The 70,342-nt window shown below is 49.6% G+C and overlaps 2 protein-coding genes across 3 annotated transcripts; both read right to left on the reverse strand.

Moving 5' to 3' along the window:
• Nucleotides 1–4,381: 4,381 nt before the first annotated feature.
• Nucleotides 4,382–22,309, reverse strand: PIGR (polymeric immunoglobulin receptor). 2 transcript variants are annotated; one of them, XM_068985627.1, is made up of 11 exons: nt 22,189–22,309; nt 15,110–15,203; nt 13,690–14,034; nt 12,290–12,943; nt 10,796–11,128; nt 9,535–9,858; nt 8,137–8,302; nt 7,640–7,761; nt 6,873–7,004; nt 6,692–6,750; nt 4,382–5,653 (listed from the first exon to the last, which is right to left on the reverse strand). In XM_068985627.1, the coding sequence occupies exons 2-11, from the start codon at nt 15,150–15,152 to the stop codon at nt 5,555–5,557; spliced, it is 2,277 nt and encodes a 758-aa protein (XP_068841728.1). In that variant the 5' UTR covers nt 15,153–15,203; nt 22,189–22,309; the 3' UTR covers nt 4,382–5,554. The 2 variants fall into 2 exon arrangements, with proteins under 2 accessions (XP_068841728.1, XP_068841729.1); XM_068985628.1 differs by lacking the exon at nt 22,189–22,309 and adding an exon at nt 17,152–17,309.
• On the reverse strand, nt 16,888–41,754 carry FCAMR (Fc alpha and mu receptor). The gene is made up of 7 exons (XM_068986399.1): nt 41,526–41,754; nt 36,094–36,432; nt 34,443–35,202; nt 33,683–33,798; nt 32,972–33,060; nt 21,207–21,361; nt 16,888–16,972 (listed from the first exon to the last, which is right to left on the reverse strand). Exons 1-7 carry the CDS (start codon nt 41,752–41,754, stop codon nt 16,888–16,890), a joined length of 1,773 nt encoding a protein of 590 aa, XP_068842500.1.
• Nucleotides 41,755–70,342: the final 28,588 nt, after the last annotated feature.

Genomic DNA, 70,342 nt, shown 5'->3' on the forward strand with positions numbered 1-70,342 from the left:
GACTTGTCATCCAAGGGGAGGCTCTCCTGATAGGCGCTGCTTGCTTACGGCATCACCCAGCTTTGAAACTGATACAATGAACTGACTCATTTGAAGAGACCCTGAAGCTGGGAAAGGTTGAAGGTGGGAGGAGAAGGGGACGCCAGAGGATGAGATGGTGATGAGATGGCATCACCAACTCAATGGACATGAGTTTGAGTGGACTCTGGGAGTTGGTGATGGACAGGGAGGCCTGGCCTGCTGCAGTCCATGGGGTCGTGAAGAGTCGGACACGACTGAGCAACTGAACTGAACTGAACTGAACTGAGCTTTGACCTTCCACAGGCCAGACTCATAAGAGCCATCTCCTGACATTCCCAGACCTAGAGCCCAAATCCTCAGGTGTCCCTTGCCATGACCCAGTACGGCTCTCCCCCAAGACAGACCCGAGAATCCTCTGCTCTCTGGACTCACTAGGCAGCCCGCCAAGGTAGAGGCACCTGCCTTGGGCATCCTGCAGTTCCCTCTTTCTAAGTTGGACCCCAGGCTTGCCTGCTCCACAGTAATGGGCTTTTGGGAAGGTTAACTTTACAGTAAACGGACCCATGACTTTCTACTACAAGAAACGGTAGAGTTTTGGTAAACTCTCTTTCCTGAATATGGTCATTTTCCTATTGGTGCTCTCAGGTTAGAACCCACATATGTGGATATTTTGGATGAATTTTAATGGCTGCTGCTGCTAAGTCACTTCAGTCTTATCTGACTCTGTGCAACCCCATGGACTGTAGCCTACCGGGGCTCCTCTGTCTATGGGATTTTCTGGGCAAAGATACTGGAGTCAGCAAAAAAGATTTTAGGGTATTTAGCTTCACACATGGGAGAAGGCAATGGCAACCCTCTCTAGTACTCTTGCTTGGAAAATCCCATGGACGGAGGAGCCTGGTAGGCTGCAGTCCATGGGGCCACGAAGAGTCGGACACGACTGAGTGACTTCACTTTCATGCATTGGAGAAGGAAATGGCAACCCACTCCAGTGTTCTTGCCTGGAGAATCCCAGGGATGGTGGAGCCTGGTGGGCTGCCGTCTATGGGGTCGCACAGAGTCCGACACGCCTGAAGTGACTTAGCCGCAGCAGCAGCAGCAGCAGCTTCACACATTTAAACAAAGACTTTTGGCTCTAGTAAGGGTGGATTCATGGGGTCGCAGAGAGTTGGACAAGACTGAGCGACTGAACTGAACTGAACTGAAGGGTGGATTGCTGCCTGTTTCTTTATCTGCCTTAGGAGAGGGTTATAAGCTTAGAGAACTCCTTAAACTTTACAGCCTATCTTCCTTCCCTTCTGGCTTCAGCTTCCTGCCTAGATGGGGGTCGTTGGTCTCAGTCTTACGTCTTCTCTCTCAGTATGCCAGTCTACTTAGATATGTAGTCTTTCTGAGATGATTCATTATTTTACTGTACAGGCTCCATAGCAGAATTATTTCACAGAAGTGTGGGGACAGGGGAACACTACCTGTTTCTCTGCCTTGGGGACCAGCTCCACAGACCACATCATGCAGGTCCTCTCTGCTGTCTTAGGAGAGATGCCCTGTTCTGAGTTTTGGGAAAGACTTGGACAAATTTTATCTATCTATCTATCTATAAAATTATATAGCCACTATCTATAGCTAAGTTGTAAAGCTATGTATATATATGTATATGTATATATATAGTGCTAATATTAATAAACACTAGCTATATATACACACACATATACATACATACATATATATATATATACATACATACATATATATATATATATATATATATATATATATATATATAGTTTTGGGCTTCCCTGGTAGCTCAGCTGGTAAAGAATGAAACGGCAATGCAGGAGACCCCGGTTCTATTCCTGGGTTAGGAAGATCCCCTGGAGAAGGGATAGGCTACCCACTCCAGTCTTCTCTGGCCTCCCTGGTGGCTTAGTAGGTAAAGAATCGGCCTGCAATGAGGGAAACCTGGTTTCGATCCCTGGGTTGAGAAGATTCCCTGGAGGAGGGCATGGCAACACACTCCAGTATTCTTGCCTGGAGAATCCCCACGGACAGAGGAGCCTGGAGGGCTACAGTCCACGGGGTCACAAAGAGTCAGACACGACTGAGTGACTAAGCACAGAATGTGTATAGTTTTACAAACAGAAATCAAAGGATATAAACAGATTCTCAACCACTATTAGGAGAAGGTGATGGCACGCCCTCCAGTCCTCTCGCCTGGAGAATCCCATGGACGGAGGAGCCTGGTGGGCTGCAGTCCATGGGGTCGCTAAGAGTCGGACACGACCGAGCAGCTTCACTTTCATTTTTCATTTTCACGCGTTGGAGAAGGAAATGGCACCCCACTCCAGTACTCTTGCCTGGAAAATCCCATGGACAGAGGAGCCTGGTAGGCTCCAGTCCATGGGGTCGCTAAGAGTCAGACACGACTGAGCGACTTCACTTTCACTTTTCACTTTCATGCATTGGAGAAGGAAATGGCAACCCACTCCAGTGTTCTTGCCTGGAGAATCCCAGGGACGGGGGAGCCTGGTGGGCTGCCGTCTGTGGGGTCGCACAGAGTCGGACACGACTGAAGCGACTTAGCAACAGCAGCAACCACTATTAGGACTTTGTAATGCATAATCATTATTATATAATTGATTTTTAAAAGAAAAGATTCAAGATGATTCAAGAACCTGAGGAAGATTCTCTTGCCATCGGAAATACTGAAGTAGTTCTCTGAGTGGTTGCTGGACACTGTGGTTTTATGGTTTATCATCATCAATCCCACAGTTGATTGTTATTCCCCTATATTGGGCTGTCTAGTGTGCCTCCAAAATTCATATCCATCTGGAAACTCAGAATATGACCTTAAATATTTAAAAACAGGAATTTTACAGATGTAATTCACTAGAATGAGGTCAAGCCAGATTACAGTGGGGTCTCAGTCCAATAACTGATGTCCTTGTAAGAAGGTATGTGAAGGCAGAGGAACACACAGGGAGAAGGCCAGGTGATGATGGAGGGAGAGAGTGGAGAGATACCGCTACAAGCCAAGGATTGCTGGCAACCACCAGAAACCAGGAGAGAGACATGAGCAGATTCTCCTTCAGAGCCCTCAGAAGGAACTGACCCCACTGACACCTAGATGTCAGACTTCTAGACTCCTGAATGGTGAAAAAATAAATTACAGTTGTTTTAAGCCACCCAGTTCATGGCACTTCCTAGAGTAGCCCTAGGAAATTAATATCCCATCCAACCTTCCCTGCAATTTGGTGATTTTTGGTAACTTATTAGCGATCCCTTTGAGGCCATAGACCAGCTTCCTTCTTCACAGAAGGACCAGGTGGGTTGGGGGCAGGACATAGTACTAAAGTTGCTGTTGCCTATTGACAGTGTCAGTTCAGAACAAGAGAAGATTGCAGCTTTAGGGACGTTTCTTGGCTTTTGATTCTAGGGACCGGGATAGGCTGCCTGAGCTCAGCACTGGTGTGCAGGTTATCACATTAACACAGAAGCTGTATCTTAGCCCTCTGCCCCAGACATGACTCTCTGGTGGGTCAGAGATCAGCTTCCTGAGGGTAAAACAGTGATAGCTTATGACACATTGTGCAGTTTTAATCCTCCCGAAATGCTGAGATCTCAGACTGGGGAAGCACATAGCATGGAAAACATTACGTTCAGGACCAGGTTCTGCCCCACATCAGGTGGGGTAGAAGGTCAGGAGGAGCTCTCTCCCACAGAAAACTTTCCACACACAGACACCCTAAGAAAGAGTCTAGTGGTGATGTGAGTGCTTCTAGGATACGACAAGGTTTAGCACCCAAAACCTCGGAATGTCCTTAGGCAACAAGGGGATCCTTTATCTAATCTTTGCCCCCCAAGAGACTTTGGGTCAACTGTTCTAAAGCCCAACACATATCATCTGGCTGGCCTCTAGTTGATGGTCTGTGGAGGGAGTTTATTCATTTGGTTACCTGAGTTTTAACAGCCTCTTGATCTTAGCGGAAAACCCAGGGAGGTATGAAATTTAAGGTCAAGTGTTCCACGGATGCCACACCAAGATATTTTTTAATGTCTAAGAGGACTGCTGGTTACACCCGCTTTCAGTCTTAATTATCTTCTATAACACAGAGCTTTGGGGTCTTGACCACTGGTATAGACCCCAAACTATCCTTTTGTTGAAGATAACCTTGGTCCCACTTGCAGGCCACTTGCTAGCCCCTCTCAGCCCAGAGCTGGAGGTAGGGGAAAGCTGGTTTAGACTTGTGTCCTGGGGCGCCTAAAAGAGCAAACTTCTCTGAAAGGGTTGCCTGGGGAACAGACGGTATGGGGACAAATGCAGTCTGAGCCTCCTTGAAGGAAATCATGGTCTTTAATTATTAATTAATTTACATTTTTGATTTGTTAGCAAGTGCCAGCTCATAGACGCTAGTTGAAGTGCAGAGCTTAGAAGGAAAAAAAAAAAAAAAAAACTGAAACCTTAGTTCTTTGGCGATCAGCCCATCCCTGGCACCATCAAATCCCCCCTTTTTCTCCCTTTCCACTCAGAACTCTTCAAATTCGGGGTTTTTTTGAGTGTTTGACCATTCACTTATCCTATTAGGTCTCTGTGAGTGACAGACCGGGAAGGGTATCTTCCCTGAGGTGGGGCCTGTGAAAGGCCAGTCTTGTTTGCATTTTTCTTCTCCTTCCTATGGCATTCTGTCTCATCTGGAGAGCAGAGGCCCTCCTTAGAGACAGCTGGTGTCAAATCTAGCTTTGACATTAGTACATCTCACTTGCTGCCTGTGAGCAAACCTCTTCACCTCTTAGGACCTCAGCTTTCTCACCTGTAAAATGGTAAGAATGTGTTGATGGTGGCTTGTGTGGATGCCCGTGTTGCATAATCCCTAAGGCCTCCGGGCTGCAGGCCTTTTATGATTTCTCCCAGTGGAGGCAGAGGTGAGGAAACCTGATGAGATGTCAGTGAGTGCACACATGAAGAGATGCTGTGGCCTCCAGGGGCCCCGTGATGTTTCCAGAAGGCTGCTGGCTGGGATTGCGGCCTGTCTCTCCCAGTGCCTAGCAGAGCACCTGGAATCTAGTGAGTAACCAAATGTACATTTTTAATGAGGGAAAGAAGAAGAGAAGATGGAGTGGGGATGGAGAGGTGCAGAGATGGGGTGGAAGGGAGAATTCCACTGACGTCCCCAAATGAGGGGACAGGGAAGCGCTGAATGGCCCCCCTTCTGCGGTTGTCTCCCCACCCACTCCGGTCCCTTTTCTTTCTGAGAGGCCCCTCTGCGATCTTAATTCTCCTCCACACCTTTAGTTTTCTTGTTCGAATAAGCTGCAGGTGGGAACTCCTTGTATCACCTCACCCCCAATAGGAACAAGTAAGCCAGGCTTGGATGCCACCAAGAAGGGGCCAGCACACCCTCTGAGGACAGGTAGGAGAAGCCTAGGCGGGGTGTGAGTGCAGGCAGCGGAGCCCCCCGAGCTGAGGGCCCTGAGGATCAGCGTGATTCGGAGCGTGATTGCCACGTGCGGAGGGAAGGGGCGCCCAGGGCTCCATCTAGGCTTCTGTTGGGCCGTCCTGGGTTGCGGCGGAGGCCAGGTTTTTGGCCTGGAGGAGGAAGGTGGTGAAGGCCTCGTCGGCTTCCTCCTTGGACGACTGGGGGGCGGGGTGGGGGTGACAGGAGAGGAGTCAGTATTGGAGGCCGTGGCTCAGGGACAGTGGGGGTCGAGGGGAGGGGACGCGCTAAGGGTCCTAAATTCACGATCTTGTCATAAGCAGCTCGAGCCTGTGTCCGCCCACCTGCTTCATCCCAGCCGCCATGCTCACCTAGAGGGACTGATCGTGAGAAACGGAAAGCTGCAGCTTCTAAAAATACCTCCCTCGGTCTCACTACCTCCTTCCAACACGTGGAGTGGAACCATCTCTGTGGCCCCGAGCCCGTCCCCGGAAGCCCTGCCCACAGTCGTGGCCAAGGTGACCCAGGCTGGCATTAGCCACAGAGGTTCACAGCTTCTTCCTCTACCAGCTCAGAGACACACCACCAGCCTGGAGGGGACCGCTGTCTCCCGGACCGACATGTTCCCCTCACTGTTCCAGATGCTGGGGTCTTTACTACGGCCAGGGGGTGTGGACGTGATAATAAGCATCAGTGATAATAAGCATTAGTGCCTCGGGATCAGGGAAACACATGGAGAGGGCAACCTGCGACCTGAGGGTAGGTAGGATTTCAACTGACATGGATCTTAGTTGGGGTGGGAAGGGGCCCCCTGTGAGCAAAAGTCTTCCAGGCCCAGCGAAAACGCCGGTCCCCAAAAATCCTCCAGCGAGGGTGCTGAGCTAAGTCTGTGAGTCCCACGGCCCGGGAAGAGCACATCCCTGATCCCCAGGGAATGCCATTTGGCCTGCCCCCCATGGCCAGAATCTTTAATGCAGTCACTGTCCTCACCAACCCCCCAGTCCCCTCCCCACGCCCCTGCACCACCTCCCTCGCTCCTCCTGTTGATAGCCCATCAGTGCAGCTCTCCTCCTGCCTGGATTTCAGCCACATCAACCCTGGAGCCAGAAAGATGCACCCCTTCCCTGTCCTGGCACCAGCCCCCATTGGAGACGACTTCTCCCGGTGTCTAACTGCAGGCCTTACTGCCTTTCCTCGTCACCCTCACGCGAGGCCGCCTTCTCCCTCCTTGCTCTCACCCTCTTTGCCTTCTTGGGTTCTTTGCTCTCCACGGTGTCCTCGGTAGCAGTGGCAAACTCTGTGTGAAGAGCAGGAGGGGGGGGATCAGCCCTCCCTGGCCCCCCATTCCCACTCCAGAGGCAGAGTTGGGGCTCATGCTTGTCCCCCGGGGCCTGGGCAGTCCTCCAGGGAGGGGCGTACCGTCCTTCCCTCCGAGAGACGTCTCCTGGGCCTCTGGAGAGGCTCCCATGTTGTCGCGTCCTTCAAAATCTCTGGAGTTCTCAAAGTCCGACATGCTGATATCTGTCCGGTAGCTCCTGATTGAAATCCGGTCTGTCGGGGAGAGAGGGGGGTTGGTGCAGGGCTGGGGGCGGAAGGTCCCCGAGGGATCCCTGCAGGAGGGCTGGAGCGGGACAGGGTCTCTGACGGCTGTCTCTGATGAGGACCCAGAATGAAAATGACCCGAGCCTCTCCACCAGGCCCTGTCCACAGACAACCTAGACCCAGCAGCCCCTGGCCTCTGCTCATCGCTCTGGGACCTTCCAGGGCACAGGATCTTGTTTTACCCTCTCACCAGCCCTTTGAGGTGATTATCCTCATCTCTGTCTTGAGCCGTATGGACACCAGAGGTATGAAGGGGACGCCCAGCGCCACCCAGCTGACTGGTCCTCACACACAGGCTAGAAGCCCAGGTTTCCGGGACCCTGCCCTCCTCTTCCTGGAGCCCCTCCCTGTGAGCTTAGACCCGCTAGCGACTGAAGATGCACTTCCAGAGACGGCATTTGGACGGCAGCACCTAATGGAAGTTTCGGGCATGTGTGCATTGATCATTCCCCGCCTCACTTTGCCTGGACCCTTCCTCCGAGCGGATGAGAGGGGATGGACCCTGGCAGTCCCCTCAGGGCTGCGGGGCCAGGACTGAGGGCTGGAGGCTGCAGGCGGCGGGCAGGCAGCGCCCTGGGACTCACCGACATTCTTCCTGTGCCGAGCTCGGAGCACCCCGATCGCCACGACCCCTGCGGCCAGGACCAGGGCCAGGGGCACCAGGGTGGAGACCAGCACTTTGGAGCTCCCGCTGTGTCCTGCAGGTCTGGGGGAAGGGTTAACTTAGTCCCTGAAGGGGACACTGGGGGTCTCAGGAGGGGCCGGCAGGTTGGCTACAGCCAACCAGATTTATCCACTCCCTCCTCCGGATACAGTACCCCAAGCTCCGTCCTTCTAAGAAGCCCTCCCAGACAGGACAAAAGTGAGTACTGGGTCTTCCCTGCATCCCAGGACCGGGAGATGGAGCTGAATGGTGGACCGCGCCCTGGCCTCAGGAGAAGGGCAGACCACAGGCCAAGGCGGCGTGGGTGCACCCACTGTCAAGAGGTGGACAGGCTCTCTTCCTGGGACCTGGTGACCCAGCCCCAGGTCCTTGGCCTCTCGAATGTTCTCCAGGTGGGGTCCCCAGACCCCTCCTCACCGGCCAGGATCTGCGGGTTCTCCGGGCCCACCAGCAGCGTCCTTCACGGCGATTTCCTCTGCGAGAAACCTGGGGTCCAGAAGGGCTTTGTTCTGGATCTCCCCGGCCCTTGACTCTATTGCCGCCCCCGCAGGGGCAGCGTTCACTTGCTTGGCATCTTGGGACCCTGGGGAGAGCAGAGAGGGGCTTGAATTTAGGGAGTCTGCGGAGCGGGGCTTCATTAGAAATCCTAGGGTTGTGGGGCGATCTCATGCCTTTTCGGACAGGGTCTCAGAGAACACTAGAAGCAGGGGAGTTACGCTCTTCTCCAGCCTGTCACAGACAACCTCTGTCCTATTCATACCAACTTCACTTCCATTGTAAGGCTGTGTGCTTAGATCCGGCTGTGCACAAGGGCTGACCGGGAGATTCTTCACAGGGTTTGCCCAGGGCCTCTTGACTACAGTGAAATGGCAACCTACTCCAGGATTCTTGCCTGGAAAATCCCATGGACAGAGGAGCCTGGCGGGCTACAGTCCATGGGGTTGCAAAGAGTAGGGGGCAGCTTGGCGAGGGGTCCCTCAGTGAGCCTGACAACAAGGAAGCTGCCATAACCTCATTTCAAGAGGCACTAAACATACCCCTTGGGCTTCCCTGGTGGCTCAATGATAAGGAATCTGCCTGCCAACACAGGAGACACCTGTTCGATCCCTGGTCTCTGGTGCCTGCTTCCCAGGTGGCGCTAGCAGTAAAGAACCCGCCTGCCAGTGCAGAAGACATAAGAGATCCAAGTTCGATCCCTGCGTTGGGAAGATCCCCTGGAGGAGGGCATGGCAACCCACTCTGTATTCTTTCCTGGAGAATCCCGTGGACAGAGGAGCCTGGCGGGCGACAGTCCATGGGGTCACAGAGTTGAACATGACTTAACCACTGAGCATGCCTCCACACAAAAATACCCCCTCATTAGGGATAAGACATTTCATGGGATATTTTTAGAAGCAGTTTGAAATGCAGCCTTACTGGAAGAGATTGCCTGGATTTTCCTTACCAGACCTTGTGCATGAAGGTTATCTGGCTCTCTGGAGCCGATTTTGGCAGAGTATGGTGTAACAGTGACTTGGACATGTCTACATGTAGAAGACCTCTCTATATAGAATGGGCTTCATGGTGGCCTGAAAGGGTGACTATGGGATTTGTCCTGAGACTGCGGTTAATTGACAAATGACTATTTTTGATGAGTTTGTATGTGTGTTTGGGATGCCCTTTTTGGAAGGACAAATGAGACCAGAAAGGGGCATAAGGCCTCCCCTGGCCCCTGCCTCTCACAGTCAAACCTGGGGCCACGCTTGATGGAGATGTTCTTTGGCAGTTTTCTCTGGAGTCCCCTGGGGCACGTGGGCCTGGCCCTCGGAGACTCACCCTTCGCCCTGCTCTCCACTGCCACGTAGACAGCCGCCGTCTCCCCGTATCGGGGGCCCTCCTTCACTCCGCACCAGTACCAGCCTTCATCCTTCTCGGTGACCGTGTCCAGGTTCAGGGAGACGATCTGGCTGTTCTGGTCGCAGCTCACGAAGGCCTGGCTGGGGCCGTCGTTCTGGGTGGGCAGGGGGCTGCAGCCTTCGTTGCTCCACTTACACCAGTACTTCTCAAAGGAGTAGAACTTGCAGGGGAAGTGGCAGGAGAGCTTGAAGGCCTCTCCCAGCCAAGCCGTGACGTTCTTGGGTACCTTGAGGCTTGGTTCTCCTGGAGCAGGGAGGAAGAAACAGGTGCAGAATTTGGCCCTGGTGATGCTGCAGGCATGTGACTGGGGGCCGGGGCGGGGGTGCTTTGTCCACAGTCCGGTTCCTTTTTGGACAGCATGCTCAATAAATACACTGTACTGAACAAAAAGCACTTACAATTATGTGACCGTGTAATAGATTATTGGTGACCACTATGAGTCATTCCAGTCTATCACAGACCACGGGCCTTGCCAAGGGCTTCTATGTATTTCCTTGCTGTTATCTGTTCTCCTGGACTCAGTACTATGGTGCTGGAGAAGACTCTTGAGAGTCCTTTAGACAGCAAGATGAAACCAGTCAGTGCTAAAGGAAGTCAACTCTGAATACTCATTGGAAGGACTGATGCTAAAGCTGAAGCTCCAGTACTTTGGCCACCTGATGCAAAGAGCTGACTCACTGGAAAAGACCCTGATGTTGGGAAAGATTGAGGGCAGGAGGAGAAGGGGACAACACAGGATGAGATGGTTGGATGGCATCATTGTCTCAGTAGACATGAGTTTGAGCAAGCTCCTGGAGTTGCTGATGGACAGGGAAGCCTGGTGTGCAGTAGTCCATGGGGTAACAATGAACTGGACGCGACTGAACAACAGCAATGACTCAGTACAAAGAACTGAACTCTGCTTCAGCTGATGCCATACAGACTGTCAAAGAAGCTGATGCTCTTGATCACAGGAGTTGCTATGTGTGGTGGTTTGAAGAGCGTGGGGGCAGGAAAGGGTGTTTGTTGCTGGTATGAACAGGTGGGGGAAGGGTGCTGGTTACGGGATGAACGGGTGGGCTCTCTCCATCAGCTCGGAGGCGGGGGAGGCGGGAGGCAGAGTGGCTGGGGGTGATGCTGTGGTTGACTGGAGGGGTCCCGGGGCTGCCTCCCTTCCCTCTTGCCCAAGTTCAGCTCTTACCTTCGACAACCTTGAGCTCCACTGTGGATGTCCAGCTCGTGTCACCGTCGGTCACGCACCAGTAGAAGCCGGTGTCCTGGTCCGTCAGCTGGTTGAGGATGACGGTGTAGGTGCCGTTGCCCGGCTCGGCGAGCAGCGCCAGCCTGCCCTGGTACTGCTCCTTCACCAGTCCCTTGCTCTGCACCAGCCGTGGGCAGCGGCCGTTTTGAGCCTCTTCCCAGCGACACCAGTACTTCGCACTGTTGGCATCCTTCGGGTTGTAGGGGCAAGATACGGTCACAGAGCCTCCCTTCACACCTTTCACCACGGAGGGGCTTGCGGGGATTGCCGTCTCTGGAAGCACAGACAAAGATGGGATGGGAGAACTCAGCATGGGCTGGGCAGCCTCCTCCCGGTGGGCTCAGCCAGGGTGGAGAGTGAGGTGTAGAGCAATCCCCTCACCAGCCTCAGAAAGTGAAAAAGCCTTTCCGGATGTCACGGAGCCTGGTGCAGGAGCCTTCTCCCCGTCTCCAGGGACCACCTCTACTACTCCTTCCCCACCTTATTCTGAGCAGAGAACAGAAGCCATTTAAAGAGTGACCATCAGCCTTTCGCCTTGGGCTTCTAATAAAATCTCCCTCTGGGTAGTTTTTATCTTTTTATTATTAGCTCATCCCACAAGATGGCCAGGTGGGTTTTTTTCTCCAAATTAAGAGAATATATTTAGAACAGTTTGATTTAAAATATATACTATGTAGCACAGATAAATTTAATTATTGAGGGCCACAAAGGCCACGTCCAAGAGAAGCAGGGTCTGTCTTCAAGACACTAAAGCTGAGGCTCTGGGAGAGTCCCAGGCGACTGAAGAAGCTGAGGGAGGTGGTGAGGACGGAGCTGGAAGGAGGAAGAAGGACAGGGAATGGGAGCCCCTTGCGGGAAAGCCTCAAGCGTAGTGACCACGAACTTCAAGCGCTGGTTCAGTTTCTCAAGACGGTAACTCACTACAGAGTGCTCGCAGGTTGGGAAGGGGCAGGGGTTCAACCAGATCACGCTGAAGAACAAGTAGCCCTAAGAGATGTTGGAGGGGAGGTTTTAGAAGCCGGGCCATTGACTTGGGAAAGCTATGAGACCAACACAAGCCAAGGGTTCTTCCACCGGAATGTGATGGATGAGCTGCCATCCTGCTCCGGGGTCAGGGAGACTCCACGTAGAGTGCCTCCCACGGCTCTCTGAAACCCAGACAGTCGGGATCTTCACTCCCCTCATTCCTAAGGATCGGGGGCGGCCATCAAAGGCCTTTGGTAACAGACAGGAAGATTTAAGAGATCGCACAAGGCAGAGGCCATCATGCACAGCCTTGGGGCTCTCGTGCTGCCCCCAGAGCATCTGGTCCAGGGCGTGTCAGTGAGCAGATACGGTCAACGGACGGAAGCTGTCAGATAGACCCAGAGGGGCCGAGCGGGGCTCTCACCTGCAGACTGCCCATCTCTCCCCTTTCTGCCTCTCAGGTCTCACCTTCATTGACGAAGAGTTCCCAGGCCTGCACAGGCCAGCCTTCCTTGGGCTGACCCTCAGGCTGGGCCCCGCACACGTAGCGCCCCGCGTCCTCTTTCCTCAGGCTGGTAATGTGCACACTGAAGACGCCATTGTCCTTGGGCAGGAACAGGATCCTGCCCTGGAAGTCCTGAGCCTTCTTCCCCAAGGTGTTGATGACCACATTGCAAGCTTCCCCATTCTTCTGCTGGCACAGAAATTTGGCTGTATCTGCCACCTCGGGGCCCAGGGAACAGTCAAAGGTCACCGAGCTCCTCAAGTCTCTGTAAACCAGCTCAGGCTCAGGCTCCAGCACCTGGAGGTAAACGTTGCTCTTATCGGCTTTAGCATCATCCCCAGCTTGGCAGACATACATCCCAGCATCGCTGAGCAGGACTCTGTTGATGACAATGCTGAACACTAATGTGTTGGTACCCAGGATATTGAGACGTGTTCTGTCTTCATAGTCTTTGTTCTTATACCCGGTGGAGTCGATGATTAGGAAACAGTCCTGGCCTGTCTTCTTGCACAAGGATTTTTTCTTCTGAGAATTCGTGCTCGTGAAAGGGCAGTTGATGGTCACGGTCCTGCCCATGTCTACAGGGTAGATGTGGGCATCACTGGCCTGTGCAGGATCTGCAGGGTGAAGGGTGGGGAACAAGTTGTGGTTTTCTTTCTTGCATCATAGGATGCTGAGCTGCCTTCCACACGGTTCACTTGCTCAATGTTTCTGATGAGGGCTGGGTACGCTTATCACCCGGAGGGCCCTCTTTCCCAGAGAGACAGCATCAGAATCTGTCTTCCAAAGCCCAGCTTTTCTGCTGCCCCCTCCAGGAAGCCTTCCCAAGCTGGCACTCGTCTCTCCCTGCTCTGTTCCCTCTCGATACTTGGGCCCGTGTCATTTGTTACATGCAATCTTATGGTCTTTGGACAAGAACTGATCATTTAATTTATGCAGAGACTTCCGAGGGACTACTGGAGATCAGGTAAGAGATACATGTTAAAAGAAGTCTGGTGGCCGAGGTCTTGATGTGAAGGGTGCTCTAACAGCAGAGCTTAAGGATGCCTACGAATCTCCCCCTGCTCCTGGACCTCTGGTCCCACCTGCAACAAATATGAGGAGAGAACTTGTTCTCCTCATGCTCTTCTAAGCTAGAGCTTCAGTAAAACCAGAACTGTGTCAGGCCTTTAAGACCTAGAGAGGCCCATCTGCCCTCCCCGTATCCAAGTAGGTCCCATCTGTCTCATTCCCACCTTCTACTGTGCAAATGGAAGGCTCTGGATGGACACACAGCCTTCCCCATGCCAGGACATCCTGCCCTCTCGGGAAATCCTTCCTCCCTCTCGCTCTCCCCAGAAATCTAAGGAGCCTGAGCCCTTACCTTGGCTGACCTCCAGGCTCACATCGAAGTTAAGGCCACGGCTGCTAATGCCCAGGCCACACTTGTAGCGCCCTGAGTCGTTCCGGGTGAGATGGCTGATGTCCACCACAAACGTGCCACTCTCCGGGAAGTTGGTGAGGTTGGCTCTGCCCACATAGTCGTCGGAGATGTAGCCCTCTGAGGAGATGAGGGTCGTGCAGCGGCCCTTGGCTCCCTGCCGGCACCAGTACTTGCGTGTGTGCCGGTTGACGGAGGTGGACGGGTAGTAGCACGTGATGGACACTGAACGGCCTTCCACACTGGTCACCTCTTCGGGACCGAAGATGGGACTCTTCATGGAGACCACTGTGGGGGCAGAGACAGGGGCTTTCTGAGGCTGCTGGAGGGAAAGCCTCCTGAGGGGGTCTAGACAGTCCATGCTGAGGTCATGAACTTTTCCTCCTGAGACATGTGTCTTCTGTAGGTTAGTTACCAGGTGCTGCAGCTAGGCAATTGCTACACTGCACAATTATTAAGCAATTCTAAGATTTTAATCATACTTCATTAATGATAAGCACATTAAGAAAACAAATGGCAAACTTTGTGATCTCCTTGCTTGTATACATATATTTATAGTATTTCTTGCATATATACATATTTATATATATTTAAATAGGTATAATATATTTATATATTATATATAATATATAATTATATATATTTATATACATTTATATATATACTATCAGAGAAGGCAATGGCACCCCACTCCAGTACTCTTGCCTGGAAAATCCCATGGACAGAGGAGCCTGGTGGGCTGCAGTCCATGGGATCGCTAAGAGTTGGACACGACTGAGCGACTTCACTTTCACTTTTCGCTTTTATGCATTGGAGAAGGAAATGGCCACCCACTCCAGTGTTCTTGCCTGGAGAACCTCAGGGACGGGGGAGCCTGGTGGGCTGCTGTCTCTGGGGTCGCACAGGGTCGGACACGACTGAAGCGACTTAGCAGCAGCATATATATACTACATATATGTATATTCTATAAATATGTTTAAAACCATCCTTGTGGAGAGCTACAGTGTTTCATTTGTATCTGCTATTTCCCTATATTTCTAAACTATTTTGTAGATTCTTTTCTTCTTTTTTTTCCAGGTAAAAATGTCAACAGGCACAAATATAAGTCATTTCTCCCAAACCCCAAAGCAACTCAAGAGTGAGGCTCGGTTTAAGGTCAAGGTCTCGTTTTCCTTGTTCCCAGTGGAGACCCTTGGCCACACGCGAGAGCGTGCCATTTCTAGCCCTGACGCGCCGGCGCTGGCTCACCCATCCTCCTTGCAGCGTCTGTGGTTGCTCCCCGAGGGGGTGCCAGCCTTGACTGGACTTTATCCCTGGGCCCCAGGGGACTAGGATGGAGCAGGCCGGGGCCTGGCTGACGCACCTGGGAAGACGGCCAGCAGGCAGGCGAGGAACAGGCGCGACATCGCTGGGGGCTCCCGTGGGTCTCTGCCGACAGCCACCGTCCTGCGAGGTTGCTGAAAGACAGCGGCAGGAGGGGATGAAACGCCTTTGTCGTCCAAGACTAGCTGAGCTTCTGGCCCCTGTAACACCTGTTCGATTCTGCGTCTCCAGTAACGGACATAAAACCTGTCAAAGAGTGAATGGCCCCACCTTTCCCATCGCAGCTCAAAGTCCCGTTGTCCCACAAGGCCTTTTGTTCTTTAGCAGGGATAGGTAGACTTTCATCTTCTCAGCTAAGTTGCTAGTTCCTTTGGGATAGGGACACACACGTGTCATTTCCTCTGTTTCCCCACCCGCATGGGGTTGGGGGTAGGCATCGTTCTGGGCAAGACCTTAAGATCGCAGGAACAGCTCCCCAGATCATTGGTTATTACCAAGAAGTGTCTCCACCTCTCTGCTCCAGCTGCCCTCCCTACATCCCTGGGAGGTGGAGGGGGCTGGCACAATTTATGGCCTGTCACGCGAGTAAATAGGGATGCACAGACGCAGCGCGGTCACAGCCACTGCCAACGGTCCGCGCAGCTCGTTCCATGACGTGCCCGTGAAACAATGCTCCTGCAGTATCTCATTTAAGCTTGCTATCACTCCTAAGAGGCGGGCATCCTTATCTACACGTGACGTAGGAGGAAATGAAAGCTTAAAGGTTAAGGGCTTTCCTCAAGGCCACACAGGGATTAAATGTGGGGATCGGTAGGGTGTGGGTGGAGGTGGTGGGGAAGTCTGAACCCTGCTGTATCTGACCCCCAGAGTCCAGGCTCTGAGTCTGTCTCACTGCCCGTATTCCATCTCAAACTGAGTGAGGTGCTTATCCTTCGTGCTTATTCTTGTTATCTGTGGAGCGCTCTTTGCTTTTCAAACGTTGTCATTTACACCACTTCACTGGAGCTCTAGAAGTTCCCTTTAAATGAGACAGGACAGATATAATTACAACCACTACCTGGATAAGAAAAATCAAGATCGTGAGATGCTGAGTGACATGCCCAGAATTTCCCAGAGACTCCGTTATGGGATCAGGGTTAAACATGTAGGTGTGACCACCTCCTGCTTGGTGACGGACAAAGATGGAAAATCCGAGGTGAGGCCACTCAGAGGGTGTCGCACGTGTGGACCTTGTCACTTCTGGGGACACAGCCCAGGGCTGGGGAAGGTTGAGAGGCCCAGGGCCCGGCCTGACCCCTGCTGTCCTCTGGACCCTGACCGCAGCCTGGAGGAGGATGGAGGTGAAGAGGGGAGTCTCCACTCTCCCATGGGCCTTGCCAGGCTTTCAGTTTGCCTTGACGTTGAGGGGGGAAAGGAGAAAGGTGTGTTAACACGTTCTGGGCAGTGATGAGCAGCCATAAAGATAAGGAGGCTCGAGGCAGCAGGGAGCACGGGCACCCATCTCCCAGGCCCCCCTTCCTGCCTTGGCCTTGCTCCTGCTCCCAGAGACGCCCTTCGCTAGCTTGAGCCAAAGGCAATAAAGCTGTTTATCTGGGTTCCTTCTTTTCTGTGAGGGAATTTCCCAGCAAAGCACCTCTTTATTTCCTCGTGGAGATAAAGGTATTCTGTTTATCCAGTTCTTCGGAAGAGTTGGGGGAGCGGGTTTGGGGAGGTAGGGACAAATATGGGTGTCGGGTGGCAGCTTGAGCCTCTGTTGATTCCGGTTAATTGCCCTGGACTTTTCATAGCAGGCCAATGATTAACCTCTGGCGTGCGGCCTTAGCCAAATGCCAGCGTCAGCTCCAGCTCGGATGTGTTCAGGACGAAGCTGGCTGCAGGACCACCCGGGTGGACGTGGGACTGACTCCCAGGTGGGAGCAGGGGTCAGAGGGCTGGGAAGTCTCTCTCCTCTCCTTGGGATGGGCTCACTGCAGAGTCCCACCACCTGCCATTTGCACTGGGCTTGGGTGCAGTGGCCGGTGGGAGGACACCGTGCCATCTGCTTTAAGGAGCCCCAACTAATAGGGGATCTCTGGTTCTCACCTCTGTTCTCCCCTGACATCAGCAAACTTCCTGATATTTCTCTGGACTGCAGTGGGTCTTCTCATAGGCTGAGTTGGAGGAGACAGTTCCTAGTCTTGACTGGTAACAGCCACTTGCCCTGGCTTGCTGCAGGCAGGGGCCACATTTTCCAAAGCAGTGGTCCTGACTTCCTCCCCAGGCGCTTCTCATTTGTGGCATGCTTGGCTAGCAGTGAAGGTCCACGTAGGGGAGGATGCTCACACGTGCCCAGTTACCCTTTGCATAACCTCCCACCAGGGATGAGATCACCAGGCATGCAGAGCTAGAGGGCAAGTTTTGTGGAAGCTGACCTTGGTAGGAAGCGCACAGTCCAGTCCCCGCTTAGACTGGACTCTCCCCACACCCCCACGTTCTCAGGAGCAGGAAGTCTCTGCTCAAAACTTCACTTAAAGCGCAGTTTCTCTGCTCTCAGCTGAAAGACCCTGGGCTTTGCAAATCATTAGAAATCCCTTCCTCTCAAAGTCTTAAAACCATATTTGTTCCCAAACCTGGGAGATTTGGGTGTCAGGGAGGCCCCAGTTCCATGGGGCTGGAGCTGGATTCAAAGGATTTGCTTTAGGAAGGAAAGAGAGAGCATATTATTTACTGGGCACAGAATGCTCTGCTACGGTCTTTGCTTTGTGACTTTATCCACCATCACAGCAACCCGAGGGATAGAGAATATCTTCCTGGGCAGATAGGAAATCTAAGGGTTGGAGAGATTCTGGCCCCAAGACTTATAACAGAATGGGATCAAATTGGTACCCTATTACCACTCCTTGGATGCTCAGAGGGACCTATTCTCCCAGATATACGTAGGCTAGTATATCATGCATGAAGGCACCTTTCCTGGCTCTTAAAATAGGAGTTGTATTTTCAGTAGTCAGGCTGGGATATTCTAGATCATTCTCATTTTACCAAGGTACTGCCCCTCATATATTCACAATATATGTCTGCACAATTGCAGGTTGGGGCTAGGTATAGGCCCTGCTGAAGAATAGAGTCTACCATCTTATAAAATTACTCTAGCTAGCTTGCCTTCAGTCAGAGTGACTGATCTTTAGCTCTCGTGGTTGAGAGTCACATGTTTGTTCGTCTCAGTTCAGGCTTTCTTCTCTATCAGAGGGAGAGGGTCTTCTGGACCAGGGCCTGGCTTGGCTGCTGGTGAGCATATGGCCTTCAATAGCTCTGGGCTTGTCACTGGCTTGGCTCACAGCAGAGGGACAGTTAAGGCTCTCACGGTCCTCGGGGCTTTGGAGGGAAGAGAGAGCAGGCAGCATGGGGGGCTTGAAGCCATGCTGGCAGTTTCTGACTTCCTGTGAGTGTGAACTTGGGCAGCAGGGAGCTTGGGGCTCAGAGAAGCAGGGAGCAGCTGGCCTGGCTGGGGCAGGGGCTTTCCTTGGCCTGGACTGATGGCTAGGAGAGGCACTGCTCAAGTCCGTGTGGACCTATCACTCTCTTCTCCTGTGCATGCAGAGGCCGAGCGCACACGAGGGTGAGCCTGGAAACCACGGCACTGCTAGAGGAGGGAGCGCAGTCCATGGAGTTTGGAGGGCCTCAGGCTTGTAATGACAGGCAGGGTTGTAAGAGAGGTTATATAGTTTACGTAAGCCCTGGAATATGTGAGGATCTTCAAGCACAGGCAATGTTGGAGAAAAGGCACTGAAGCTCCAGAGAGCAGGGAGATGGAGAGAGAAGCCACAGGTTCCAAAGAAGGGATGAGCTAGGAAGATTCAAGACTTTCTGGCCCCATCCCTGTCAAAAGTAGGCATGTAAAACTTCAGCAGAAATTCAACGCATGGAATCCAGGCTTCACGAAGCTCTGGGAATAAGGCTTGTAGATTTTCAGATGGCCTTTCAACAGAGACTGGGAAGCCCTGTTGCTGACTCTATCCTGTCCTAGCTCGGTCTGTGGGTGTTTATCTCACCCACTCTACCAGATGGCAAGCTCCTGGAAGGCAGGGCCAACTGAGATCCATCTCCCCATCTCCAGGAGGCCTTGCTCTCCAGGGAGTGCCTGGCTGTTCTGAACAGGACCAGCTGTTCAGAAAAGACCGATCAGATTGGGAATGGTTATGGCCTCATTCCCTCTCTGAGAAGGACAAAGTCAGGGCTGATTTCTCTCACTTTGCCCAATGCCTTCTTTGTTCTGGGTGCTCACGGGACAGTAGCTCGAGGGAGGGTGGAAGAGACTCAGAGGTCCTGAGTTCTGCTCTGTCACAGGCTACCAGAAGAGGTCTCCCACTTGGGCAAAATGTGCTGGCTCAACTCTCCCATCTGTAAAATGGGTATTGTCATCCCTGACTCGTCTAGTTGAGGGGCTACCCTGGGATGGAGGACGATGGTTAATACATATAGAGGCACCCCCAATAGTGTAAAGTGCTCTTCCACTGTAAGAGGCTGCAGTTACTTGTTAGCACAGGAGGCTGAGGGGCTTATGCGCTTGACTCTCACGAGTGCTGTGCACTTAGAGAGTAGCGCAGCGTAGGGACTCCTCAGGTCGGCTGTTGGCTCTCTCACTTGAGGATTGCGTGATTTGGGGCAGACTATTTAAATCCATTGAGCCCCACTGTTCATCTGTAAACTGGAGACAATTGCATCTAGTCTAGTGAGTCACCATAAGGATTAAATGAGGCGACATATGTAAAGTCTTAAGTAGGGTATCTGGCTTAAAAATAACAGTTCTTTCCCCACATCCTCTTTAAAATCAACACAGTCTTCTCTTTTTCCTGTCTCAGAGTGAGCGAACAGACATCTGTTTGCTGAGCATCCTTCGAAGACTGGGGTGAGCTGTTCAGATTGGACCGTCACGCCGGAAAGAGCAGATGTGTGCCAGGGACTAGGTTACAGGTGAGGGATCCTGACTTGAGCCGGCACAACGGAGCCACTTCCAGGCGCTTTACATGTGTTAACTCCTTTGGTCCTCACAGTTACCCTGGGAGGTAGGGTACAATGGGTAAACTCATTTCACAAATGAGACAGTGGCCGTCCAGAGAAGTAAGACGCTTGCCCAAAGTCACACAGCAGGTAAGTGACTGGGATGGGGCTCAGATTCAGGCACTCTGGATCAAGCATACAAGGTTTTAGTTACTGCGCTGTCCAGCAGAGGGTCTTAAAGTGGAGAGGAAGCAGTCAGAAGGGGCAGGAGCAGGAAATCCAGTCTTAGAGGAGAACTTAGTCCAATTCTCTCCTCTCTGCTTTTCACAGGAAAGGTGGTTCCTGTGAAAAGACTGTGTTTGAACTCAGGGGGTAGGTGCCAACAGAATTTCTTCCTGAAAATTAATAATGGCTGCTATTTATTCGGCACTTACCATATGTATGGCAGGTTACATTTGTTTCCTGTAACCAGACACAAGGCCTCCAAAACTTCTTTCCAGTCCATCACACTGTGTCAATGCCAGGGTCTTTGGGATCCCAGCCCCCGCCCACCCAGAGACGGGGCAAGACGTAGGTGCGGGGGTCTCTGCTGAGCACATGCGTGTGCTACTTTTTAAAAAATTGTGTATCGTGTTTTTTTAGGTGATGTCAAAATATCCCCATGACCATACCAAAATGACTGCATCCAAATGTTGTCATTTATACCTGCTGGGTGACCTTACGCCACTCACATTAATTCACAGCCTCAGTTTCCTCAACTGTAACACAGGCTTATGACTCCTACCCCGCCTCCCACTGGGTTTGTTTCAGGTAGGAAGAAGATGAAGCTGAGAAAGCCAAGGAAAAGCGTGTTTTCTACCTGGAAGCTGCTGCTGTTACGCTGTTTGTAAAATAAAGCCACAGAGTCCAGAGGTTCCAAGAGACAGGCAGAGACAACAGAGCCAGCTGCTCTCCTGGCTCCTGGTTTGTTGCTCTGTCGGCCACATCACCACACCCAAGGGCAGGGCGAGGGATGATGGATGGAGAGTTTCAAAACCTGCTCTGAGCATAGACAGCCACCTTCTGCACTAACCCACGAATTGACACACCCCAACTCCAGATGTTCAGGGACTTGTAATTCCCCTAGTGAAGGGGGAGAGTGACAGCGAAGGCTGTGGTGCGAAACAGCGCTGGCCGCGTAGGTGACCTGGGGCAGTGGCACGCAGTGGGGCTGGTGAGGGATGTAGCTGGCAGAGCAGCTGCACTTGTGCTGAGGGTCCCCTGGCTGGCCTGGGGCACTGTCAGGATAAGAGAGCTGGTGTCTGAGGTCTCCTGGCTGCAGAGGCAACAGGAACCTGAGGAGTGAAGAAGGCTGCCTGCGCCTGGCAGGGGGCTCTGCCCGCCTAACTCACTTTCCTGGGAAGGACTTCATCTTTCCCAGCTTCGCAGGTATAGGATGAAACGGTGATGCACATTATACCTTGGGGTGGCAGGGATCTGTGAGAGCAAAGTGGGGTGGAAGTTGGAAAGGATCTCAGGGTGTCTTCAAAACCCAGAAAAATGGACTGCATGTGCCTCCACCAGAAAGCTGAAAGGAGAAATCTTCAAGGACTAGAAGGGTACCTGCCTTGTACCAGGACCTGCATTATCCTATCTGGGTTGGTCTGGTGCTCAATAGCCTGGAATAACTGAACTGAATTGGAAAACACCAAAACAACTGTTATTTTGCTCTAGAGTTTTCAAAGCGATTTCACACATCTTTTTTCATTTGAATCTCACATCACCCTTAAGTGATCGGCCTTATTTTATGCCCATTTTGCACATTAGGAAACAGAGGCTGAGAGAGCAATTAGGTGACTTGCCTAAGGCCACAGGTAAATTATGGAGGAATTAGGAGGGAACTCAGAGACCAAATTTTGAGCAGAACGCCATGTGCCAAGCCCAGACATCCCTTCCTCCCCCTGCCGAGCGTTCACCCCTGGACCTCGCTTTGTCTCTCTGGGATGCACCTGGGCTTGTGCCCATCAGCTCCCCCATGACACGCTTGGGCACGCGGGTGGTGGCCACGTTCCCCTCATCCCCTTTTTGGGGACTGGGGTTGTGCGTGCAGAGGGCCCTTCCCAGATGGCATCCTTTCGGGGACCCCAGAGCAGCCCCACTTACTTTGAGCTCCTTCCTCCTATCCTGTCAGCTTCGGGAGCACCGCTTGCTGACCAGTCCGCAGCCCTGGCTTTTCTAGAAGCCTCCGACGGGACACTGGATGCTGCTGCCAAAACTGAAACTGTGTGGTGCTTGACCCACACCTGGGCTCTTAAAGGGACACTCTCCCATGGGCATGGCGGCTGGCCAGCGGCACGTGACTCCCACAGAGCCCTTGCTTTCCTTTCCTTTCCGCCTTCCTGCCTGGCTCCACTTGCTTCCCCTTGACCTTGGGGAGACTCTGTTACTTGGGAGTCCCCCATCATTGCACCTGCAGAATGGGAGACAGGGTATCAAGCATGGAGAGCCTGTTCTGTTTGCTTTCCAGCTGCAAGATCTTAGGCAAGTCCCCTTCATGATTTCTTTTTCAGCTGTAAAATAGACAGAGTGATATCAAAGCTACAGGCTGAGGCTAGCTCCAGATATCAGTGCAGAGCTGATACGCATTTGAAGGGGTACAGGTGGCAGGAATAGCCTCGCATCTCCACGCACCTGGGGACCCGTCCCCCACTCCCTGGATTAAGTCCACTCTTTCTGCGTCTCCTGCAGAGCCCCTTTCATCAGTCCCAGAGCCCCCAGGACCCGGGGGACCATGTTTTTCCCCTCTTACATGCTAGAGGAGCTGGAGGCTCTGGCTACCCTGGGGTCCCAGGAATGACAGAGCTCAGGGTCTTGTTGGGACCCAGGCTTGGCGCCTCACTCGGCAAAGTGAGCGCTGACTGTCTGAGCGGCGGTAGAAGCCTCCCTCCCTGACTCGGTTAGTCTTTGGTGGTTTCCCTGACCTGACCTGGTTAGGACTCCCAGGAGTTCCCCAAACGATCTCCGTCCGAGTCATACACGTGGAGCCCCCTCCCCAACACCCGTGTGCTCCCCCCACCCTCACACACCCACCCCTTGCAGGAATCCCACCCAGTCCTACCTGTCCAGGGCCGGCCCAGGCTCTTTCTACAGCGTCCTGCAGGCCGGACCCCAGAAGGGGAAGAAGGAAAGGGGAAATAGAGTCCCGGAAAAAATACAAGGCAGGCAGAACCCGGGTCTTATTTTAGCTACCCACTCAGTCACAGTGGGCTATCAGCCTGAGGTCATGGGTTTGGATGGAGGGAAAATAAACCTTGTTTTCTATTATACAGCTTTTTTTTCAGGCCTTAAAGCCATAGTGTGACTGATGTTGGAAAAAAGTTACCTAGTCACTTATAGGTAAAGTTGGTCCGATTCAGTGATATCTCGTTCACTTTCCTCCTGATTTAAAACTCAGTCTCATTCTGGGTTGGCTTTCCTTTCTGTCCCCCTGTCTCTGCTCTGGTGTTTCTGTGAACCCTGGGGGAACCAGTCTTGGTGAGGGGGCGGCTTGCACGAGTGTGACTGTCAAGACGGAGGGAAGGAGCCCCCTGCGTTGGCTCTGAGTGGGCCTCATGCCCTAGAAGGGAATAGCCCCGTCCGCTGCGGTGTGACCCCTCCTGCTGGCTGGTGGCCTTTACGCCGGCCCATCTTGAAAGGTCTGTTGCCAGCCCTGGGTCTCCTTGTCTCTGCGTCTGGGCTCCTGCAGGTAGGACCTCCAGTGTGTGCAGGGCAAGTGTGGCTCACTCACATTTTCCTGGTACTTTCAGATCCCGTGCTGCAGAGCCTCATTTTCCCCAACACCCTTGTAGCTTTCTGCGCTCACCTGCCCCACGTAACTGGGGCTTCAGTGGACATTGGTAAGATGCCGACCCCAGGGCTCCATACAGGACAAGCAAGGCGCAGGCCCCCTTGTCTGGCATCCCCAAACCCTTGGGGGGTCTCTCCATCAATGTCAGTCTCCTCTCCAGCGGCAGCCCTGGACCAAGCCCCGCGGTGATGGGGGGATGACAGGCACAGAGACGCATGGGTAGCTGAGCCATCTTTCTTCCCCGCTCAGCCGTCCCCTTCCCTAGCCCCAGGGTCACTATGAAGTGGGAGAGTGTGAGGGGAGGTGGAGAAGGTTTGGGGACACTGAAGGGAAAATTCTAGTTCTGCCAGGTTATACGGCTCCTTTCAAAGGTTTTTCCTTCTTATTTCTCTCTTCTTTGGAATTTGATCATCAAGCTGTTTGTAGGTTTTGTTCTCTTATTCTCATTTACCCACTTTCCCCAAATCAGGGCCACCTTGTGTCTAGTTGTCTGGAGTCTGGCTTAAGGGGGATCCACTGAGCCCTAGGACACAACCTTGATGAGTTACGGGCCTGTGGGGAGGGAGGGAAGCATGTCCAGGAAACAGCTGCTTCTCAGGCTACCTGGGGGGCCCAGGGCTCCTCTCCCAGCCCTGCAGTCTGTGATGACGGGACATTTCCCGGATCATGTCCTGGTGTGTTCCCAGGAGTCCCCCAGACCATCTTAGCTGACAGTGCCCATGCCCCCACACGTACCCCAAGTCCACGTTGCCTGCTGACCCAGCTTAGGGAAAGAAGCAAATGAGAAGCAGAACCAGGGGAGAGTTGTGAAGTCAGAACCCTGCGTCCTATTTTGGGCTCAGCCACGTGGTAGCGGTGTGACTGCAGTCCCCCAGCTTCCCATCTTTCGCTGCGGTTTCCCCACCGGGAACCCAGTGGCCCCAAGACATAGGCCGTGCCTCCCAGTCCTGGGGGAGGAGAGTGGCCCCCCGACTCGAGAGTGATGACGGTAAAAGCAGGAGTTACACCTCCAAGATGGACAGTGCTTCATCTGTTTAAGAGCTCCCCCTCCCTCTTAAAATAATAATCAGAGAGGAAAATAATAATGAGAAAGTCTCATTTGCCTTTCACGACTCTGGGACTCGGCACGAATCAGTTGGGGAGCCCTGGCCTGGGGTCAGCGAGCCTGTACCCGGCTTTAACTTACTGAGCGACCTTCGCCAAACCGCTTCCCCCTTCAGGGCTGCAGGTGTTTCATCTGTTAAACCGGGGCACTGGACCAACTGACCTCCAAGGCTTTCCCTGTTCTAGGACTCTGTGTTTTGATTGAGCATCGCATTAGCTTCAATGCGATGCAACGAGTGACCACAACCAGGGTGTCCTAAAACAGCTGAAAAGTGTTCCTTCTTGGAAGGCCAACGTCGGAGATCAGGGTGTGGGCTCAGGTCTCCCTCGGGGGCTCAGGTCTCCCTCGGAGGCTCAGGGGAAGAACCAGACCCTTGTTTCTTCCAGCTCCTGGTGGCTGCTGGCATTCCTTGGCCCTCTTTGCCTTGTAGCCGCACCACTCTGAGCTGTGTCCTTGGCTCACATTGTCTTCTGTGTGTCTCAAATGTTTCTCTGCCTCTCTTATAAGGACACTTGTGATAGCCTTTGGGGTCTGTCTAGATAATCCAGGATGATCTCATCTCAAGATCCTGAACTGAATTACATCTGCAAAGACCCTTTTCTCAAAGAAGGTAACACTTATAGATTCTAGAGATCAGAGGTGGGCCTGTCTTTGGAAGGCCATTGTTCAGCCTACCACAAACTTCTGCTGTGTCTGTGACCTGTTGTTCAATCAGTCTACCGCAAAACTATGCCCCACAGCAAGTTCGAGGTCCAGGGAAATTTGAGACATGCAGGGGTGTGCATCCCTGTTCCCCAAGGGCTTCTTGTCTAACTGAAGAGTCATCAGCCCCACACGCCAGCCAGGCAGCCTTGGGAAATCTCCCACACACCAGACCTGGAACTCTCCGGGTTCACATCCAAGTCCTGTCACCTCCTAGCAGGGGGCTCATTGACAAGTTATTTAGTGTCTCTGGGCCTTGGTTTTCTCATTTATAAAATGGGGCTAATTATCTTTACCCCATTACTATGGTGTGGAGATTAAGTATAATATGGACAGTGGCTGGCATCTAGAAGGTGTTGATGGTTCAGCACAGGGACAGCATAGGCTGTTGGAAAGGACTGATTTCCTCGCTGACCCGTGAGGAACCAAGGGCAGGGAAGTGGGAGGACTTGGCCAGGTTTGCACAGTGAGCTGATGGCATGGATGGGTCGAGAACCGAGGTCTCCCAACATTGAGCACTTTCCTCCACTTCCCAAAGCCTTTACTCCCCCGGATGAATCTTTTGAAGTCTGTTTTCCCAGGCAGCCAAGGGCTCCCATTTGCACTGAATTGATCCCGCCAAGACTGGAGAAGGCCAGGTCCACAGGCCCCCAGGCACTACCAGTATGAAGCTCCCAGACCCTGGGCTGACCCAGCCACCAAGAGAGAAGGGGAGGCCTACGCTATCTGGTCCTTCCTCAGATCTCCACTGCCCTTTCAGCATTGCTCACTGGGGACAGTCCTCATGAATGCGGCTTTGCGGGACAAGTGGGATAAGAGTGGAGAGAGGAAGTGCCTACCACTGCTGTTTGCTGCCAGCTCTCTGCTCCCATGTGCAGGTCTTTAGCTGATCAATGTTTAACTCTTGTCTGCAGTCAATGTTTAATCCCAGGCCAGCCAGCCCTGAAATCGAGCATTTCTTGGTAAGCATTTTTAGAGCATTTTAGTAACAATCGCTGGAAAAGAGAATTTTGACAGTGACTGCAAAAGCTAAATACCAAGCCCCTCTCCCCCCAAACCCTGTTTTTTTAAGGAAGTGGACCATTTGGGGTTATTTATGCCCAGGTTGCCTGCCTTGCCATCGGCAAATAATGGTCTAGTATTTCCTGGCCCAGCTGTCATCCACCGGCAGGAGCACAGCGTTGGCTCTTGCTGTTTTAATTTCACCTTTGGGGCTTGAGAGAGGGCCTGGGACGTGGATGACTGCACTTTTGCTCAGCTTGGCAGTGTGGTCCCTGTGTGGTCACTGCCTGGAGCCCCAGACTGGAACAGTCCAGTTGGCCTGGCTTAGCTCGGGTCAGATTTTGGAGGCATCTCTGAGCCCAGACTTATGTTCAGAGGTTTTCTGGTGAACCTCCTCGTCAGGAAGTAAGTAGGAGGAAGCTTCCTTATAAATGTTGGCCTGGCTGGTGGGTGATTTCACAGGGGCTCCACAGGGCCCTTCTTAGGGGGCTCGGAGCAGAGTGTCTATGACCTGGCAGCTTCGTGTCCATGCCAAGAACAGCCACAATGAGGGAAAAGTCACAGTGCCATGCTGGGCGGCAGGTGTGAGGGGAGTGTGAGGGGAGGAGGGGTGCTAGCAAATTCAAGGTTCAGGTCACTGGATGTGTCGCAGAGAGCCACCGGCTGGCCACGTGTGTGCACCGGGGCCTCAGATCTTTTCTTCCATCTCCATGAACTCACTGAGTCACCTCCTTCTCCCTGACAACCTGCTTCCCTGTCACTGCCCAGATGTCCAGCCCCTCACTGTTTTCCTAGCTCCATTGATTCCTAATTAGAAAGTGAAAATGGCATTTCTTCTAGGCCTTCTGGAGTGGGGCGGGAGCGGGGGTTGTCTGTACTCGATCGTTGTGACTGGTGGGGGTGTGATGGCAGAGACGGCGGTGGGCACGCCTGAGCCCGAGGAGGCTAGAAGTGTCGAAACTGAACGTGAAAGATCCTGGAAGTGGAAAATCGGCTTCGGTCACCAGGCTCCCTCAGTTTCCCCCAGGCCAATTCCGGGACCCCAGAGAGCTTTTATTCCCTGATTCTGCGAGGCAGGAACAAATGAGCAAGTCTTTTCTGAAGTTACCAAACCACTCTCTTGCCCTCTACTGCCTGTATCCCCTGGCCAGGGAGGGGCGGAAGAAGGAAGATTTTCAGAGCAGACATCCAAAGTCAATAGGTGGAGTGTCAGGCGGCAGGGCCCAGCCCCTCTCATAAGCCACCGGGGTCCTCCTGAAAACTTGCTGTTTCCTTGTTCCTGGTCTGAGCTTGGCCTTTAGCCCAAGCTTTGCCTGGCGGCAGCCATTAAAAACACATCCTCTGAGATCCCCTGCAGCCCGTGCCCATCCGAGCCTCAACATTCCCATCTGTACAATGGTATACAATCTGCTTCTTTCCAGTGACGTATACTGTAGTTGGTTTTCAGCTGTCTGTGCTACACGGGTGGGGGAGAGTTGTATTTCCTAACCAGTCTGTCCTTCCCATGCCAGGATTTAAAGAAACAAACTCCCCAGGGCCCCCTTCCTGAGCTCTTGTCTGAAGTACAACATCGTCAGATTATGGGACAACTTGGAAAATGCTTTCAGTCACGTCATCATGGCTTTCTTCCTTCTAAGATACTCAGGGTTGGGGAACCAGGAATCTGTAACGTTAGGAAAAGAAGTGGCCCTTGTTAACTGAACCTGTATGCTCAGAGCAAAACTGGTAGGTCTACATCAAGGCAACAAACAGGCAAAGGATGGGAACTTGGTCAGAGACTGGAAGAGGCAGAACAGAAAACCCGAGATGCTAATCAGGGAACGTTTCAGCCAAACAAGACCAGGAAGCAAACAGCGGCCCCCTGACTCAGCGCTTCAGTGCTCGTGATGTCTACGGGCCTCTAGGACTGCGGCATCGGGTCCATTCTGGCAGCTGGCACCTCTCTGCTGCCCATCTGGGTTTCAGCTGCCCCCTTGGACGGTGGGCCGTGGGGTGATGGCTCAGCCCCTTGTTGACAGTGAGGGGAGCAGTTTGGTCTGGTAGGCCCAGTGCCTGTAAGTCACGCTGTGTCACTTCAAGAAACATGGAGGGCTTGGTGGCCCTGGACTTGGCAAGCAGCACCACCCACAGAGAGTACTTCCTTTACTACGGGCTCTCCATTCTCCATTCGACCTTTGTCAAGCCCTTAGCCCTGGATTATCCGCACCAATGGAAAATAATCACATAATACATGTCTAAAATAATACTTGACTGAAGCGAGGTGTAAGTCCTTTCGTGGAAATACCTCCCTCTCTGTATCTGACGGGAGCTGATTCTGTACTTCCCAGACCCCACTGGCTCCTGGAGGAGAGGAAGAAACCCCCCAAACCCTTGTGGAGAGTATAAGTTGGCTGCCAAGTCAAGCGCTTGTCCTGAGTTACCTGTGACAGATGGACACCCCTGCAAGCGGTTAGGATCTGAGCTCGATTTTTGCAAATGCCAGTAAGGACCTCAGGACTGGTCAGTGAAGTTTTCGCTCTTAGTTCCAGCTCTCTGAACTTTTCCACTTCACTTAGCCAGGACAGGAATAGGTCAGCTCAGTGACTGAAGAGAACAAATTACTGGAAATGATTATGAGACTTTTTACACACAGGCCTAAAAGAGGAAAACAAAGACTTCTCTAGAATCTTAAACAGGGAAGCGTGTGACCAAAATAAGCAGGCTGTAAGTTCAAGCATGGCGGTGCAGTGCCATGACCAAGGATTGCGTTTGTGGCTGCCTTGTGTTCAGTGGCTCCCGGCCTCTTTCTGTCTCCTCAGTCTTCTCATCTGTCAAATGGGGATTATCTTGCCTACTTTATAGAAATGTTGCATCGAGTGAATGTAGAACGTGAAAACACCCAGGAGTGTGCCTGCTTGGTAGAGATACTCAATGAACAGCAGCAGCATTGTTATGTAGCAAGGTGAGACTGGGAGGGTTGCTCCCTAATCCAGAGAACATGCTTGATCTTAGGAAAGGGAGTGCTTCCCTGTGTCTTGGATATTTCCCATGGACACTTGGCTGATTCCAGCTTCAGAGATGGAAGTCCCCCTGCTCCTCGTCCCAGAGATGTGGGTATCAAGCTAGCTGGGGATAAGAGATTAAAACCGGAGTGTTGACAGTTCCCAGCAGTGGCCATGGCCTTCTTAGCCTCCTTTGCCTCTGGCCCTTTAAATCCAGGCCCCTGCCCCTCTCCAGGTATCCGTTAGCCCATAAAGGAGTGCGTTAAGCCCATAAAGGAGTGCTTGAAGCCTTAGGGGTTCCCCCACTTCCTTCCTGGCCAAGATTTCACTCAGATCTTATCTCTGTTCAGCTCCAAAGACTTTGGTCTTGGCTCTGCTCCATCCCTTTGAGCTTGTACTGGCTCTCCTCGCTGGTGGACCTCAGCTTTCCCTGGAACACTCTGGTTTGGCAGCCTCTCCTACTTCTGGAAGCTGCCCCTGACCCCTGTCCAACCCCTTGGACAACACCCTGGCCGGCAGGTGCCCTCCCTACCCCCAGGCAGGTGGTCAGGCAGAATGCCCAACCACTGCATCCCAGACAGGGGCTTACAGGGGCTCAGAAGGAGGAAGGTGCCAGCCAAGGGTGGCCAAGGGAAGCTGTTGAGGAGGTTGGAGTCAGATCCTTCATATCAGAGTGGGAAGTGCAGAGCCTCAGTTGGTTTTACGGTTTAATGCAGGGATTGGCATTAAGGCTGTAAATTAATTACCACTCTTGAGCCAGATCCAGCCTGTGGCCTGCTTCTGTAAATAGTTTTGTTGGAACACAGCCAAAAGTTATTCACTTCAGGATGGTTTTTGGCCACTTCTGGGCTGCCAGGGAGGAGTGGAGCAGTTGCAAGAGAGGCTTTACAGCCTGCAAAGTCTGAAGTATTTGTTCTCTGGCCCTTTATAGAAAAGGTTTGTGACCCCTGATTCAGTGCATCTGGCTTCCCCAAACAAGGAGTGATTTGAGGAGCCCAGTCCTGTGAGGTCACTTCAGGCTAAACACGATAGTCCAAAACCTGGGGTAACACGTACAATGTCCCCTGAGCCTCCCACCAGGGCTATTCACAATGCACCTTGATGTATTAAGTGTGAAGTCACTCAGTCGTGTCCAACTCTTTGCGACCCCGTGGACTGTAGCCCACCAGGCTTCTCTGTCCATGGGATTCTCTAGGCAAGAATACTGGAGTGGGTTGCCATTTCCTTCTCCAGGGGATCTTCCTGATCCAGGGATCAAACCCAGGTCTCCTGCATTACAGGCAGACACTTTAACCTCTGAAAGTCTTCCAAAACTCCTGCACAAAACCCGCTTTTGGTTTAAGCCATGTTTCCCAGATTTCTTTGATCTACCAAACCTTTTCCTCAGAATAGCTTGTAACAGTCCTCAGAAGCTAGCGTTTTGTGGATGCCTCTGGAAAACACTGTGGAGAGGTCCTATACAGTCTGGACTTGCTCCCATTCCTGCATGCAGTGAGCTGAGGGACTGTGGCTGAACTCTATACCCCTGAGGGCCTGTTTCCACATCGGCTGGATGGGATGATGGTGGCTCTTCTGTCTCTTTGCAGGTGTTTGAGGCAGGCCCCTGCGATCACGTGCATGAAGATGGTCTAGAGCCAGGGGTGTGGTGTCTTTGATTCTCGATGATGAGCTTTGCTCTGATCTGGTGTTTAGCAAAGGTGAAGTGAGGAAAGCACTAGGTCAAAGTCACGAGTTCCCTTTTCTCGTCCTCATCCTGCCATTCCTAACTGGGTTACCTGAGAGCCTTTCAGCAAGCTGTTTTGCTGCCACAGGGTCTCAGTTATCTCACCCTGGGCAGTGGGTTTTAGACTGATTGATCTCTGAGGATCTATTAGTGCTGAACTTCTGTAATCCATTTGGTTAGGTGCAGGCAACTCCACTGCTTATCCAAAACAGTGAGCCTTTCTCTCCCAAACCATGAAGAGCGTATCATATTTATGCTCTCTGGACAGTGTCTGGGTTCAGCCCCAGCTTTGCAGAGGCAGCAAGGTAGGATTTGTGGTGCTGCTGGGCGCTTAGGAGGCAGGGCTGAGCCTTCTGGGAATATCTCCCTGACAATTCCTGACTCGATGCTGGAGCCTTTCTTTCCCTTCTCTTCCATTGCTTGAGGGCTGCTCTGTCCAAACGTGAAGCTCAGACAGCTTGCTGACAGATCTGGCAACGTGACAGAGCAGAGGTGACACTTGATGAGACGTGACACCTGGGACCAGTGCAAACCCCCAACAAGCACGTGATGACATGGTCGCAAAGCAGAATCCACATAAAATTCCTCTTGGCCATCTCCTTTCTTATCCACCCCTCTTACCATAACCGCTTTCCAGCTTTATCAACAGTCCTTGGCATCGGGGAATTATAAGCAGTTGAATAAGAGGAGCTTTATGAAGAAGATGAGAATCTACTGAAAAATACCCTTCTCCTTCATGAACTTAGGAAAATCCCAGAAAATCTTGACTGGGTCAAAAGGTCTACAGCATAGTGAGTATGGGGCCAAATGGGGAGGGATGAACGGGGAACAAGTGTTCTTCCTCTTGGTCCCCATGTAGGGACCTGTGGGATCATCTATGGGCCGTCCCCCCCCGCCCCCCCCACCGCACATTGAAAGCGCTTCAGAGCATCTTCATGGGCAGGGTCACCAGAGGCCACAGAGACCACACCTCTCCAGTCAGCCATTCAATAAGGTTATTTATTGGGGGCTCTACTGAGCTGAAGTTCTTCAGGGATGTAGTAAGAAGGGCAACACACAATCACTGCCCCTAGAGCTTAGAATCTACTGGGAATGAGTCAAACGTGTGCAGTAGGCTGGGTGCTAACAGACATCAGAAAAGGGGGCGCCTACGAGGGCTAGGAGTGACGGTTGAAATTTTGTTAACATTGCATTCTGATTGGAAGCCTCTCATATTTTCAGACCTCCAGGAATGGAAATTTCATGCCTTATCCGGGTCCGCTGACCTCCACCAGTAGTGAACTGATTCTGTCTTGCAGCCTTCTTTGAGTCACAGTGTCACTTATGGCCGTGGAAAATGTTCCACCTTCCTTGGCCCAGCCTTTGTCTCCCTAGATGGAGTCCCATTCCCCCAGCTCCCTCTGCCCCAACTTATTCACGTGGAGGAAGGAAGAGAAGAAGCTGGGCTACGGTATTCAGTCCTGGTTCCGCTTCCACAGTGACCGAGTGGCTTATCCTTCCATTCCTTAGGGTCCCGGGTCTCTTGCTGGGAGACTCAGTCTGGTGTGGAGAGGAGGAGGGTCAACCTGGAGCCTCTTCCTTCCCACCTGGGGTGGCTGGCCTGGCTGGAGGCCCAGCTCCCGCGACTGTGTCATCTGAATCAAGGTGACCCCTGATGACCTTCCTGTCTTCTGAGCTGCACAGACACAGAGCAAGATGTGAGGGTCCTGGGCGCTGAGCCTGATTCCCCAAGAACACCCTCACCCGCTGCAAGCGTCAAGGACTTCCTGACACAGACAGTTTCTAATCAGACCCTTAGATCCGCAGAGACTGGGCCAGGCTTTCAGGGCCCTGGGTCTGGGAAGCTTAGCCCCTTTTGCTTGCTCCCAGAGTATCTCACCCTTTCTTTGCCACATCTAACCACCGTGGAGCAGTCGCTTTAGATGTGTTTAAACCTGGGCCTGGTGCTGTAAGAGGTCTGCAGAGGGTGCAGGTATGGTTTGGCTGCACCTCTGGGCCCTGCACTCCTGTCTGCTGCCAGCATTGTTTACGTGGTTCCTAGGCCTACACTGAGCAACAGTCTCACCATTCTCTGAAGAACGTCTCCCTAGGCTCTCGGACATCACCAGGACATAAATAAACAGATGACTTTCCCATTTGACAGAGAAAGGAACCAAGGCCAGGCTTGGCTAGCATGGCCCAGACTAGCATTTAGCATTTCTGCATCCAGCAGTCCCAGACCTGCCCCAGTCCTGAGGGTGTCAGAGGGGAACGAGCCCTCCCCTCTGCGGGCCTGGGGCGAATTAGACCCCACTCACAGCTCTCTTTCCTCCGGAGCTTCCTTTTCCACAGAACAAGGGTCACCAGCATAAGCGGGCACAGCACCGACGAGACTGGAGTCAGGATCCCGCAGAAGTTCTCTTCCAGAGAAGCGCTGCCGAGGAAGCAGCAGGAGCGGGCGTCAGAAAAGCTCAGGAGAGGGGGGCCTGGAGAGCCCTGCACCCCTCATTTTAGAGGCGACCTGGAGGCCTGGGCCGGCCGGCTGCCCTCGTCCCACGGCTGGCCGGTTAGTTGCTGACCTGGGACGCGGTCCCCCGCCTCCCGGTTTCCAAGTCCTCAGTCCTGCCCCTCCCCGACCACCTGTGTGGGGTCCCTGCCAATGGGCCGCAGGGGCCAAGAGAACTGAGTCAGGGTCAGGGAATCCACGCTAGGCATTTGGCTCTGCCGCCAAGTGTCTCTCTGTGGCTTCGGTGAGTCACCCGCCACCCCACTTTGCCACCCGCTGCAGCTTTGTTTCCTCATCTTTAAGAAACCAAAAGTCCCAGCAGTCCCACCTAAATATTCTGAATATTCTGTTGCTTAGATGTTTGCTCAGTCACGTGAAAATACTCAGGTGGCATTCTCCCAGGGAGGACCTTGGAAGGAGGGAGCATTCTGACCCCCGTGACCTTTGCCCTTCACTGTCCTGAGGCTACAGAGGGGGAGCAGAGGCATGAGCAGACCCAAGGGCATGTGAAGCTGAGCTCACTGAGGGAGCAGGCAGAGGTGCAGCCCCAGGAGAGCGGGCCTGGGGGTTACCTTTTTACGGAAGACTCCCTGGCTGGGGGCCCGAGGGGCCCTGCTGCCAGGGCCTGGCTCGGCATCACGTGTGAACCACCGTCTCTGGCAGGGGTGCCCAGGTCGCCGTCACCGCTTCCCTCCGCAGATGCCATCTCTATGCGGGTTGGCTCTGAGGTCCACAGAGCTGCAGCCGGGATGGTCCCTTCAACGGAGCCCAGGCTCTGTGGCTCAGAAGCCGATGTCTCCTCTTGGAGGGGTTCCCACATCCATCTTTCTGAGGCCAGGGTCGATGGCCTAACGCTCCCTGCGGCTGTCTCAGCGGTGCCCGGGGTTGCGCTGACGCTCTCTGTCTCCTCGCTTGGCCTGTCAGCCCCAGGAGTAGTTTCCCTCTCTCTTTCGCTGGCCCTGGCCCTGGTTGCTTCTGAATTGCTGGTGCTCCACACCAGACCCCGCTCTGTAGCACCGGTCATGCCCCTGACTGTTGGAGCCGGACTCTGCACAGTGGGCACAGTTGCCCAGACGGAGCCCTCTGCCTGGCTGCCTGTCCCGGGAGCCAGTACCGCAGCTGCTCCTGGGGTTTGCCCTCCCGTGGCTGAAGCCGTGGTTTTCCTGGCTCCTGGAGTCAGGGCAACTGTATCCCATCCTGTCCTCTGTCTTCCTGTCGTCTGGGTGTTTCCTCGTGTGCATCTTTTGGCTGCTCGGGGTGACGCTATTTCAAAGGATCCTGTGATGAGCTCACCATAGGCCAGAGTGGCTGTGGGGATGGTTCTGGAAAGACCTGTGTGAACAGCAGAAGGAGGGCTAATGAGACGGCTGTCTGGGCAGGCTACAGGCTTTAGCAAAGGACATCAGGCTTGAGGTGTTTGCCGCTAGAATGTACCCTCACTAAGCAGTGCAGTCTTTGGCCAGTATATTGGATAAAACAGAGAAAGCCAAATGTATTCTCCAGTCTGTTGCGAATATTGACACTTTATGTTCCTGTCTCGTTTTATGCCCACATGTTCTCTATCCAACTGCCCCAGGACCCCATTCTGTCCTTCACGTACTGCTCTGCAAATGAGAAAAAAAAGAAAAACTCCAGTCACAGCAGAGTGGCCAGTGTCCGCTGATGGTTAGAGAGCAGCCTCTAATTGAACAGTCCTCTCTCTGGACTCCTGCCTGCCTGCACCTCCTCTCATAGCCTGGACGCCCTTCCCTGGACTCCTGGTACCTGACTCCAGACAGCTCTCCGGAACTGGCTGCACAGGACCGTGGCCTGGCCGCTGCCGGACGCCTGCTGAGAGGCTCCGTCTTAGGAAGGGTTCAGTCCTGCCCATCTGACCTGCTCCACACGTCTGAACAAAGAGACGAGACCATAAGAAGCCACATTATCTAACCCACTGGCTTCACGGAACCCTCTTCAAATACACGTGCCACAATGTTCAGGGGGAATAGGGTGGGATCACTTAGGGGGAGACCCTAGTATTAGGCCGTTGGCGCAACTGGGCCATTTTCCCTGGTATCTACCTTCCCTCCCTCTGAAATGCAAGCCTGCACCTTTGGCCCTTGCATGACCCCAGCTTTCATCACTGTCCTCATGTTTAACGCCCTCCTGGGCCTCTGGGCTTCCTGTGGTCTCTCCCCCTTCCTAGAATTCACCACACCTGACCCGCCAGCCGCCGGCCCTGACCTGGAGAGACTGTCAGGTTCATGTTGAAGAAAAGCACGTTGTTTGAGCTCCCGAGGCCGCAGCGGTAGCGCCCCTCATCCTCTGGGGTCAGCTGGGACAGCCTCACCATGAACAAGCCTCTTTTCGGGAAGTCTGCGAGGGCCACGCGGCCGCGGTAGCGCAGGTGCGTGTAGTGGTTGGTGGACACGATGGTGCGGCAGACCCCCGTTGGGGGCCTGAGGCGGCACCAGTACTTCCTCAGGTGGCTGTTGATGGCCAAGCGGGGGTACCGGCACCGGATGGTCACAGCTCCCCCAGGCTCCCCGGACACCAGCCGTGGGCCCGTCAGTGCACTGGCGGCTGCAGGCAGAGGGAGAAAAAAGTCCATGGAGAAAGAGTGCTGAGTGTGTCGCCATTTGACAAGCTCTGAGCTCCAGACTGTGCTAGAATTAGGGAACAGGTCAGAAAGTGCCCCCGTGAAAGCAGAGCTTTTGTTGTAGGTGTTTAGTTGCTAAAGTCATGTCTGCCTCTTCTGTGATCCCCCATGGACTGTGGCCCTGCCAGGCTCCACTGTCCATGGGGTTTCCCAAGCAAGAATACTGGAGTGGGTTGCCATTTCCTCTTCTGGGGGATCTTCCTGACCCAGGGATCGAACCTGTGCCTACTGCATTAACAGGAGGGTTCTTCACCACTGAGCCACCGGGAAAGCTAAAAAGAACCAACATAGAAATGTCAGTGCTTAGCACCAGATCAGGAGTGGCCCCAAGGGGTGGAATGGAGCTGTGTGGAAGGCCCCATCTGAGACATGAAAATGCAAGAATGATCTTACCACTGTTCAGCTAACCACCATAGAATTTACCATGTGCCAGCTGATCTTCTGAGAGTCTGCCCAGAGCCTGGGTTCTAGCCACTGGGTTCCAGTGCAGATGTTTTTTAAAAATGCAGATGTTTAAAAAGCTGCCCCCTAAGCACCTATAAGGGGGCCAAGGCAACACCTGAAAAAAGGCCCTGATTTGTTTGCACAGAATGTAAAAGAGAGATACTAGAACAACGAGGTCCCACTGTATAGCAGAGGGAGTTATATTCAGTATTCTTTGACAAACCACAATGGAAAAGGAGATGAAAAAGAATATACATATATGTATAACTGACTCACTTTGCGGTGCAGCAGAAATTAATACAACATTGTGAATCAGGTATACTTCAATACATTTTTTTAAAAAAGACAGATGTTAAATAGTAAAAACAGAAGTGTTTGCTTGCTGCTGAAAGGAGAGGGTGCTGGAAGCACAGGAATCCTGCCCTGCTTGGCGGTACCTCCTCAGACCAGCGCTTGCAACACTGCTCACTTTTCTCTAGAAGTGGAAACCACCAAGGGCTGCCGTCAAAGCCGAGCAGAACTGTGACTACGTCTGCTTTGGCAGTGCCTGCGATCACAGCTGAAGCTCAGTCTACGGCCCTTTCACTGACAGCCTCTTCACACTGGCTCTGGGATGTCTCTGCCCCTTGACAAAATCTCAGACGTAATTTCAAGTACAGTAGCTTTTGTAGTCTCATTTGGATAAGAAAACACACAGCCCAGTGCTTCTTGCAATTCCAATCTCTTATCCAGTTGAAGCCGTTTTCCTTTCTTCCAGCTATGCTTGGAGGCCTGATGTTTGGGAGGGGGACAGCTCAGGGTCTTTGCTTTGCTGGACCCCTTTCTCTACTCAGAACTGCTGTTGGGGCCCCTCTGGGGCTGGGCGTGGAGGGGAGAGGGGAGGGGAGGAGGAGTCCTGGCCTGCAGGTGGCATCCTCCGGGCAAGGCCGCATCCTTCCCCGTTGCCTCCCAGATTCCCTGTCGGGGCCTCTCTGCAATTGGTTCCCTCCTGGTAGGAACTGCCTCTGCTCCTGCTGGCCTTTCCATGGCCCCTTGACACCAAGCCTGTGACCTGGGGCCGCATGCCCCTCCGGTTGAAGTCACAGTCCCCTGTGGGTGGCCCTCTTGCTGGAGGCCCTGGGGCAGCTCCTTCTCTGGGGTCCACATTTGGTCCCTGCTGGAACCAAGCTGTTGGGAGACGGCTGGGGCTACAGCAAGCTGGTTGAGTGGCTTCCTAGAGGTCCCTTCTCTCACTCCTCTAAAAGTGGGGAAGAGGTGAGCCCTCTGTCCCTCACGGACAGGTGGGGCAGGGCGCATCACACTGCCTCTTTCCAGAAAGCTCTTATTGTGAGCTCTTCTTTTTGACCTCTGATGATTGTGCGGGTGACGACATGGGGGGCTATTTCTGGAACGACCAGCTTTGCCATCTTTCTCCTCAGTCCTGTCCAGGTGCTTCAACATCTTGCTTTAGAATATGGGTGCCTGGCATCTACAATTTTTCTGTCTTTGAAAGTGAAAGTGAAAGTCACTCAGTCGTGTCTGACTTTTTGCGACCCCACAGTCTATGCAGTCCATGGAATTCTCCAGCCCAGAATTCTGAAGTGGGTAGCCTTTCCCTTCTCCAGAGAATCTTCCCAACCCAGGGATCAAACCCAGGTCTCCCGCACTGTGGGCAGATTCTTTACCAGCTGAGCCACAAGGAAGCCAAGAATATTAGAGTGGGTAGTCTATCCCCTCTCCAGTGGACCTTCCTGACCCAGGAATTGAACCGGGGTCTCCCGCACTGCAGGCGGATTCTTTACCAACTGAGCTATCAGGGGAGCTCCATGTGTTTAACACCTCTGAACCCAAGAAAGTTTAATCCTATTGCCAGGACTGGCTGCATAATTTGCAAGGCCCAGTGCAAAATAAACATGGAGGACCTCTCGTTCCAAAGTTACTAAGAGTTCACTAAGGCAATAGTGGAGCATTAAACCAGGCATCTTATAAACGGGGCCCTGTGACTGCACAGGGCACATGCCCATAAAGCTGGCTTGCCTCTTGCATATGTCTTAAGGTCTCATCATAGGAAGAGTCAAGACCATAAATGTCAGAGATAGACCAATACTCACTGTGGGTTTAATTAAATGACACACTGCAACTATGGCACTGTTGATAAAGTTACATAGCAACTTATCATAGAAAGCAAGAATCTTTGTAATTACAAACAAGGACTATCTCAGGACAACAATGATGACGCTCTGATTTCTGGAATCTGTGTGTGATCTACATGTGTGTGTGGGGGGAGGGGCAGAACAAGAGGATTTATGAGCCCCATTGATCAGCAGGATGGGGTGTTCTGACTTTGCAGTTGAGAGCTGACTAGGAATCCTTAATCAACTTTCGCAAGGTACATTTTTTTTCTCTTATCAATATCAAATTTCATGCATCCTTAAGAACTTGTTCAGTGGATAACTGGTAGCTCTTGCGTGTGTGCGTGCCAAGTTGCTTCAGCCGTGTCTGACTCTTTGCAACCCCGTGGACTGTAGCCCGCAAGGTTCCTCTGTTCATGGGATTCTCCAGGCAAGAATAGTGAAGTGGGTTGCCGTGCTCTCCTCCAGGGGATCTTCCCGACCCAGGGGTCGAGCCTGGGTCTCTTATGTCTCCTGCATTGGCAGGCAGGTTCGTTACCCCTAGAGCCACTCAGGAAGCCTGACTCTTACGTAAGCGCTTAGTTATGTACGATAAAGGCTTTGGGAATTTTGTACTAGTTGACTGTGAGAAGTAAAGAAAGGGCTGGCGTTTTAGGGTCAGTGTGATGGCTCCCAGGGGCCCCTTTGGTGGAGGTGGTGCCCCTGCTGTCATTCACCCATCATCTCCCAGCAGTGTCCACTGTGTGGCTTCAGGCAGGGACGGGCAAGTGAGGTCTGCAGTTGGAGACCGCAGACTGGAGTCTGACTTGGTGTGAGGAGGTGCAAGGGGCACGTGGCAGGAGCAGGGAGAGCCGGCTTGGGCCTGGGGTGGATCACTTCTGCCCCAGCAACAGGATGAGAAAGGCCCCACCTTTGACCAGTGGTGGGGCCCAGCGGGGAGAGAACCAGCCTGCAGCCATCTGAGATGGGGTCTTCTGTGTGCAGGGACCACAGTGGGGAGATGGCCCCTGGAGGGGTCTGCAAAGACATCCACAAAAGGAAGTGCCAGCTCTGAAGCCTGCCAGGCCAGAGAGCTCCAGGCCACTCCATCAGGTATGAGCAGCCTGCCTCCTGCTTCCCCTCCCACTCGCCACTCTGACCCCGTTGGGGTCCCAGGTGCCAGCTGCCTCCAAGGCGGGGAGAAAGACCAGGGGAGAGGGGAAGGCAGCCTCACACCCCTCCCCACCTTTCTGACTGCAGGCCTGGGGTGGCCAGGGTTGGGGGCATATCTCTGAATGAAGATGAAATGGTTCACCAAAATATTTAACTGGTTACTTAAAATGATCCAATTAGAACTTTCGAGACTTGAAAAATCATGGGCCTGCCTGAGTTTTCATCTGGGGGCCAGGAAGCTTGCTCCTACTGAAAAATTTTAAAGGGGGCAGTGAGAGATGAAAATAAAGAGGTGGTGTGATTACATCACAGAGGTTTCTTGCTCCAACATTAGCTACCTTTGATTCATTAAAATCTGATTTGTTTATAAGCCAAACAAAATTGTTTTTGGTGTTATTATTTGTTGTTCAGTCAATAGATCATGTCTGACTCTTTGTGACCCCGTGGACTGCAGCACACCAGGCTTCCCTGTCCATCACCAGCTCCTGGAGTTTACTCAAACTCATGTCCACTGAGTTGGTGATGCCATCCAACCATTTCATCCTCTGTCATCCCCTTCTCCTCCTGCCTTCAATCTTTCCCAGCATCAGGGTGTTATCATAGCATTTATTTGTTAATTTACTCTTTCAACATTTTTTATTAAGCAGCTACTTGGATACTCTGGGCACACACTTACTGCCTTCCTCAGTGGCTCCCCATTACCATCAGAATAAAACCAGACGCCACAGCATGGAGACAGGACTGTGCTGCCCTGTCTGAGCCTGATGACCACACCAGCCTGCAACTTGACTTCCGCCCATCTGTCCCTAGTGCCTGACACAGGGTAGGCCCTCCCTAAGTGTGCATTGACTAAAGAACAAAATGCATCCATGTGGTTTTCATTGACCCATCTGGTTTCTTTGTAGACTCTGCACTCTCTAAGGCAAGGTCTTCGTCTTTACATGACTGGTACTGTGGCCTGGCACTTGATTTATTTTAGAATGAGTGCTAATAGAGCAGTGCTATCCTGGAACCCATATCTCGGAAATGCAGCTGACTTTCAGTCGTCAACTTGAATTGAAGAGGGCAGAGACAGATCAAAACACTGAGTATCCCAGCGATCATCAGGTCAGACATACACCTTTTCGTGTGAGCTCTTGCCTCCCACACTCTCCCTGGGCCCAGATCCAATCACTCCCTCGCTCCAAAGCCATGGAGAATGCCTGTACTTTGGAGGGGTTGCTGAAGGCCACTGAGGTGCCCGCCAGGCTGCAGCCTGGAAGGCTCGGGTGTGGGTGTGCAAGCTCTGAGTCTGGCTGTTTGGGACTCACCCTGGAGCAGGCACATCAGGAGGAAGATGAGCATTCTCCATCCTGCCCTCTGGCTGGTGACCTGCAAGAAAAAACCACTGTCGATGAGGAGGCCTGAGAGCAGGCGAGTGAGACACCGGTCCAGTAGCCCTGGGACCTGGTTGGTCACCTTCTCACTCTGGGATCGGGGTGAGCTCAGCACTGGGGCCGGATCAGCTCCATTTTGAGAGAAGCCTGGCTCCATTCGCATGGCCCCAGACATGCACATTTGGCCTGGCTTGCTGCCACCAAGCCTGGAAAAACTCCCTCCGTGGCATGCCAGCCCCAGCACCCGCTTGCCAGCCTGGGGCTCTAGATCTGGGGAAACTCTCCAAGCCAGAAGTTTAAGCCTTAGTTGGAACTGTGGGACCCTGGAAAGGTTACTCAGTGTTGGAGATCAGCTTCCTCTCCTGGGGAATGAGACTCAGTACAGGGTGCTGTGCCACTTAAATGACTGAGTTAGAAGCGTCCACAGGGGGCCTGGTGCCGAGTCTCCCACTTCCCCTTCTGTTTCACAGAAGGATTGCTTCCTTCAAGGAAAAATCTCACTGGTGTGAGCCTCCAGGCAACAGCAGGAGTTAAAAATCAACTCTCAGGCCAAGTCGTTCCTGCCTGAGGGTCCTGTTCGGTCTCTCCTCCACAAGCTCTCGAAATCCCTCCCTGGCCCCTGGCCCTTGCTGATCTCTCCCTGCTCTGGCCTCTCCCACAGGCCGGGGAGCTCCTGGAAGCTAGGACTTTGAGCCTCCAGGCTCTGAGTTGGGATCTAGCCTGGTGTAGTTGCCCAAGGCACGTAACTGAGCATAACCAAACACGTTATGAACAAGAACCTCTGACTCTTCTGACAAACACCATACTGACCAGTATCAATAGCCCTTTGTTGCTTGCTGATTGAAAAAAGGCTAGGATTGTGTTAATACATTACGCTTCTTTTGCAGTCCCCAGAGGGTTTTCATGGATGCTTTTTGGGTGGTTAAAAAAATCTCTTCTTTGAATATATCTACTGCCTGCAGCTCCTGGGACCTGTGGATACTTTTTCTAAAGAAATCAAACTGAAGTTAGCCATTGTTTCCTCCTTCCCACTCTAATACCTGTCCTGCTCATGTTGAGAACAGCTTCATACAGTCATAATCTGGTCCCCTCACCCCACTCCCTGTCCAAATGGACAAAACCACATGTGGCCAGTGGCCAGGCTGGGCTTGGGCTAAATGAGGAGAAAAGAGAACAAGGTGGGAGTGGTGGGGGTGTGCAGAGGAAACAGGAGAAGGGGGAAGGAAGGGTGAGGCAGGAGGTGAAGGAAAGGAGAGAGAGGAGAGAAGGAGATGGAGTCCGTGGTCGGCTCTGTGATGCACCTTGTAGCCTCAGCATGGCTCTGCCTGGCCATGTCCACTCAAACCTCTGCCAGCTGTACCCAGGTGGAGCCCCCAGGGTGGTCAGATTCGGCAAGGTTCACAGGTTCCCTCTGCCTCCTGTCTCAGGCACCATCATGGCAACCTCAAGCCCTCCCTGCCCTCTAAGCTGCGGGCTTCCTGCTCTCATCTGGAGGCTCTCCCAGGTGTGTCTGCACCTAATCTGTTTGATTAATATCCACCAGGTCCAGGCTACTTCTGGGGCGGCTGTCCAGGTTCCTGCAGGCGGATTTTTCTCAAGTGCCAAGTGCTGACACAGCGCACGCTGGGGCCAAAGTCTGCACAGCCCTGCCCAACTTCTCTGACGCCCCAGTGGGTGCAGCTATCTCTCGGCTGCAGGAGCAAAACCGCCTCTGTGGGGCAATGAGGAAGCATGGGGTGTGAGATAAAATGCCTCCAAGGAGTTATCAGCCTTGATTGGATGTTGTGAGGATAACATTCAACGGAAAGTCTCCAAGTCAACAAACCTCTTTCCAGGAGACAGGGAGCCCCAACTCAGTAGCTTGAGGCCAAATACCTCTAGGATCGTGCATCGCATTTTAGAGGACAGGGCACATTGGGGAATTCTCTTGTCCCTCAGTCCCCCTGGGAAGGGCTCTATCCCAGCTTCAGCCCAGGCTGGTGTGTAACTCCCCAAGTCCTTGCTGCCCCCTTGAGCCCTGCTTCTCTCCTGTCCTCCCACCTGTGGCAGCAGACGAGAAAGGAAGGAGGCAGGTGTAGAAGAAAGAGCACAGAACCAGGATTCAGGAGGTTCCGTGTTGCCCATGGCAATGACCTTGAGCAAAGCATCTCCACAGCCTCGCAAAAGCTTTGGCTGAAGGAGCTCCATGCTTCCTTCTCCTTCTTAATGTTAACATGTGTGTGTGCTAAGTTGCTTTAGTTGTGTCTGACTCTTTGCAACCCTAAGGACTGTAACCCCGCAGGCTCCTCTGTCCATGGGATTCTCCAGATAAGAATACTGGAGTGGGTTGCCATGCTCTCCTCCACGGGATCTTCCTGACACCAGGGATCGAACCTGTGTCTCTCATGTCTCCTGCATCAGCAGGCTGGGTTCTTTGCCACTAGTAGCACCTGGGAAGCCCTTCTTAACGTCAGTTGGTTCTAAGTCACTCAGGGGACTGTAAGGAGTCCTACACTCTGGTGGGAGGGCAAGTGGGAGTGAGAGAAGAGTAGGACCAAAGGAGGGAGATGCTGGCCTGACCTCCAGAAACTTTCCCTGGGCCCTGGGAGCAGGGCCTGGCTGTTCTGGGACAGTTGCTGCTGCCCTTTATCACCCACATCAGGAGACAAGCCCCCAACCCCTCGGGGAAAGCCTCATCTCACCTTTGGATCTCCAGGCTTAGCTGGGGATTCTAGATCCATCTCAATCCAGAAATAAAATCCACTTGGACTTTTCCTTTTCTGTTTTTGACGTGCTTCTAGTTTCTTTTCTTTAAACCTTGAGGCTGAGTTGGCTGTCCGATGCGCTGGAAGGCAGCTGGAGTTAGCACTGGAAACTGGAGGCGTGAGGCATAGGGCTGCCGCTCCCCACTCTACACTCCCATCAGGTCACTTCACGCTGGGCCTTAGTTTTTATTTCTTATAATAGGGAGCCAGTCCAGGCCCCCTGTCATTCTTACCACCCCTTATTCCTGCAGAGCTTTTCCAGGGGTGATGACAGTAGCTTTAAGGGAAACACACTGACACATATCCTTCTACCTCTTATGTCCCCTCCAGTCCAGGGCACAGAGTTTTTAGAATGCCCCGGATCAGCCAATTCATTCAGAACTCTTCTGGATAAGTGATGCAACAGCTTGGGCAGAAGAGAAAATTCAGGAAAGGAATTCCCCTGCTGTCTGGCTGGCAGCTGGTGCCTACTAGCTGACCTGTCCCCTTCGACTTCCACGGGGAGGCAGTTTGAGGCCCTGACTCCAGTTCAGCTGGACGCTTGGCAGCTACTGCTCATGCTCTGGACAAAGCACAATACAGTAAATGAAATGATCTCCATGGAGAGGGAACACTGGCAAGTGTAGCTTATCCAGGTGGATGACGTACTTCAAAATTACCCCAATGTTTCCCTGTGGAAAATATTTCATGGAAATATCTTGCAGAAGATGTAATTTGTCTTCCTCTTTTGGCTTTAAACAGACATTAAAACGGCAGGCATAGGCCAAGCACTCAACAACGAAGGGGCTTCAGGGGATACAAGTGCTACAGCTGAAGACTCTCACCAGGACCGCTGATAGATTAGATAGTACTCTTGAGCCAACTAGAAATGACACTTCTTCCTTAAAATAAATAGATGTAGTTGGCATATTGTTACATATTGGAAACCACTGGGAAAGCATGTATTGCCTATGCTTTCCCCCTTCCAGGTTTGCAGACAGAGTAGGGATAGGAACCGAGTCACTGAAAGCAATAGGAGAGGAAAAGAAATGCCTCCAGGGGATGCCTAGAGTATGGTTGGGACAAGACCATCTCCTGCAGTGATGCGTGCCAGTGTCCTTGTGTTACAGAACCCAGGTCTGGCTGCATGCTGCTCAGAAGCCATTAAAGAGGCCAGGTTGGTGCAAAGGAAAGTTTGCTTTATTTTGGATGCAGGCAATTGTTGTGGAAGCTGGACACCTGTCCAAAGGTCTATCATCAGCACTGACAGCCAGGGGTAAGAGCTTTTATAGACAGAGGGAGGGGGCTATTTGCAGAAACAGCACGGTCAGCTCTGATAGTCATCTTGAAATTGGTCATCAGTGATCTGGCCAGTGTCATCTTGATTAAGTACAGTTAATCTTCTGTTCCAGGATCTGTTTTTTTTCCACTTCTTGAGGCCTGTTCTCAGAATTGTGGCAGCTTATGTCATATCTACAGTCTGGCCACCATGTACTTAACTTCTCCACCTGGTGGGGGTTTCAGTATCTATAAGAGCTCATGGGATATGGCTCAGAATATTACCTGTAGCCCTTGACAAGGAACTAATGGTACTTGACTGTTCTTAATGAGCACATTATTATTATTATTTGGTTTCCTTTGACTGTTTCCCCTTGTTTCTCCATTTCTTACTTCTCTTATTAAACTTATGCTTTGGCTAAAGTTTTTCCGCAGACAAAAGGCAGGCTGAGGACCCGGGGGGCCAGGACCATAGGGCCCTGCTGCTGCTGCTGCTGCTAAATCACTTCAGTCATGTCTGACTCTTGGCGACCCCATGGGCTGCAGCCCCCTGGGCTCCTCCGTGCATGGGATTTTCCAGGCGAGAGTACCGCAGCGGGGTGCCATCGCGTTCTCTGCCATAGGCCCCTGCTCCATCTCATGTGTGCATAGCTGTGTGTGCTGCTGTCCTAGGACTTGGTCACGGTCTTCAGATCTTTGCAAATACCTAGAGCCTCCCTTGTAAGTTAGAACACATCTACCATGTGGGTGGCCTCCCCTCAGCTGTGGCATCCTGTCGCAGTGTACAGGCTGAAGATCTGTGCATGGCAGTCCTGCCTTCAGAAACTCATCCTCAGAGTTGAATGACCCCTATGCAGGTGCAGAGAGGATTGATGCTTGGCTAGAGTCTCCCCTTCCAGCTCCTCAGAAAGCAGTATAGCCTTGCGGTTGATCACAAAGACTTTGGAATTAGGCTCCCCTAAACTGATATCCCAGTTGTATTTTTCACTGGGAAAGTGATGTGGGTCAGATTACTTATCTTTTGGAAACTTCGTTTTCCTAATCTTTAAAGCAGAATAGTAGCATCTACCTCATAAAGTTATTATGTGAATGAAGTGTGATTAGCCATGGAACTTGAAGTGCCTAACAGGCAGTAAAGTCTCAGTAAATATTAGCTGATAGTGTTAATAGCTTAACACACAGCAACAGGGAGCAAGTGTCTTACAATGGTCAAACTGTCCCCCAAAGTCCTTTTCGAACGTTTTCACCTATTCTGAGGTCTGCTGCTCTGTATCCTTTTTTTTTCCTTTTGCCATTTGAAAGATTAAAGGAAAGTCAATTTTACTCAGGATACGTACATGGAATGATCTTGTATTTAAAAATAAATACCTGTCAAATTTTCATTATTTTATAACCTATGTGGTCATTTTAAAAAAATAATAATGTCTTCTTTTGGAGTACCTTAAAGGCATTTTTATTATAAATACGTGAATTACAAAGCCAGTTAGTTTGGAAAGCACGGGCTAGTTTTCAGAGCATTGGTCCAAAGCCAAAGTGGTCCCTTCTCTGAAACTTAGTGGGGGTAAAATCTGTGCTGGCTACTTCTCTTGGGAGCATAAATGAATTCTCTTGCCCAGCACAAAGGCACAGGTGGTCTGTTTACATGGATTTATGACACTGTGACCTTCTGATTACAGGGCCCAGATGCCAGAAAAAGGCGAAATAATACTTAGACCAAATGTCAGATCTGGGAAGAGCTTTATTCACTTCCTGACCTCCCCATCTGCAACCCCCAATTCCAGTTGTAGCAAAGGCTCTTATTCGCTCAGTAGACACACTAGAGTGAAAATCAGCATACAGAATACTAACCAACGCAAAAAAAAATCATTTGTTCTGAAATAATCTATATTAATCTCTCTCCTCTCCAAAACATATTTTCTAATGAATAATTAAGAACAGTGTATAGAGATGTTTTACGCTTCCATGTTGCTAGTGGTCAAGATTTACATTCCTCCTTGCATATCATTAAGAAGAGGTGGCAAGAATACACAGAAGAATCGTACAAAAAAGATCTTCACAACCAAGATAATCATGATGGTATGATCACTTACCTAGTGCCAGACATCCTGGAATGTGAAGTCAAGCGGGCCTTAGAAAGCACCACTGTGAACAAAGCTAGTGGAGGTGATGGAATTCCAGTTGAGCTATTTCAAATCCTGAAAGATGATGCTGTGAAAGTGCTACACTCAATATGCCAGCAAATTTGGGAAACTCAGCAGTGGCCACAGGACTGGAAAAGGTCAGTTTTCTTTCCAATCCCAAAGAAAGGCAATGCCAAAGAATGCTCAAACTACTGCACAATTGCACTCATCTCACACCCTTGTAAAGTAATGCTCAAAATTCTGCAAGCCAGGCTTCAGCAGTACATGAACCATGAACTTCCAGATATTCAAGCTTGTTTTAGAAAAGGCAGAGGAACCAGAGATCAAATCGCCAACATCTGCTGGATCATTGAAAAAGCAAGAGATTTCCAGAAAATCATCTATTTCTGCTTTATTGACTGTCAAAGCCTTTGAAAGTGTGGATCACAATAAACTGTGGAAAATTCTGAAAGAGATGGGAATACCAGACCACCTGCCCTGCCTTTTGAGAAACCTTTATGCAGGTCAGGAAGACAGTTAGAACTGGACATGGAACAACAGACTGGTTCCAAATAGGAAAAGGAGTACGTCAAGGCTATATATTGTCGCCCTACTTATTTAACTTCTATGCAGAGTACATCATGAGAAACACTGGGCTGGAAGAAGCACAAGCTGGAATCAAGATTGCTGGGAGAAATGCCAATCACCTCAGATATGCAGATGACACCACCCTTATGGCAGAAAGTGAAGAGGAGCTAAAGAGCCTCTTGATGAGAGTGAAAGAGGAGAGTGAAAACGTTCCCTTAAAGCTCAACATTCAGAAAATGAAGATCATGGCATCTGGTCCCATCACTTCATGGGAAATAGATGGGGAAACAGTGGAAACAGTGTCAGACTTTATATTTTTTGGGGCGGCCCTCCAAAATCACTGCAGATGGTGATTGAAGCCATGAAATTAAAAGACGCTTACTCCTCGGAAGGAAAGTTATGACCAACCTAGATAGTATATTCAAAAGCAGAGACATTACTTTGCCAACAAAGGTCCGTCTAGTCAAGGCTATGGTTTTTCCAGTGGTCATGGATGGATGTGAGAGTTGGACTGTGAAGAAAGCTGAGTGCCGAAGAATTGACGCTTTTGAACATCAAAAGCATGTTGATGTTGAACACACAAAAGCATGTGTTGGAGAAGACTCTGGAGAGTCCCTTGGGCTGCAAGGAGATCCAACCAGTCCATTCTAAAGGAGATCAGTCCTCGTTGTTCTTTGGAAGGAATGATGCTAAAGCTGAAACTCCAGTACTTTGGCTACATCATGTGAAGAGTTGACTCATTGGAAAAGATTCTGATGCTGGGAGGGATTTGGGGCAGGAGGAGAAGGGGACGACAGAGGATGAGATGGCTGGATGGCAACACCAACTTGATGGACGTGAGTTTGAGTGAACTCCGGGAGTTGGTGATGGACAGGGAGGCCTGACATGCTCCGATTCATAGGGTTGCAGAGTCAGACACGACTGAGAGAATGAACTGAACTGAACTGAACGGAACTTGCACATCATTTTACATTTTTCTGCTTACTCTACCCACACATGTAAGCTTTTTTTCTATCCTTGTTATTTGCAGGAGAGACTCTTCCCTCCTGCCCCTCCCTCACCAAAGCTCTGGTCAGAATACTGAAGGCTGCAGAAAGCATTATTTAAAAATGCTTGGAGGGACTTCCCTGGCAATCCAGTGGTTAAGACTCTTTCTGCCAATGTGGGGGACATGGGTTCCACCCCTGATCTGGGAACCAAGATCCCCACATGGCTCGGGGCAACTAAGCCCACTTGCTACAATTACTTAGCCCACTCGGCCTTGGGCCCATGATCCTTGACAAGAGCAGTCACTGGAATAAGAAAGACTGTAACTAGAGAGAACCTCCTGCTCCCCGCAACTAGAGAAAGCCTGCACACAGCAATGAAGATGCAGAGCAGTCAGAAAAAATAAAGTCATTTGGATTACTACAAGTCTTTTATGACTTCCTTAGAAATTCACAGGGGAAAGTGAACTATGAGACTTGTCACTCGTCCAGATGATAACAGAAGAAAGCATTTGTATAGAACAAATGGTCAGTCTATAATGCCATTAACAAGCTTTTACAACTCCAATCATCATTGGGCTGGTAGCAAAGATTACAATCCAGCAACATTCACACCCTCCAAACACAGAAGACATTCTAAAGGCAGCCAGGAGAGTGCTGAGGTGGTTTAACTTCCTCCTGGGAAAAGCGCAGAGTAAAGAACCCCAGGAGACCATACCATAGCTCATAGCCATGTACTCATAGCCTAAGGTCTTAGCTGATACTCATCTCGGGGTGCTGGTGGAGACCACTGTGGGAAAACATGCTCCACAGCTCTTAGCGTGAGCTTTCTGGAGTGACTTGAGTCTGGGGATTAAAACAAATGTATTTCTTACTGGTTGGGATTACTGGGTTAAGATCCTATTTGGAATAGACGTTATCCTGTGATGACTAACCACTGGCCCTTGCAGGATGGAAGGGGCCCCAAATAACTACTTTGTCATGGAAGAGCAGCTGGTCTCCCCGAGGAATTGTGCTGGACGGGGGACTTGGGTCAGCTCTATTGCTCGCAGGCTGTATGGTCGTTAGCAACAGTGCTAAACTCAGCCTGGTTAGCGGGAGTCCAGGCTGCTCGCGGGAGTCCAGGCTGCTCGCGGGAGCCCGTGGTCCTTCCCTCTGACCCTGATCACTGCTCTTTTGTGTCCATTGTGCCAGCACCATGGCGGCCGATGCCTGAAACTGGCTGATGTCAGGTGGCCAGATCATCCTGTCCGCTTTCTAATTTCGGGCCTCTTCCATGGTGGATACTTTCTAGTGGGCATTAGCCTACGATACGAAGAGCTTCATGCTCCACACCACGCTCCCATTCACCCATATGTCTCTAACCAATCTTTCTCTACCCAGACCTCTGAATATACTCTAACATCAGGACATTTTTCCTTTAACACAAATTAGATGACCAGGTGCACTGCCTAAAACTCTGCTTATTGGAAGGATTCCCTTGCTTTCACTGTTTCTCAAGGTTACTCCTTGTAGCCCAACTAACTACTGTTTACTTTCAACTTGAGACCGCATATGGAACAAACGTGAAAGGGAAAGGCGCTCAGTCGTGTCCGACTCTTTGTGACCCGCTGGACTATACAGTCCATGGGATTCTCCAGGCCAGAATACTGGAGTGGGTCGCCTTTCCCTTCCCCAGGGGATCTTCCCAACCCAGGGATCCAACCCAGGTCTCCTGCATTGCAGGCGGATTCTTTACCAGCTGAGCCACAACTCAACTATAGACGAAGCCTGGGTTTTGTTCCTCTGCCATGTGGTTTAAGACGTGCTCCTGTGTGGCCCCTTTTGAATGGAGTGGTGGGGGGCGGGGTGCTGCTGCAGCTGTAGTCATGGAGATGAGGGGCAGCCTACTGGCTCATGCAGCCTGCCTGTGCCCTCAATCCCAGCACTGCCCATTTCTGCTGAGTTGCTGCTGGCTGACTTGACTTTAAGACCTCGTATGAATAGTAGCCCTCAGCTCATGATGGGTAGTTCCAGATGCATATTCATCTTCAAAGGACACATGATTCTTCCTTGCAGATGGTATGGCCTTTCCAAAGAACCACAGGGGACTGTGCAACCATAAGCTCCACATAGCATATTTTGCCAACACCTGTGCTTCTCAGATTAAGTGGCAGGACTGCTTCCATCTCAGCCTGGACCTGCTGCTGAGCCTTTTCCTGACCTGGGCCCCACTCAAAGGGAAGAGCATTTCGTGCCACTTGCTGCCTGGCCTGGAGCAGGTTTCCCATGCGCTGCCTCCAGAGCCAGAGACTTGTCAAATATGCTGCTTCCTTCATTGGGGTGGAAGAGACATGATGTCCTGTCTTTCACTTGAGATGGGAGTCCCTGGCAGGTCCCTGATCACTGAACCCGTAAAAAGGTTGCTGATGTGACTACCCCCCAGAATTTCCGTGAGGTTTTCCTCTGAGTCTTGTATATCTTACTGGGGCCTCCAACATGCTAACCGCTTCTTGCTCACATGGCCTGATTAGCATAATACCATCAATAAATAATGGATCCATATAACGTTCTCCAGGGTGTCCAGATGGTCAGATCCTTTTGGACTGTATTGTGACATAGGGCAGGGGAGTTAACATAGCCTTGGGACCAAATTGTAAGTAAATGTTGTTATTCACCCAGACAAATGCAAATAGTCTCTAACCCTCTCCTCTGAAGGGAAAAGCAAAGAATGCATTCACCAAACCAAAGCTTCATTTAATGTGCCTGAGGCCATATCAAATCTGCTATAGTAGATAAACAGATATGGTAGCTAGAATTGGGGTTAATAATTGGTTGAGTTTGCAGTGGTTTATTGTCATCCTCTAGAGTCCACTAGGTTTCTGTAGGGGCCAACTGTTGAGCTGAATAGAGACATTATGGGAATCGCCACTCTGCATCCTTGGATCCTTAAGTGAAGTGAAGTGAAGTCGCTCAGTTGTGTCCGACTCTTTGTGATCCCATAGACTGTAGCCTGCCAGGCTCCTCTGTCCATGGGATTTTCTAGGCAATAGTACTGGAGTGGATTGCCATTTCCTTCTCCAGGGGATCTTCCCAACCCAGGGCTCAAACCCGGGTTTCCCACATTGTAGACAGAGGCTTTACTGTCTGAACCACCAGGGAAGTCCTTAGATCCTTAAGGGTGATGCAAATATTAATAGTTCCTCCCTACCATGAGATACTGTTTTGTATTTACGATCTTGGCTAGAGATGGGGCACTTTCACAAGCTTCCACCTGGCTTTCCTCACTGTGATAGCTCTTACCCGAAAGCCTAAGACCCAGTGACTCAACTAACAAGCAGGTCAGCCCCAGTTACACTTTCAGGGGCTGGAGAAATTACCACTGGGTATATCTGTAGACTCAGTGGGCACACTGTAACCAGACCTTGGCAGGGACTTTAGTCGTTACCTGGCCCCCATATGCCCCACTGGTTAGAATAGGGGTTCAGGGTGATGCACTGGTTCTCTGGGTATCATGTCAGCCCAGACTCTGTGTCCAATAGCCCGCAGAACAACTGGGGGTCCTCTTCTCCCAGTTACCCAACCGAACAACTGTGGGTCCCTTTGGGAAGGACTTACGGGATCACAACTCTGTATGCTAGGTGTGGTGTTGTAGGCTTTTTTTTTCTTTTCGGGACCTGGCTGAATCTGAGTTTGACATATTATTGGGGTGGCTGCCCTTAGACTGTCATCCATCGCTGACTTCTTTTAATGGTAGAATCTAAGAAACCATCTTGTTGGTTTTCATTTTGCCTGTGTGTGTGTCCTCAGTCCCTCAGTCATTTTCAACTTTGCAGCCCTATAGACTGTAGCCTGCCAGGCTCCTCTGTCCATGGGATTTTTCCTGCAAGAATACTGGAGTGCGTTGCCATTTCCTTCTCCAGGGAATCTTCTTGACCCAGGGATCAAACTCACATCTCCTGTGTCGGCAGGAGGATTTTTTTTTTTTTTTTTACCACTGTGCTACCTGGGAAGCCCCATTTATTTTGCCTGTAAGAACACCAGATTCTTTTAATCATCTCTATAACTCTCTGGAGTCAGGGCCTGTATCTGTACTCCAATCCTGTTACTCATCGAATAATTGCATCCACTTGGCCTCTCTGGTTCTGGGCCTCTTATCACCACTGGTGTCACCGGGCCAGATTCTCCACCTACCTCTCCTACCAGCAGCCTGGCTTATGGAGAGCCCCCATCTATCTTTTTTAGTAATATTGGCTCATTTCTTGTAGTTTTTGTAAATATACATTCCCCAGGCCTTCTCATGGAACAAAACCATCTGGTAGGTGTTCCAAATGTCTGGAACGTCCATTCTAGCACGATCCCTTCCTGAATCCTTTTATTTCTTCCTCCACTGCCCGCTGGAGGGGCACCGACATTTCATTTGGCTCTAGCTTGGGCCATCACTTTCTCCATGCTTCTAGGAGTCACGGGAACAGCGAGGACTTCCTGAAGTCCCTGCCAGAGAGTTAAATCTTATATCCTTGGAAAGCTCTTCCCGGCACTATCTTCTATTTCAGCCTCCTTGGTCCAGACCTTCTGAATCTAGTCCGACATGATTGCCTCTGACTTTGGCTGAGTCACGCTGACTAGGCCTTGCAGCTCATTTTCTTCCATTATCAGGACCAGCACATCCCAACTGGGTGATGCTGGGACTTACCTCTACTTCATAAGCTTAGTTACCAGGAAGGCAGATGGTGGGGAGAGGTCTCTGTAGGGTCTTCAGGCAAGATGGGGTGGTGGGGTTCGGGGGTTAGAGAGAGTGGTGCTAGTTCTTCAGAGGGAGAGGTGGGCCAGTTATGCAGGTTCTGAGAGTTTAAAAGAATCTGGGACTTAAAATTTTGGAAGCGTCATGCACCAGATGTCCCATCCCAAGCTCCAGAACTCCATCTCCCCACCAGATGTCTCCCTTCTCTAGGCTTCACTGTAGAGAACAGAAAGGGCAGGTTCAGCTTTCTTTTACAGAGAGAATGCTGTGTTACTTGCCCAACTTGCCCTGAAATTTGACAGCAGCTGATAACAGGAGGGTCTCGAGGGCCGTTTCCCCACCAAATGTTGAAACCAGCAGATGGATGCGTATCCAGATTTGCTACGACAGGGCAAGCTCCATAACGACTGGTAATTGACATTTCATTCAGTTCTAAGTGCTAAATAAAGCCTATTTGTTCACATTCTCAACTGGTAAGCTCCACAGTAACAAAATGTCTGAATTTGAGAAGGGAGATTATCTTCAGAGATCATTGCCCTTAATCCTCCATCTTTTAAAAATCTTTTAATTTTTTTAATGGCTTCTACAAAGATGCCTAAGGAAATGTTGAAGCTTCAGTCTTCATTTCAGAAGCTAATACCTAGGATCCTCAAAGTTCCTGAGGTTTTCTCCTTCCTAACTGTTCAATTTTTGAGGCTGAGATTTATCTTGAAGGAGAGGAGGGGCTGGAATCCTGCAGCCCTATCTACTTCTGTCTGGAAAAATTGCTCTTTAAAAGCAAGACTGGTTGCTAGAATTTTGTTGAGGACTTTTGCATCTATGTTCATCAGTGGTATTGGCCTGTAGTTTTCTTTTTTTATGGCATCTTTTCATGGTTTTGGTATTAGCGTGATTGTGGCCTCATAGAATGAGTTTGGCAGTTTACCTTCCTCTGCATTTTTCTGGAAGAGTTTGAGTATGATAGGTGTTAGCCATTCTCTAAATTTTTGGTAGAATTCACGTGTGAAGCCATCTGGTCCTGGGCTTTTGTTTGTTGGAAGATTTTTTTATTACAATTTTGATTTCCGTGCTTGTGATGGGTCTGTTAAGATTTTCTCTTTCTTCCTGGTTCAGTTTGGGAAGGTCATACTTTTCTCGGAATTCGTCCATTTCTTCCACGTTGTCCATTTTATTGGCATATGGTTGCTGATAGTAGTCTCTTATGCTCCTTTGTATTTCTGTGTTGTCTGTTGTGATCTCTCCATTTTCATTTCTAATTTTGTTGATTTGATTCTTCTCCTTTTTTTCCTTGATGAGTTGGGCTAATGGTTTGTCTATCTAATTTATCTTCTCAAAGAACCAGTTTTTAGTTTTTTTGATTTTTGCTATAGTCTCCTTTATATCTTTTTCATTTATTTCTGCCCTAATTTTTATGATTTCTTTCCTTCTACTAACCCTGGGGTTCTTCATTTCTTCTTTTTCTAGTTGCTTTAGGTGTAAAGTTAGGTTATTCATTTGATTTTTCTCTTGTTTCTTGAGATAAGCTTGTATTGCTATGAACCTTCCCCTTAGCACTGCTTCTACTGAATCCCAGTAATTTGCCCCTCCCACTCTCCCACCCCTATATTGCCTCCCCTACCAGTAACCCCTCATCTGTTCTCTGTATCTATGAGTCTGCCTCTTTTTTATTATATTCACTAGTTTGTTGCACTTTTCAGATTCCACATGTAAGTGATATCATATGGTATTGTATTGCTCTTTCTGGTTTACTTCACTTAGTATGCTCCTCTAAGTTCATTCATATTGTTGCAAATGGCATCATTTCATTCTTTTTTTATGGCTAAGTAGTACAAGCTGGTTTTAGAAAAGGCAGAGGAACCAGAGATCAAATTGCCAACATCTGCTGGATCATGGAAAAAGCAAGAGAGTTCCAGAAAATCATCTATTTCTGCTTTATTGACTATGCCAAAGCCTTTGACTGTGTGGATCACAATAAACTGTGGAAAATTCTGAAAGAGATGGGAATACCAGACCACCTGACCTGCCTCTTGAGAAATCTGTATGCAGGTCAGGAAGCAACAGTAAGAACTGGACATGGAACAACAGACTGGTTCCAAATAGGAAAAGGAGTACGTCAAGGCTATATATTGTCACCCTACTTATTTAACTTCTATGCAGGGTACATCATGAGAAACGCTGGGCTGGAAGAAGCACAAGCTGGAATCAAGATTGCCGGGAGAAATATCAAGAACCTCAGATATGCAGATGACACCACCCTTATGGCAGAAAGTGAAGAGGAACTAAAAAGCCTCTTGTTGAGAGTGAAAGAGGAGAGTGAAAAAGTTGGCTTAAAGCTCAACATTCAGAAAATGAAGATCATGGCATCTGGTTCCATCACTTCATGGGAAATAGATGGGGAACAGTGGAAACAGTTTCAGACTTTATTTTTGGGGGCTCCAAAATCACTGTAGATGGTGACTGCAGCCATGAAATTAAAAGACACTTACTCCTTGGAAGAAAACTTATGACCAACCTAGATAGCATATTGAAAAGCAGAGATATTACTTTGCCGACTAAGGTCTGTCTAGTCAAGGCTATGGTTTTTCCTGTGGTTATATATGGATGTGAGAGTTGGACTGTGAAGAAGGCTGAGCACTGAAGAACTGATGCTTTAGAACTGTGGTGTTGGAGGAGACTCTTGAGAGTCCCTTGGACTGCAAGGAGATCCAACCAGTCCATTCTGAAGGAGATCAGCCCTGGGATTTCTTTGGAAGGAATGATGCTAAAGCTGAAGCTCCAGTACTTTGGCCACCTCATGCGAAGAGTTGACTCATTGGAAAAGACTCTGATGCTGGGAGGGATTGAGGGCAGGAGGAGAAGGGGACGACAGAGGATGAGATGGCTGGATGGCATCACTGACTTGATGGACATGAGTCTGAGTGAACTCTGGGAGTTGGTGATGGACAGGGAGGCCTGGCGTGCTGCAATTCATGGGGTCGCAAAGAGTCAGACACGACTGAGCGACTGAACTGAACTGAGTATTGTATAGTATATATGCCATACCTTTTATCCATTTATCTGTTCACCGACACTTAGGTTGTTTCCACATCTTGACAATTGTAAATAGTGCTGCTATGAACATCGGGGTGCATGTATTTTTTTGAATTAGCATTTTTGTTTTTTTCAGATATATACCCCAAAGTGGAATTGTTGGTCACATTTATTTTTAGTTTTTTAAGAGATCTCCATGCTGTTTTCCATAGTGGCTACACCAGTTTACATTCCATCAACTATATATAAGGGTTTCCTTTTCTCCACATCCTTGCCAAATATCTGTTGTGTTCTTTTTGTTGATAGCTATGCTGACAGGTACGAGGTTGACTCATTGATTTGACTTGCATTTCCCCGGTGATTAGTGACGCTGAGCACATTTTCATATGCCTGTTGGCCATCTACATTTCCTTTATGAAAAAGCATCTATTCAGTTTCAAAGACCTATTTTAAAATGAGGCATTCCACCTCAGTTTGATTACTCCCAGTGACAGGAAACTCATAGAAAGCCATCACATTCTCAAATGTCTCTAATTTTTAGCAAATTCTAATTGAGAAAACTCTAACTGCTTTTAATTCCTTCCTATTGATAATGCTTATACCTTCTGGAAAGAGGAATATAAGATTAAACCTACTCCCACTTCCCTTAGTAGCCTTTGAAATCATCCACTAGGGTCTTCTCTGCTCACCTGAACAGTCCCCATTCCTTTGAACTAAAATCATAGAATATTATCAATGTAAAAATGCATCCTTCATTAAATGTTTATTTTCTGCTTTTCCTCATGCCTACCACAGTCTCATTTAAGCACTGCAGTGACCCTTAAGGCAGTAATACTATCCCTACTACATAGACAAGAGTTTTTAGACTCTTGTCTAAAAACAAGAATTTTCAGATGTATACCCATAGTGGAATTTCAGCATTCTCCCTCCCAACACCACTATCAAAACTGCTCCTTTCTAGATACACTTTTTTTAGTATGTCTTGAAAGCAGTTGGAAATTGGCCCTGCGGGTAATGGTCTTTCAAGCTGGGTGGAGGAGAGGGCAAAATGTACTGGGGGGAAGTCCCTGGCGGGCCAGTGGTTAGAACACAGTGCTTTCACTTCAGGGGTCTGGGTTCTATTGTTGGTCAGGGAACTAAGATCCCACAAGCTGTGTGGGGTGGCCTAAAAGTAAACTAAAGTAATACATAGAAATGTATTTTAGAAAATGTATTGGAGAGTAACCATTTGGGAAAATGAAAGCCTATTAAGAAATTCTGATAAAACCAAAGGTGATGAGTTTGGGATGGCAGTGAGGAGTCACATGGGGTTGCGCTGATGTTATACGATTGTAACACCTGTAGTTATATACTAGCAGCACTTAGGCTGGCTGGCCCCTCTGATGAATGAGAAGTCCATCTTCTTGCTTAAAGTGATGTGCTCCAGGGTCAAGTCTGGTCCCTGACTGTTCACAACTGGACTGTGAGAATCTGAACTGGAGATTTGGATGATGCTCGTCATGAAGAACCTTCTAGTGTCAAGGAAAGGCAGGTAATAGCCTGAGAGAGAGGGAGCTGGGGAAGGAAGAAAAAATTTAAGTGAGGACTTGTTTTGGAGATGGGAGGCCCAGTCCTTTTCCTAGGCCGAGGAGACACCCCCAGGGACCTGTGCTGGCAGGCTGAGGATAAGGTTAAAGTGAGTACCACCCTGGTGCCCTGCCAGTAAAACAGATGATGAGCCTGGAGCAGCTCCCTTGCTTTGCATGTTTATTTATTTACTCTTTCCCAAAGCCTTAAGAGTAGAGCCTATTTTACAGGTATGGAAACAGAGGCACAGAGATTATGTAATTTGCCCAAAGTCACGTAGCTTGTAAGTGGCACAGAACAGAACGAGCTGTCAGTGTTGCCATCCATGTGGCCCTGGCAGATCCGTCAAGCCCAGTGCCGGTTCTGGAGGTTTCAGAATCATTGGCTAAGCTTCTCTTTATACCGTTTTGCCTGAGGCTGATAAAGAGGTCCAGATGAAGGTGATCAGGAAGGGTACTTATCGCTAAGCTGATGTAATAGACAAATTTCAAAACCCAAGTGGCTTAATGCAATGAATCTCACTTCTCAGTCAAGTGATACCCACTGTGGGTTAGCAGGGGCTTTCTGGCAAGGAGAACCACGTGTCAGGACCCAAGCTCCCTCCATCTTTGGCATCACCCTCTCAGCACTAGGCCTCCAAGCTTGCTGAGTCCGGGGAGAAAGGGACGGAGGAGACACACTGGACTTAAATTTCTTCACACAAGAGTGTCGCACCAAACCTACAGGGCCTGCACCGGTCACATGGCCCTGTCTAACGGCAAAGGAGTACGGGAAAGCGCAAAGTCATGGACCATTGAGAGCACGCTGTCCCTCCATAAAGTGGGACTGACCCCGTGCCCAGCAGGAGGCAAGGCAGAAGTGAGTGAGGGTGAGCAGGGCTCATTAATCCCTGAAAGAGGATAGCCCAGTGGGTACTGGGCTCAGAGAGAACACAGCCTCTCTTTGCCTCGGATCAGACTGTTTTCAGCTTTCAATCTCTGCCCCGTCCCAGAATTTAAGGGCCTCCTATGACATGTTCAAGTGGCAGCAGAGAGGAAGCAGAAAGTATGGGAAGGGAGTCACCCCACAGACCAGTAAGAAGTTGCTTTCAATTTGGGAATGGGGAGGGAAAAATCATTTTATTGTTTGGATATGTGGAAAGGTATCCCACATCTCTTAAAGAGATGGGAATACCAGACCACCTGACCTGCCTCCTGAGAAATCTGTATGCAGGTCAAGAAGTAACAGTTAGAACTGGAGATGGAACAACAGACTGGTTCCAAATAGGGAAAGGAGTACGCCAAGGCTGTATATTGCCACCCTGCTTATTTAACTTCTATGCAGAGTACATCATGAGAAACGCTGAGCTGGATGAAGCACAAGCTAGAATCAAGATTGCCGGGAGAAATATCAAAATCCTCAGATATGCAGATGATACCACCCTTATGGCAGAAAGTGAAGAGGAACTAAAGAGCCTCTTGATGAAAGTGAAAGGGGAGAGTGAAAAAGCTGGCTTAAAACTCAACATTCAGAAAACGAAGATCATGGCATCTGGTCCCATCACTTCATTGCAAATAGATGGGGAAACAATGGAAACAGTGACAGACTTTATTTTCTTGGGCTCCAAAATCACTTCAGATGGTGACTGAAGCCATGAAATTAAAAGACACTTGCTCCTTGTAAGAAAAGCTATGACCAACCTAGACAGCATATTAAAAAGCAGAGACATTACTTTGCCAACAAAGTCCATCTACTCAAAGCTTTGGTTTTTCCAGTAGTCATGTATGGATGTGAGAGTTGGACTATAAAGAAGGCTGAGTGCTGAAGAATTGATGCTTTTGAACTGTGGTGTTGAAGAAGACTCTTGAGAGTCCCTTGGACTGCAAGGTGATCCAACCAATCCATCCTAAAGGAAATAAATCCTGAAAATTCATTGGAAGGACTGATGCTGAAGCTAAAACTCCAATACTTTGGCCACCTGATGTGAAGAAATGACTCATTGGAAAAGACCCTGAAGGTGGGAGGGATTGGGGGCAGGAGGAGAAGGGGCCAACAGAGGATGAGATGGTTGGATGGTATCACCAACTCAATGGACATGAGTTTGAGCAAGCTCTGGGAGTTGGTGATGGACAGAAAAGTGTGTTGTGCTGCAGTCCATGGGGTCACAAAGAGTCGGACACGAATGAATGACTTAACTGAACTGTGGGGAGGTACGGGCAAGGGAGGGCTATAGGAACTCACGCCCCTGGATGTTTGGCCTGGAAATTTCATCTCCAAGTAATTTGTTGTCCATAGCCTTGCTAGATGGTAGCTTCCAGATCCCTGCCTCCTGGTGCTCATGATTTTTCCTCAAATGTGAGTGTAGTCTGTGACTTACCTAAACCAAGAGCATAGGTAGTGAGAGGTCACTTTTATGATTAAGATGCATACGATTGTAAGGAGACTGTTTTCTTTGTGGGCTTTGCTGAGGCAGTTGCCCTATTGTGAGCTGCTGTGAGGAAAGGGCATTGGGGCAAGGAAATGAGGGTAGCCTTGGCTCAAATGGTAAAGAATCTGCCTGCAAAATGCAGAAGATCTAGGTCTGATCCCTGGATCAGGAAGATCCCCTGGAGAAGGGAATGGCTACCCAGTCCAGTATTCTTGCCTGGAGAATTCCATGGACAGAGGAGACTGGAAAGCTATAGTCCGTGGGGTCACAGAGAGTCGGACCCGAGTGAGCAGCTAACACTTTCACTTGGCCTCCAACCAACAAGAAACGGAGGCTCTCAGTCCAGCATCCTCAAGGACCTGAATTGTACCAATAATCAGGCAAGTGGAAGTGGATTCTTCCTCAAATGAGCTCTCAGATGAGAACGCAGCCTTGGCTGATGCCTTGATTGCAGGCTTGCAGAGATCTCAGCTAACCCCTGCTGGGGCTCTTGACTCAAGGAAACCATGAGAAAATAAATGTGAGCTGTTTTATCCGCTAACTGTACGGTAGTATGGTTATGCAGCAATCGATGCTAATCATTGGGATCAGTGAGTGAAAAAAATTTTCTAGGGCTGTTGTAAGATATCACAAGCTGAGTGGCTGGAGAAATAAAAATGTTTTCTCTCATAGTTGCAGAGGTTAGAAGTGCAAAATCAAGGTGTTGGCAGGGCCATGACCACTCTGAAGCCTCCAGGAAGTGATTTATCCTTCGCTGTTCCACCCCAGGTGTCCCGTGACCCGCGTCAGCATCGCTGCAGTCCTTTCCTCTTCTTTTCTTTTATGGACACCAGTCATATTGGATTAAGGGTCTGCTCTACTCTGTACGGCCTCATTTTAGCTAATTGCTTCTTTATTGACCTTAATTTCTAGAGGTCCTGGGGGTTAGAACTTCAGCCTATCCTTTCAGAGGAAAGAATTCAGCCGGAAAACAGGAAGGAAAAAAAGAAGAGAGCTAACAATGAAAGGATTGTTGGGAAAACCAAACAGGCACGTTGAACACATCTAAGCAGTGTGCACCTTCAGAGCAAGAACTAGTGTCTTTGTAGGTCAGGAGCTCAGAAACTGCTGGTGGAGAGGACCCTTCCCTGGTATGACCCAGGAAACGCTTGAACAAAGGGCTAAGAGAATCCCTATCCCAGGGACAGCCTCTCTCATCGCTCTCAGGTCTGGAGGGTGGACAAGATGACCCTCTTACAAGTCCCTGAATTCTAAGTTACCCTCATTTCGTTGGTCTGGCGCTATATTTCCACCCTTCTCCTGGGTTAAGGAAGGGGCTGCTTTCTGTCACAGACACTGGGATTGCCCACCAGCTGCAGTGCTTTTTCAACGATGAACAGATGTTGCCACCTTGTGGCCGCAAGGCTTCATGGCGAGGGTGACCACGTCCTTTATTACTAAGATCCTGAGCCTGCATGCCCTCTCTGTGACCCCATGGACTGCCGCCCGCCAGGCTCCTCTATCCATGGTATTTTTCAGGCAAGAATACTGCGGTGGGTTGCCATTGCCTCCTCCAAGGGATCTTTCCTCCCAAAGCATCAAACCCGTGTCTCCCGCATCTCCTGCACTGCAGGTGGATTCTTGACCGCTGAGCCATGGGGGAGGTCCCGTTACTCAGATGAGGACACTTTTTAAAGTGGAAGGGGGCTTTTAATCTTAGTGCAGGAACAGCAGGTGTAAATTGGAACTGTGCCAGGCAAACTGGGACAGGGAATGTGAGGGAAAAAGAGGACGATCTGGGGTTCTTCAGAGGCAGCGTTTTAAATTGTGCTACGCCCCTCTGTCTACTCCGAGCAAAAAGCTTCCTACAACTACCCATGCTGGCCATCCTCCACTTCAATCTAGGTTAGTAATACATGAAAGGGTCTTGAGACCCTCTGACACAAAGTATAAGGAAATCCCAACTACACCTATTAAAAGAGGGGCAGGGAGGAGGGGAAGATAGATGTCTTCCTACATTGCCTATGGATCTTAAATGCCCCAAGCACATTTAAGGTTTAGTTCTGACTTTAAAGATACATTTTAGGGATTTCCCTGGCGGTCCAGTGGCTAAGATGCCAAGCTCCAGGTTCAGTCCCTGGTCAGGGAACTAGATCTCACATGCTGCAGCTGAGAGTTTGTATGCTGCAGCCAAGACCGGACATAGGTTATATGGGCATCTTGACAATGTTAATTCTTCCAATCTTTTCATTTATCTGTGTCTTCTGCAACTTCTTTCTTCAGTGTTTTATAGTCGTTCACTTCTTTGGTTAAATTTATTCCCAGGTATTTTATTCTTTTGTTGTAGTTGTAAATGAGATTTCTTTCTCAATTGTTCTTTCTGTAAGCTCATCCTTAACATATAGAAATGCAACAGATTTTTGTACCCTACAAATTTATTTGTTATTATTTCTAACAACTTCTGAGTGTCTTTAGGGTTTTCTTTTTTAATATAAATGTATTTATTTTAATTGGAGGCTAATTACTTTACAATATTGTATTGGTTTTGCCATACATTGACATGAAGCTGCCAAGGGTGTACATGTGTTCCCCATCCTGAACCCGCCTCCCACCTCCCTCCCCATACCATCCCTCTGGGTTATCCCAGTGCACCAGCCCCGAGCATCCTGTATCATGCATCAAACCTGGACTGGTGATTCGTTTCATATATGATATTATATATGCTTCAATGCCATTCTCCCAAATCATCCTACCCTCGCCCTCTCCCACAGAGTCCAAAAGACTGTTCTGTACATCTGTGTCTCTTTTGCTGTCTCACATACAGGGTTATCATTACCATCTTTCTAAATTCCATATATATGTGTTAGTATACACTATTGGTGTTTTTCTTTCTGGCTTACTTCACCCTGTATAATAGGCTCCAGTTTCATCCACCTCATTAGAACTGATTCAAATGTATTCTTTTTAATGGCTGAGTAATGCTCCATTGTGTATATGTACCACAGCTTTCTTATCTATTCGTCTGCTGATGGACATCTAGGTTGCTTCCATGACCTGGTCATAAATAGTGACAATTTTACTTCTTCCTTTCCAATTTAGATGTCTTTTATTTCATTTTTTTACCCAACTGATCTGGCTAGAACTTTCAATAATATGTTGAATAAGAAAACTGCAAAGAACTAAAACAAGTGAATAACCCCCCCCCCAGTTGCATGTATGACTTCATTATAACTGCATGAACATTATCTAAATATACATACAAACACTGTGATGGAGCAGGGAAAATATAAAGCTAATTGATGTTGTTGGTGAAGGGTGGCTATAGGTGATATGTTTTCTTTAACAGATATCCTTCATATTTGCAAATACTAATCAATACAAATACCAGCTCTTTGCAAATACCAGTCATGTTGTTTATGAAAGAATTAATCAATTTTGCCTCCAATAATACAAAGCCTTCTTGGTTTCTACTTCACACTTTGCCTCCCGTCGATGTCCGATATGATTTCTTCACTCTGGTAAAACCAGAGTCTATACCCACAACCTGCTCATACCAGCTTCCACATCTTTGCTTAGCCCAGTGGTTCTCAAACTTTAGCCATTTAGAATCCCTTGTCTATAGCTGATTCAGTACATCTGGGTGAGGTCTGAGGATCTTCATTTCTTAGAAGTTCCAGGTGATGTTGATGTTGCTGGTCTAGGGACCACACTTTGAGAACCACTGGCTCAGCCATACCTTCCACTTGAAACGTCTCTTCCGTTTTCCTCCCTCCTTCCATCCCTTGCCTCTCTCTTTTCTTTTTCTTCCTTTCTTTCTCTCTCTCTTTCCTTCTTTCCTTTCTTCCTTCTAAAACACTTATTGAGAGTACGGCACCACCCAACCATTGTATAATCCAGTCAAACCAGATATCAAAATATATCAAAATGATTTCCATACTATTTTAAAATATATTTATTGCATACCTTTGTAATTATTTCATACATTTTATTTTTTCTCCTTAACCAGCCCTTTGAAACTCAAACACAATATACTCTTTCTCCTCTTTCATGGGCATGGAACCGATGTGTGCTGATGGGGCGCCTGGAGGGCCAAGCATGCCATCTATTAATAGAGCCCTGACTATGGACACCTGTCTGATCCAGCGGCTTTCCCCACCCCACTCATCGTGATGTGGAATTTGTCTTGCCCTGTTGCTGTTGGGCGTTTTCCATTTCCCGCTCCGCTTTTACAGTGAAAGTGCCTCCCAGGACTACTCCCAACAGACTCTGCTTATATCAAAACCAGTTCCTGAAGACAATTCTGCAGTGGATACAAGGGAAAGCTATTTAGTGTTTTAAAAGTGGATTTTATTATAAAATTTATAAATACAATTTCATAGTTTTATATTAAAAATATAGAAAAGCCAAAGAAGAAAATTAGAATTTACCCATTCCCTCACTACATAAAGATATCCTATTTTAAAATCTGAATGCTCTTCTCTCATGTGTATTTTCCCACAAGATCATCCTGCAAATAGTTTTTTCATTTGTCAATATACCCAGACTTATTTACTGATGTCATTTCACCTTCTATAACATCACTTCAGAGGACTGCAAAGAATTACATCACCTGCGGAGATTCTAAAGTACTTAACCAGTCCTTTATTGGTTAATGATCAATCACTTTTGTTAATATAAATGTTGATTCAGTGAATATCTTTATTCATTCATCTTTGCACGCCTGCCAACAATTTCAGCCAATTTTAAAGACTTTGATGAATATTGAAAAACTGCCACCCAAAATATTCGAATTCCTCTCAACAGTGTACAAGGGTTTCCCTGGTGGCTCAAATGGTAAAGAATCTGCCTGCAGTGCAGGAGATCTAGGTTTGATCCCCGGGTCAGGAAGACCCCTGGAGAAGGGACTGGCTACCCTATCCAGTAATTCTTGCCTGGAGGATTCCATGGACAGAGGAGCCTGGTGGGCTACAGTCCATGGGATTGCCAAGTGTTGGACACGACTGAGGGACTAACTCTTTGACTTTTTTGAGCAGTGTATAAAAGGTCTATTCAGGTCCTTGCAGAGTGTTATCAGACTTTAAGATCTTCTTCCTCTCATCAGTGAAAATGGTATCTTGTTTTAATTTGAATATATTTCATCACATGGAAAATGAATTTTAAATGAATATTAATTATTCATATTTATTTTGCGAATTGCTTTTTTGTGTCTTCTGCTTCCTTTTCTCTTTTTTGTTTTTATAACAGCAGATGAAGTTAGATAGTTCAACTGAATCACCAAGGCATGAAATAAATGACCCCAGAGTGAGATGAGAGGCAGATCCGCAGAAAAAATATCCCACCAAGAGAACCAGTGAGGCGAATCCCTGTACCGAGGATGTGAGGGGTTTGGGAATAGAGACCGGGGGCTGGTGAGGCAGCTGTTTCTACAGGGACCTGTGCTGAGACTGAGCCTCCTCCCTCCACAAGGGACCGTGGGTGGCTGGGTGGCTCTGCTTCCCTGCTCAAGCTTTAGCTGACCACTTAGAGCGCGGGGCCTCCTGCAGTTTGGGCAAAGGCTGACTCCTGCCCATGGAATCCAGGGCAGAGGGTAGGCCGGTTGACTAGCAACTTTAGGAGTGGAGCAAGCTAAAGAGAGTCACTCAGCTTCTATCCAGGCAAAGAATGAGTTCCCTGTGGACCAGAGATAGAGGTGGCCCATTCAGGAGGGAGAATGGACTATGTCCATTTGCAATCCCACCCACAGCAGGCAGAGTAATGGTTCCCCCCAAGATGTCCACATTCTAATCCCCGGAACCTGTGACTATGCTACCTTACCTGGCAAAACAGACTTTGCAAGGGGATTAAATTAAGGATCTTGACCTGAAAAAATTATCCTGGATTATCTGGTGGTCCCAAGTGTAATTACAAGGGTCCTTATAAAGGGGAAGAGAGAAGCAGGAGGGTCAGAACCAAAGAAAATTTTTCTTTATGTGTGTGTATATATATTTTATAGAGCTTCCCGGGTGGTGCTAGTGGTAAAGAAGTCATATGCCTACATATGTCTTTTATGTCAGAGACATAAGAGACTGCGGGTTTGATTCCTGGGTTGGGAAGATCCCCTGTAGGAGGGCATGGCAACCCACTCCAGTATTCTTGCCTGGAAAATCCTCATGGACAGAGGAGCCTGGTGGGCTACAATCCATAGGGTTGCAAAGAATTGGACATGTAAAGCAACTTGGCATGCACGTGTATACATTTTATAAGGATATTTTGTTTTCAAAATTCCCTTTTTAAAATATATGACATTTTCTTGGCTCACGGTTACAGTATCTCTTTGTTTCCAAAGATATTGATTTCTTTTTTTTTTTTTTCAGAATTGTTTGTAGAGTTCTTTTTTTTTTTTCTTATCTCTGCACCGTATGTTTCCCCTCAAATTCTTTCTTCATGTTTGTTTATTTTGGTCTCTGGGCTGATTGTAGAGGCTTTCCTTAGGTCTAGAGGTCCGTGTACGTGTGTTCATCCTTAAGGCTGAAGCACCCAAACAGCTATCTGACTGCATATTTTGGGGGCCTGTCGGTAGTCTTGACAAGCTTCACTGCAGATGATTTGTTTTATTTTTTCAGGCAGTGACCCATGCATTTCATTGGCAGAACCCCCCAAATTCAGTTGCAACAGCCATTTTCTCTTGGGCTGGTTGGTTTCCCCAGAGAATCTTCCAGTCTTGTGCAGGGTGGGGTGGATAGAGGAGCAGAGGTGGAGAGAGGGTATAAGCCTCTGCTGGCATTTTTCAATCAAATAGAGGAAGGCTGAGGTTTCAACTATTCAGAGTAGACAGTGAATTAATCTCTCAGTTCTCAGCTGTGCCTGGAGTTTCTGTGTTTAGTAATCTGGTATAATTGCTTTACTTTCAGCCAAAACCCTCCACATCCACACCTTCTGAGTTCCACGTTCCTCTAATTCCTAATGTTTCTGCGGCTTCAGCACAAAAGGCTGCTTCTCTCTGGCTTCCCAGTCTCAGGCTTGGGATCACATTCTCCCTGCCCCACCTGGTCAGGAACCCTCTCCTAACTTGCTTTTCATTGTTCACTGTCGTCTCCTTTTCTCTTTTTTGTCTTTGTGAATTTTTACCTTTTAAAATTCTTTACATGTTAATAAGACTTTGGAACAGAGATAAAATATTGTTTCTACTCCACCAAGTTCAAGTAGCACTTGAAATTTTTCTAGCTAAGGTCAGTTTGATTACTGTCCTGCTCTCACTAGTGATTGAAACCTCTTGGTCACTCTCTAGGCCAGTGGCAGCCTTAGCTGTAGGGCTTGCTCCCAGGCTCCGGGAAATGAGGTTTTTCTATTGCAATAGGGGAGGGTGCTCCCAGGTTATCAGATTCTGGAGAAAAGGTTCTTGGCCATAACACTGCATAGTTTTAGGTGGTTTTGTAATTTGGTGAATAGAATAATTCATTTCCAATTATTTATTTAATCTCAGTAAGACCAGCACTTATTTTGTAAGTCTTTCAGAAGAATTAGTAGCATACTTGGGGTGTTTTGGGGGCTTCCCTGGTGGCTTAGTTAGTAGAGAATCTGCCTGCGATGCAGGAGACCTGGATTCAGTTCCTGGGTTGGGAAGGTCCCCTGGAGAAGGGGATGGCTATCCACTCCAGTATTCTGGCCTGGAGAATTTCATGGACAGAGGAGCCTGGCAGGCTACAGTCCATGGGGCTGCAAAGAGTCAGACACAACTGAGTGATACCCAATTAGCAGAAAGTAGACTGCGGTCAAATCACAGGAGATAGAGGGTGAGAAGGAGAGGTATCCCTGGCTCTCTCTCTCTGGGGTGTTTTGAAAGAAGACTGGAGAACCATTATTTAATAAATCACTTGCATTTAAAAAACACATGGATGAGAAGTTAAATTCCATTTTGTATTAGAAAAGCCTACAGTCTATGTGTCCTGGTTACTTTTACAGAGAACATTTTACTTCTGACACTTCTGGTCACTAAACATATGTAGGATTCCCCCACACCAAGTGATGTAGGACACCCAACCTGAATTCAATTTAACTGAATTCTGATACTATTTACCTGGAGATAGTATCAGAGCCTGTAGGTAAGGGCTCAGTCCCACAAGTCTGTGCCACCCCTCACCCTCCAGATGCCAATTGCAAGCCCATTTGTTTCCTGTACTTCTGGTCAGTCAGCTATGAATTGGAGGTTCCCACAACTCTTTCCTTGTGTTTGATTAACTTGATAGAATGGTTTACATGACTCAGGGAAACAGTGTATTTACTGTTTACCAGTTTGTTATAAAAGAATATAATGAAAGATACAGATGAACAGCCAGATGGAAGAGACGCACAGGGCAGGTATGTGGGGAGGGGCTTCCACACCCTCTCTGAAAATGATACCTTCCCAGCGCCTCTAAGTGTTTACCAACCCGGAAGCTCTCCCAACTCTGCAGTTTGAGGATTTTTATGGAGGCTTTTCTCACTTGGGCACGATCATTTATATATTCCATTTCTAGCCCAAGTTCATGTCCACTGAATTGGTGATGCCATCCAACCATCTCATCCTCTGTCACCCTCTTCTCCTTCTGCCTTCAGTCTTTCCTAGCATCAGGGTCTAGCCCCTCACCCCTCTCTGGAGATTGGATGATGGGGCTGAAAATCCCAAGCTTCACATCATGGTGTGGTCTTTCTGGAGATCAGCAGTATCCAGGAGCCACCCAGGAGCCGACTGAGAGTCCCCTGTTGGAACAAAAGATGCCCCCAAGTGCTCTTATCCCTTAGGAATTTACAAGGAGTTGACAATTCTATGTCAGGAATGGGGACAAAGACCAAATATGTATTTATGGTAAGTCACATTTCCTCCTCCAAACCTTCAGTTTATCTCATCTGCAAATAAGTGAATAATAGGTATATTGGTTTGCTAGGCTGCTATAACAAAGTGCCATAAACTGGGTTTATGAATAATGGACACTTCATGTTTTATGGTTCTGGAGGCTGGAACTCCAAAATCAAGGTGCTGATGTGGTCTTGTTTCCTTTGAAGACCAGGGAAGTGTCTGTCCCAGGCCTTTCTCCTAGCTTCTGGTAGTTTCTTGGTTTTGGGCAGCAGAACTTCAATCTGTAGTGTTCACCCCCTAGGCAAATATGTCCCCTCAGGTGAAGTTTTGTTTTTCATTTTATGTTGCAGAAAAACCCGAATAAACATTCTGACCAACCCAATATAAGGACCAACCCCATATGTCAGATTAGGAATCCACTCTATTCCAGTATGACCTCTTTCTTAACTGGACATTTTTACCAAACCAGGTTTGTTTTGCCCAATGTGTTATTGTTGTTCGGGGGTCTCCCTGTCCTTCACTATCTCCCTGAGTTT

This window comes from Capricornis sumatraensis, chromosome 14 (assembly GCF_032405125.1).
Source record: "Capricornis sumatraensis isolate serow.1 chromosome 14, serow.2, whole genome shotgun sequence".
NCBI lineage: Eukaryota > Metazoa > Chordata > Mammalia > Artiodactyla > Bovidae > Capricornis > Capricornis sumatraensis.

Coding starts and splice junctions, on each gene's coding strand:
- PIGR (XM_068985627.1), bottom strand. CDS start 15,152: ATGTCGCGCCTGTTCCTCGCCTGCCTGCTGGCCGTCTTCCCAG. Junction 14,035..15,109: donor CCTGCTGGCCGTCTTCCCAG/GTGCGTCAGCCA, acceptor CTGCCCCCACAG/TGGTCTCCATGAAGAGTCCC. Junction 8,303..9,534: donor AGTGGAGAGCAGGGCGAAGG/GTGAGTCTCCGA, acceptor TGCTCTCCCCAG/GGTCCCAAGATGCCAAGCAA.
- FCAMR (XM_068986399.1), bottom strand. CDS start 41,754: ATGCGAATGGAGCCAGGCTTCTCTCAAAATGGAGCTGATCCGGCCCCA. Junction 35,203..36,093: donor GAACCTGACAGTCTCTCCAG/GTCAGGGCCGGC, acceptor CTGTTCACACAG/GTCTTTCCAGAACCATCCCC. Junction 33,061..33,682: donor GCTCCGGAGGAAAGAGAGCT/GTGAGTGGGGTC, acceptor GTGTCTGTGCAG/CTCAGAAGACAGGAAGGTCA.